The following is a 72,089-nucleotide window of genomic DNA, read 5'->3' as shown; positions in this document are numbered from 1 at the left end:
GGTTCTCCTTTGTTCGTTGAATTTCTTCTTCGCAATCACCTGTTACAATTAAATCATCCACGTATACTAGCACAATAGCTAGTCTCGATCCACTAACTTTAACGAATAAATTAGAATCAGCCGATGTTACCGAATAGCCACTATGAGTAAGAAATTCAGCAATCTTACCATACCAAGCTCTTGGAGCTTGTTTCAAACCGTAGAGCGCTTTACGTAGTTTGCACACATATTCTGGATGATCCCGACTTTGGAAACCCAATGGTTGATTCATGTATATCTCCCGATCCAACTCCCCGTGCAAAAATGCATTCTTTACATCCATCTGCCTAGCTCCAATTTTTATTTGCAGCAAGTGCAAGTAAGACTCGAACGGTTGTAAGCTTTGCGACTGGACTAAACGTTTCATCATAGTCTAGTCCATATTGTTGAGAGAATCCTCGAGCTACCAATCGAGCCTTGTACCTCTCGATCGATCCATTTGCGCACCGTTTTATTTTGTACACCCACTTGCAAGAAATAGGCTGCACTTCTCTTGGTTTTGGTACGAGCTCCCAAGTTTGATTGCGTTCTAAAGCACCAATTTCTTCTTTCATAGCTTTATTCCATTCGAGGTTTTGAGATGCTTCCTCAAACGTCTCAGGTTCTTTAGCATCTTTTTCTTCTACAATGGCAGCAGTGGCATATTTAGGATTCGTCTTTCTAGCTCGTGTTGATCTTCTTAGCGAAATTGGCGTTTCTCCTCCGCTAGATTCAACCTCTTCTCTTGGTTGTTCATAAACACCAATTTGCCAAGGATTTTGAGCTACGTCTTCTTCACCATCACCATCATCATTCGAAGCATCATCTACACTAAGTTGAATCTGGGTTGATTCCAACTTATCTTCAAAATTATTTGAATCGGGTAATATTTCCTTTTCCGAAGACCACCAAGAAGAAGCTTCGTCAAACACCACATTTCGAGATGTGTAGCATTTTCTTGTTGTAGGATCACAACATTTCCACCCTTTTCGTTGACTATCATAACCGACAAAAATACACCTGACTGCTTTCTTGTCCATCTTGTTACGTAAATGATTAGGAACAAATACATAACACACGCAACAAAAAACTCGAAAATAGCTAACTGTAGGTTTCATATTCCATAGTTTTTCAAAAGGTGAAAGAAAGTATAACCTTTGTTGGGGCAGCCGATTAATTACAAATGCAGCCGTCGCCATTGCTTCTGCCCAAAATTGACCAGGAACATTTTTCGCGTGAAGCATGCTTCTACAAATTTCCGCCAAGTGTCGGTTCTTTCTTTCGGCTACGCCGTTTTGCTGTGGAGTATTGGGGCACGTGAAGTGATGGCGTATTTGAAACTCCCTAAGAAAATCAGAGAACTCATGTGACGTATATTCTCCCCCGTTGTCCGATCGCAAACATCGAACCTTCCTACCAATTTCCGATTCTGCAATCTTTTTAAACTCTTTGAATTTTGAGAAAGTTTCGGATTTTTCCTTGAGGAAATAGACCCATACGAACCTGGAGAAATCATCAATAAAAGTTACCATATACCTCATTCCGCCGATCGAGGCTAGCTTGACAGGTCCAAACACATCAGAGTGAATTAACTCTAATGGTTCCTTTGCTTTGAACTTTGATTCTTCATATGGCAGCTGATGCGATTTCCCGTATTTGCATCCTGCACAAATTGTGTCGGTTCATACTTCAAGGTTGGGAAGACCCTTTAACATCGTCTTTTTCATCATCACATTCAGCTTAGAATAGCTAACGTGGCTTAGTCGCATATGCCATAGATCTGCGGTTTCATTTTTCCTCGTTTTGTCAACGTATGTTGTCTCGGCACTCATCACATAGATGGACTCTAGCTTCTTTCCCTTCATTATCGGCTCTTCCACAATCTCCAGGTGATGGTATATCCTTACATCCTCCGGGCCAAATAATACATATTTGCCCGATTTCGTAATTTGTGCTACGGATAAAAGATTTTTCCTCATTCCTGGAACGTGATATACATTTTGCAGCGGTTCTTCATTTGCATTATATTGAGGAGAGATCAGAGTATTACCAACGTGAGCTATTGGTAATTTTGAGTTGTCGGCTGTCACGACCACTCGATTTCCCTTATATTCATAGATATTTTTCAGCTTCTCCTTGTCGCCTGTCATATGATTTGAGCAGCCCGAGTCAACTATCCAATCATTCTCATAATCGATTTGAGATGACATTGTTGTTGCTAGAGCTAGCTCGTCTTCGTCTATCGCAAGAAATGCCTCGGCATCCCATTCCTCTTCACATTTGGAAGTAGCAGCATTACTTTCGACGGGCGCCTTTTTCCTCGCCCAACAAACGCTTTCCATGTGGCCCTTCTTCCCATAATTATGGCACTTCCCGTCAAACTTTTTGTAGTTGCCATAATTCTTCGAAGCTCCCCCTGCACGAGTGCTCCATTCCTTTTGATAATGAGTTTTTCCATTATCCTCATTTCTCTTAAATCCACCAGCATGGCGTTGTTTGGTATTCCATTTGCTTTTGTTGGCGTAGAGAGCTTCCTCTTCACCTTTAAGCGAAACTCCTCCCATTTGCTTCGCTAGAGCTTCTTGACCAGCGAGCAAATTCTCGAACTCGACAAGTGATGGCTGATTTGGCCAACCCTGTATTGCAGCAACAAAGCCTCTATACTCAGGCCTCAAACCATGAATAATTATTCTCTTTATTCTGGTTTCTCCGATCGGCGCTTCTGGGTCTAGCTCAGAAATTTCCCGACATAGTGACTTCACTTTATGAAAATATTGAGCGATCGTCATATTACATTGTGCTACGGACAATAACTGGCTCTCGAGAAGTTGAAGCCTCGTGTCATTCTTCTTTGAAAACAGCTTGGCGAACGTATCCCAAGCTTCTTTCGGGGTTTTGGTATCTCGAATGTGCTCCAGCACATCATCTTCAATCGTAGTCTTCAAAGCGAACATCGCTTTGCCTGCCTTTATCTTCCATTTTCGCAATACACCATTTGCATCTTCTACCTCTGGTTGCGTAACTTCACTTCCATTAACAACCTCCCACAAGTCTTGGCCTTGCATGTAAGACATCATGCAAGTAGACCAAGAATTGTAGTTTTGATTGTTAAGCTTTCTGATTCCGCCAACAACTTGGAGATCGCCCATTCTCGCAATTGATACTTTGTTACGAAATCAAATGCCGGCCTGTCCGCCTTGCTCTGATACCATGTTGGAAAAACCGATAAACGGTGTTTTTCATTTAACATAATCAGAATGTTACAACTTAAATAGAAAACTAATTAACAAATTTATCCTAATTTTAAGGAACACTAACCCACTACTAACAACTAACTAAGTATCCTACAATCACGGGATACTATTTTGACTAATTATTTTACTAAATTAATATTAATTATTTAATTAAATAAACAATAAATCTCATATTTTAACACCCTCCCTTAAACTGATTTCCGCGGAAAACAGTTTACCATGAGATTTATTCTTCTGCTTCGATATATTCTTTTGCGAAAGAACATATATCAAATTCCTCACAACGAGAACCAATGCCTCAAACACTCCAACTGGGGTGATCGCCAATTTTTTTCGAACGCCTCCGTCAATCCTCACTGATTGACACTCCATCCATCAAACACGAGAACTTCTAATTTCTTTTGCGAAAGAAATACATTAGCTGCTGCTAATCGAACACTTCTACTTCAATGAAGTATTCCACCATATTCTCGTACTAAAGATGGACACATCAGCTACGGCTGATTTCACCTCATTCTTGAGGCAACATTAATCCTCTCGTTGTACCAAATCGTCTTGAAGATTTCACTTATCTTCACATTGTTTAACAACAGTTCCTTTCAAGATTTCAACATTCATTCACCTCTTCAGCATTCCCATCAATTGTTCGGGATTTTTGTCACCCTTCAAGATTTTCTTGAATGCCTAACCAGCCGCACCACCGAACATGCTTTCCTATGCCGAAAATATTTGCATCTCCTCATATCTGTCGGATCTGGGCTGCAACTTTCACCTTCGACGTAGCCTCCTTCGGAACTTTTTCCACTGTAAGATTGGTGTTGTCTCAAATCTTCTAATTTTCGCGCCGAGTTTGCCAAACTTGCTCTCCGTTGCCGAGTGCCGTCTCGTATGTGTCGGATTTGGCCTTGGCTGCCTCGACGGTGTCACAAATGGGCTGATTCATCTTGCCCTCGCCAACGTCATCAATCATTCGCGTCTTTGGCATGGATTTCAACATCCACGGCTCTATTTTGTACGGCCTCGTAGTTGTCGAATCTAGCTTGCCTCTGCCCCATGGATATTAAGAAAACCGCGTCACTTGGATAACCGAGTGTTCGCCGCAGAGATCGAGCTAGGTTTAGCAGGCAGCTGCATCTCAATATTCAAGAACCTTACTTTTCTTTGAATAAGTTCCCCAGGTCCTTCATTCACGTATGAAAGATTCAATAGCATCTCCTATAAACCTTCTGCTTTGTTCTTCATATGGGGAAGCTTCTGCAAACTCTGTCTATTTACTCACAAAAAAATGTGACTCTCTCGATTCTTCTCTATTCGCTCTCCTTTTTTTTTTTTTTTTTTTTAAATACACCTTTCACACACTAGAATAGAAAAGTGAAGTATCGAGACATCTCCTCTAACGAGGAATATGTGAACCCTTTCACAATAAAAGAGTCGGATCACAGGTCAGGATCCAAGCTCTGATACCAGATTGTTGAACTATAGCTTGGCAGAGAAGTGCAAAATATGTAATAAAGAGAAGAAAATGAAAATACTTATAAACTGGAAATTGGCTACGAATTGAATTAATTATTATATGCTAATATGCTGCCTTATATAGGCATACACACATAGAATTCCACTAACAAACTAATCTCTAAAAAATAGGAGATATAACTGACTTGCTAATGACTTGGTAAAAAACAATTATTAAACTAAGACTCGGTAAAAGACTAACAAACTCTAGACTTAGTCAAAATGCATGTGCTGAATGTTGTAATTTAACATAGAGTTATTCTCTTTAATTGGCTTATTGTTTGTCTATCTTCTTGAACATCATCGGCTTGAGATAGAAAGAAATCGTATGTCTTCACATCTGGAAGAGAAAATAAAAAGAGAAAAATCCAAACGTAGATAGAAGACAACAAAAGAGAGATAGAGGAGGCAACGACGGCGGCGGTGAACGAAAGAGAAGGTGGGGGAGGAGGCGACGATGGCAGTGGTGTACAGATCTGGAGAGAGAGAGAGAGAGAGAGATTATGTGGAGACGAAGGCGGCAGCAATAGCGGCGGAGGAAGGTTGGATTTTTTTGCAGCGGCATGAATGGGGTCGGTGGGAGAGTGGAAAAATTTAGATGAAAAGATGAAAGTGATAGAGATGAAGCAAATAATTATTATGATTTAGAATTACAGTGATTAAGGATATTTTTATGTACAGGGGTTTCACAAATTTAAATTTGAAATAAGATATAGGTATGTGGAAAAGTTAATAAAGTCAATGATATTTTTGTTAAAAACATTTTCAAAACTAGGAGTATTGCACATTTCATCTTGATTAATTTGCACCCTGATGAAATAGGGATAGTCAAATAACATACAAGTTACTTCTACTACACTTGATTCTTAAATGTTAATAACATATATCCATAAACAAAACAAAAAAATTCACCATCAAAAGCAGCAAATTTACACCAAATATCGGTACTAATCAACGATCAATCTATAAATATCACTAATTAAAAAGGGATAATGACAAACAAAATACAGAGAGAATCTTTCAGATATCCCTCCTAAATATCAATCATCATTACAATTATGCATTTCTTTCAAGTAATTAAAAACTCCCTAAAAACCCGAAAAAGATCAATCAAGAATCATATCATCTCGAATGCATAATAGCATCGAACGGCCGGTGCAGCTGCTGCTGCTGCTGACTAGGCATGACGGCAGCCCACGGATTGAATGTGATCGGCCGCGGCTGAACTGCCACGGCAGCGGACGCAGCTGGTGGTGCTCGGCCGCCGTTCGACGGTGGGCCCCCCATTGTCGGCACCGCGACTCTCTCGCAAGAAGGGCACATGGTGAGAGTGGTTGGAGGAGTCATCTGCATGTAGAACTGTGGGGATAGCTTAAGTGCCCTTAGTTCTTGGACCTCTTTTTGCAGCCTTCTGTTCTCTTCTGTTAGGTTTTCGCAGCATCTCTTTAGGAACTCGCAATCAACCTCTGTTTGCTTCAGTTTTGTCCTGTAATTTGATAAATCATTTCATGTTAATTAGTGAGTGTAAGAAGAATTAATTAATTAGTACTAATAAACCACCATTAGTAAATTAAATAAAAGATGAATAATTAACTGACCTAGCCCTTCTGTTTTGGAACCAGACTTCAACTTGTCTTGGCCTCAGCCCTAATCTTTTAGCCAAAGCCATCTTTTGCTTCTGCAGAACAAAACAAAAAACGTCAACACATTTCATCAAACACTTGGTGTGCGTGTGTTTGTGTGTGTGTGTGTGTATTTGACTTACGGGATTGAGTGTGTTGTGTTCTTTGAAGCTTTCTTCGAGAGTGGCGGACTGGTCTTTGGAGAGGCGGAGCTTTTTCCGGGCGTTCTCAGCGTCTTCTTCGTCGCTGATGCCGCGGGAGCAAGCTCTCTCGCCGTCGAGCTCCTCCATGGCATCTTCCCTCTCGCTCCGCTTTCCGCTCACGCTTGAGATCGTGCTGTTGGGGGAGGAGACGCCGCCGCCTTCCTCCTCCTCTTCCTCCTCCGCCGCTGTCGCCGCCGTCGCCGACGGGAGGCAGTTGACATCGATTCCTTTCAGAAAAGACCTCGTCGTCTCCACTCTGCATGTCTCCGAGCTCCGATCTGCATGGAGTTAGGTCAAATCAAACACTGGATCTACCGATTAACAGAGAAACAAAACAAAATTAGAGATCTGGATTTTGGAGGAATCAAACGAACCTGAGAAGGGAAAAGCAGCAGCAGCTTGTTGCGTCGACGTCCAATTGAAATTATTGTTGAAAATGGTGAAATTGGGAGAAGGTGAAGAAGGCATGAGATTGAGGTGGAGCGAACTCGGAATATTCGAAACGGACTTCTTCTCCGGCGGGAAGGTTAGGCTCAAACTCAGCCCCAAATCTTCTTTTCCGGCCGCCATCATATTCTAAATTTTCTCTCTCTAGAAATGCGAGAAAAACCAGTTCAATTTGTTGCTCTGATGATTTTACTTTTCCTTTCTCTCTCTCTACGAAAGAGGAGAATATAATCAGCAGAAAAGAGGAGTGGACTTTGATTTGATAGAGAGAGAGAGAGAGAGAAAAAGTAGAGAGAGAAAGAAGAGAGAGAGAGAGAAGCGTGGTGGTGCTTTACAGAATGTAGGAATGGGGCGTGCTGGGATGCAACTATGGAGGGAGGACTGTTATATATATATAAAGAAAAATGATCATAAAGATGTGTGTGCGTGTGTTTGTGTGTGAGAGAGAAAAGGAGTACTGTGTGTATTTGTGTGTATGTGTGTGTGTGTGGGGTTGGAGATTGAGATAATGATGAGCATGACCATTTGGGACTGGGACTACTCTGTCTATTACATAATGTGTTTTCAATCATGGCTTCTCACTCTCTTTTTCTTTCTTTTTTCTTTTTTATTTTTATTTATTTTCTATTAATCAGCCAATAATATGGTTCCACTCATAGATATCATCTATTATTTTATTTTTTTTAATACATTCTAAATTATGGTCTATTTTATTAGACAAAATGATATATCAATCTGTTTATAATCTGATTTTTACAAAATTCAGAATATAAAATTGTAGTTAGCTATCTAGTCCTACTTGAATCAACTAGATTCAGTGTCCAGTTCCAAAATTATATATAAATAAGTTCGTTTTTAAATTTTAGATAAACTAAACATAATAAATATTATAGACAATGTTCGTTCACTGATATATATATATATATATATATATATATATATATATATATATATATATATATATATATATATATATATATTTCTGATTGAATTTGTTATTCAAATTTCTTTAAAAACAAACTAAAATATTGACTCAAAATCAATTTTGAAATGATTAAAAACGCTTTAAAATTAAAATGGTATTATTAGAAGTTAAACGAAATTTATATGCTGGAAGGTGATTACTATACGATTTATACTGTGGAGTGTGCTGGAATATTAAATAAAATATAAAATAACATTTTTGAATATAGAATTCAATTTAGAATATAGAATCTAGTCGGGTTAATCAAATAAAAATATTTCAAATTCAATTGTTTTAAAAATAAAATATTTAAATCAATAAATTGCTAACAATGATTGAAGTCGTTGCTTCATGTCATTCGCAAATCTGGCGCTTGTTCTGGCTGAGCTTGGAAAACCGGCTTCAAGCCGAAGCCGAATAAGAAAATTTTAATATTTTGTATATTATCTTTTATTAAATGTTGATTACGACCCCCAAACAAACCATAATTTCTGTTTGGCCACATTTTGCAAAAACATTACTTTTTCTTTTATTTATGGTTAATTTGCTTTTTGTTTCCTTCCCTTTCTTGCAAAACTAGCTATTGTACCACGGGAGATGGATGTAATTGTTTATAGTTGTCTTTTAAATCATATTGATTATATATAGGCCTTGTTTGGCTTGAAATATTTATCATGATTAATCGATTACTTGGATTTTATTTGATATTTTGTAAATTCACTGATATTTTTGGTTGACCCATAAATAATATTTTATCATATTTATCTTGCAGCCGTAGCCGGTTCTGACTATAGACGAGAGAAGTGGTCGTCTCGAGCTCCCGATTTTAAAAGAAAAATAGGGGCCCCAAATAATATTTTATATTCTTTATATATACTAATCATAGTATTAAATGATATTTAAAATTTATAAATAGTTAAAACAATTTAAATTACATAGCTATATTATTTCACATAGTTTTAGTATTTATTGGAAATTTTACACTAATTCTAGCATTTTATGTGAATGAAATGTCTTAGATCAATTACATTTAGTTAGATATTGAGTTCTATATCAAATTTTTATAACTTTTATTTTGAACAATCTTTGCATTTTTTTAATAACTTCAAAGGATTTTGGCAAGTTGAAATATACTATATTTTATTTTACTATATTTAAACATAGGTTTTATATATTTACTTGTTCAATAATATTTTTATACTAGTTTGAAAAGAAAAATTATATAACTTAACTTTGTCAATATTTTAGTCCATTTTTTCCCAAAATTCTTAACTGCTAATCAAAAAAAATTGTTAAGCTGTGCTCGTTATAATGAATTAATGTGTATATTACAATACAAATAGAGACCCATTTTTTACAAATTCTTAAAACTCGCTTAGGGCCCCCATTTTCTCAGGAACCGCTCTACTTGCAGTGTGTGAGATGTTACACCATCGGGAAGTTTTGCACCATAGTTCTTACAAGTAACCACCTACCAAACACATATACATATGGGTGTATGTTATTATATATAGATTAATGGTGTAAGATCACTCGATGTATTTCATGGACTGTAGGATCTACGAAATATTTATATTGCCTTTAAAAAACAATTATTTAATGGATATACATGTTATCTACACTATGATTAGGTAAGAAACATTATGAATGATTGACCAATCTTTTGGTGTACTATAGGACAAAGCTAATGTTAGGATTTACTTTATTGAAGAAGATGATGCTTCATAAAATTGAATCTTGAGTATCCACGTTGTGGGGCATATATATACACTGCCCAATCTTTGAAAATCTTCAATCCAACGGCTAAGATTAATTCCAATAAAAAACAAATGAACTTTCCCAAAATCCCCACTTTCATTTTGTCCTAACCCCCTAAAAAAAAATATAAAAAATAAATAAATGGTTGTCTAGTAAGAGAACCTAGCAGATGGACCAAGTGAGCTTTTGTTAATTGAATGAAGTTCAAATTCTCTTGTCAACGGTGGTCGTTAGGTCGAGTTTGCCACACATAGTTAACCTAGTACAGTTTACGTCTTATACGAAAGTGTAAATATATTCAGTGCACATATATGATTAGTTGCGAGTTCTTTCATTAAAAAAAAAAAAAAAAAAAAAAAAAAGATAGAAGAAGAAAAGATAAGAGAAAAAAAGTCCAATCCTCACTTTTATCTTTGAATTTTTTTCTTACATGGAGACTTTGAACAAAGTTGTCACTTTCTTAACCTTTTTTATTTATTTTATTGGTGTGTCCTATTTTTCTTTGATGGCATCCTAGGCGTGCTTTATTTTTCTTAGTTGTACAATCTTTAGTTTCGATGGATAAAACTACAAGACTTTGTGGGTTCATAAATTTTAGATTTATAATTTTACTTTTTATTAATAAATTAAAAAAATATCTTTTTTGTTGGTGTATAATTTCATTTAAATGATTTTAAATTCTTGGAATCACATTTTTGTACTTTGAAACTAGCATTTTCCATGATATTATTTTAATTTTTAGATTTAAATCGACATTGCGATATCATTTTATCTTTGAGTCGTAATTCCAGTGACCTAACTATGAAAATTAGCATCTAATGATCCAAAAATAATTTGGTAAAAGAAAAAAAATGTTTGGTTTTGTTTTTCAAGAAAGATTTATAAATTTGTCATGCTTTGGAAATTAATTCTTTATGATATGATTAAAAAACAATTTAAGAAATATTTATAGAGTTTAAAGGTGAAACTAAATATTTGCAAAGGTCAAAATGCAAAAAGTAATTGGAGCTAGCCGAGCCAAATTAAAAAGAAAAAAGGAGCGGCTGAAAAAAAAGGAAGAAGCCAAAAAATATGTAACATCATGAATATTATGATAATGGAATAATAATAGAGATAAAATAATATGTTTGAGACAGAGGAGAGTGGAGTTCACGTGGGACTACAATTTCATAAACAAACTTTTCTTCTTTTCCATTAAAAGCAATTTGGTTTAGCAGGACTTCACGTGGACCATCCATGTCATGCTCCCACGCACGTGGCCTTCCATATCTTTGTCTCCTCTCTCTCTCTCTCCCTACTTTCTCTCTCTCCAAATACTTCTTTTACATTTCACATATTATTATTACTTGTGGATTATTAAAAATTCTCACATTGATGTTAACATCAAATTACGATTGCACTCCCTTTTACTCTATCCTTCTCATTTTATTTATCTTGCTACAGAATTTTTTTTTTTTTATTTTAAAATAATTGTTACTTTAGGATTTCAATAAAGTATTTATTGTATTTTTCTCAATTATGCCCTTAATACTCTTAAGAGAATTAATGGTAAAACATTTATAAAAGTAGTTTTTTAGTCATTTTATTATAATTTTTCTAGAATCTATTCACATTTATTAATTTTTTTTAATACGTGTAAATTAGCCTACAACAACAATTAAAATGGGAAGGATGGAGTATCTAATAAAACATCACAATATATTAATTTATATTGGTTTAATACATAGTGCATTTATTAGTTATTACTAGGCAATAAATGATTCAATTGTTATTTTTCTTCTTCATCAAATTTCATTTATTTTATTTTATTATCATACTCAGTGATAGAGTCAGAATTTTACATTCGTGAAAAGTCGAGCGCATTAAAAAGTTTCTGAAGGGGGCCTATTAATGCTATTTTCACAAAAAAAAATTATATTTCCATAAAAGTTAATAGAGATTTGGAAAATATTGGCTGACCATGACCCTCTTTGCTCCTATGCTAGCTCCGGCAACTGAACATAAATAATCACTTTTGTTGTAATTCTATCATATCAACAAAAAATTATTCATGTCATTATTTTCTTAATAACTTTGAAAAAAAAAGGATGTGACTCTACCATAATAAATTTCATCATCTTTATTTCATTATTTTATCATCATTCAACGATTCATATTTATTTTACAGATTAATATGTATTATTTTGTCAATTATTTAATCTTAGTTTTATTAATATATAGAGATTATATATGTAGTGAGGAAAGATAATTATTTCCATCCAAATCTTGAATTCGATCAAAAATGAAGAAAAAAAATTGAAAATGTGTGATTGTCATTTGTCAACATCTATTTCTTTTAATTTTCAGTAGGTAGGGATTTTTTTTTCTATTTTGTTTTTACACCTGAACTATTATTAAGTAATAATATGCATGGTAATGAATTAATGATAGGAACATGACAAAAAAAAAAAAAAAATAGAAATAATAAAATAGGAGCAGCGTGGTGTGTCGTGTCGCGTGTAGTTGCATCAAAAATAGCGGGCGTGCGTGTGATGTTTGTCTGTTGCTCGGCCGACAGCCATACTTCCTACAATCATTTGAACTCATTCATACTCTCTCTCCAGCTATATTTTATATCCCATTCTTTTTACACTTGGAAATTATTTTTGCCACTTGAAAATTGTTGGAACCACGGCTGCAATTTGACGATTGACCACGAAACTTGTGGATGAGGCTTAGACTCCATTTGTTCTCTAATTTTATAGGTAACAAGTTGCTGCAATAAAAACCACGATAATATGGAGATAGGCAATGTGAGGCGCGGACTAGGTCGCTTTCTTAAGACGAATTTCACGACCCCTTCTCTAATGAGGTGCAAAAAGGTTCCAATCGTGTCGCCTATGGGATACAACAGCCCAGCCTATCTCTCCGCTGTAACTTCACCGAAATTGCACGTTCGAGTGAAGTAGAAGCTTACACCCGACACCCAACAAGAGCTCAACATGTGTATACAATATATAGGATATATGATCTTTAGAAATATAATTTTCTCTCTACTCTCATCCTTCTACAAAGACACCAAAACCCCCTTTATGTAGTATAAAATATAACAACCATAAAATCTCTATTTAATATATAATTAAAGAAAATATGGAGGTTTTATTAGGCAAAATAATAATTTTGTAGGTTTCAAAATAGTGGTCTAAATGACCTCATAAATGTGGTCAAAGACAATATTTATATTTTATAATAAAATATATATTTTTATTAAAATATTCCAACAATCCCCCACTTATTTTAATAAAAATAAGAAGAAGAATAATCCTTGAGCTCTTGCGGAATATTATGCATAATGAAAGTGAGCAATGCCTTGAAACCTTCACTTAGTACAATATGTTTCCCGTACTAGAATCAAAGTGGACTTAGCCTTGAAACAGTGACACTTGGGGCACGTAGAATCATATTGCACACATAATACTCAAAGTGTCCCGATCGAAGCTTCTAAAGCCAGCACATTAACGGCCATGTGCTTTACCCCATTTCTCGTGAGAGCTCTAGAGAATAGCCTATAATTCTCATAGGAAGCGGCCCCACTTCCACACTCACAAGGTGAATTCTATCAAGGATGTTTACGTAACTCCAACACCCCACCCATACGGGCTATAAAATTCATTAAGAGATCAAAGTCTCAACCTCACAATTCGTTACGAGCTTTATTAGTGCACACGCACCATAGGGATGGATAATAAAAGTGTGCACTTTTATCACTATCAAGTTGCTTTCAGATTCGTTTTTCTTCGCCTAGTTCGTAGGATCTCTAGCCCCTAGGCGGTAGTATCCTCATCAACAACTTTACAAAATATAATAGGCTTTAATCCAATCCCCCTCGATGCATTTCAGATTATTTCTGAAATAATGTGAAATATAATTTCACAAATTTAATAGTGCTTATCCGACATTTAGTCTAAAAAACTCAATGGTTTATTAACCATTCTCAAATAATTTTACATGTAATATCTCATAGATTTTCACGTGAATATTCACATAAATTCACAGTACTGTATTTACTTTTAATGGTTCCGGATTCCATTAAAAGATTCTCGCAATATGCCAACTGTAGTTTTTCAATCTCATTTATCAAAGCACGAAGCATTTGATTTTTCTCAATCATATTTATCAAAGCACAAAGCATTTGATTTATTCTCACTAAGATCTTATGTATCACATTCGGTATCAATCGGCCTCTTCACAGGCTAATGTCAAAACAATCAATCAAAATTGATATGAATTTTGACTTATAAATTATCGATATAGCTCATTCACACAAGGAAAACATGTAATCAAGTAGGAATATAATTCCTCTTATTTAGATTTTCAATAACCAACAATATTGAAAACTTACAAAAACGTTTTACTTCACACATCACAAATCACAAATTTATTCTCGCAAATCAATATCCACTTTTAGCCATTCGTAAATAAAATCTATGTCACGTATATGCAAAATTAGGCCTTTACTAATTACTTGCATATTCAAGATTGCAAATAAAGCATAATGTATCACATTATCACTATAAATAATTTGCGATCATAAAATAAGCAATTAGGCATATACCACATTAAAATCAATTAAAACATACTCATACAAGTAGACACTAAAAAACCCCCACTATTTCTTAATACTCAAAGCATACCAATGAATCATGAATCAAGATAAAATGTATTGACTCTGATATGCTCATTTTCGCAATTAAAATTTAGTACTAATACCCTCACTATTTCTCAATATTAAAAGCATATTGAGCAATTCATAAAATGTTTAAACATATGCAACAGTGCCTCTACCAAATGAATTATGATTAAAGTTAAGATACCAATTATAATCATGCTTATTTCTCAAATAGAGGCAATAGCCATAATCTCTTTATACTTTAAAAAATTATGTTAAAAAAGAAATAATTTATCAAAGTTATTTTCTGAATTTAAAAACCTTGGACTCTCATTAGTCATTACTGCCACAATAAAGACAAATTACGTGTCTTTTAAAATTACTTCTACAAGCATGCTTATTCAAATTAATTTATATAAACTACTGGCATAATCGTGCATTAAATATTACTTTATTTTAGCAAATATAACCGATTACTCAGGCAAATAAATACAAGCAAAACATTTCAATATTTTTTTTTTTTTTTTTTTTTAACGGTCCATCACTAATAATATGCATTAGTAGCCAATGTAATTGGAGAAATTAAATAATAATAATAAATGCATTATTTGAGATGTGTGTATCAATTTTTCATGCTGCTAATATTTGACACTAAAAGCAATTCAATCTCTCATGCATCATCGTACGGGACTCATGCAATTTATGCATTGTTCATAAAGGTCAATTAACAAGCATTAAAATTAGACCACTAAGAATTTTCTATCTTAGTTCCAGAAATATATATTATTCTATCGCAGAAAATAATCATAGAAGATGAACATACCAGATTTGATAATTCGCACTTAGATACCTCAATATTCTATGGATTCCTCAAAAATCGCACAATTTGACAGCTCTAGCCGTGATCAGTATTTGGAGTATATCTCTCTCGTTCGGTGTCCGATTTCAATGATTCAAGATGTTTCGAACAGCCAACAAAAATGCCTACAACTTTCGTGTTTTACGCATTCTCAGAATATGATTATATCAGGTCCGAAATTTGACTCAAAGTCTGCCCTCGTGAATTGTACGAAAATTCACCTATACAAAAAATAAGATCGTTAATTTTTTTTTCGTCAAATCAAAATACAATAAAATATAATTTATCATCTCCCTTTTTATCATCAAGAGCCTATTTTGGATCATCGTCAAAGCTCATCTTTATGGGATCAAAGTTCGTCTTAAATTGTTGGAACCACGGCTGCAATTTGACGATTGACCACGAAACTTGTGGATGAGGCTTAGACTCCATTTGTTCTCTAATTTTATAGGTAACAAGTTGCTGCAATAAAAACCACGATAATATGGAGATAGGCAAGGTGAGGCGCGGACTAGGTCGCTTTCTTAAGACGAATTTCACGACCCCTTCTCTAATGAGGTGCAAAAAGGTTCCAATCGTGTCGCCTATGGGATACAACAGCCCAGCCTATCTCTCCGCTGTAACTTCACCGAAATTGCACGTTCGAGTGAAGTAGAAGCTTACACCCGACACCCAACAAGAGCTCAACATGTGTATACAATATATAGGATATATGATCTTTAGAAATATAATTTTCTCTCTACTCTCATCCTTCTACAAAGACACCAAAACCCCCTTTATGTAGTATAAAATATAACAACCATAAAATCTCTATTTAATATATAATTAAAGAAAATATGGAGGTTTTATTAGGCAAAATAATAATTTTGTAGGTTTCAAAATAGTGGTCTAAATGACCTCATAAATGTGGTCAAAGACAATATTTATATTTTATAATAAAATATATATTTTTATTAAAATATTCCAACAAAAATTCTATACCGGATCACTTCTGATTTAAATGAAGTTTTGGGTTATTGTGCATATATGAAAAGAATTAATAAATGTGCATAGACTATAGTAAAAGATATAGAATTACTAATATATCATTCACATTAATTGTTTTAGAAATAATTAATTATAAGCGATAAAGGGTAAAATTGAAAATAATGTAATTAATAATTCATTTAAAATCTGAAATGACAAATAATTTGGGATAAAAAAAATTCTCTAAGAAGACAAATAATATGGGACATAGGGAGTATTTATTTTCGAAGACTCTATTGTAGTTTTGGAATTCATTTACATTTTCTGAAATATGATTTTGAAAAGAATTTTTGAAAATAAAAGTAGTATTTGTTTATATTTTGGAGAGACATAAAATATTGAAACAGTGTAATTATCGTTAAAAGAACAAGAGAAAAGATGTTGAAAAAATTGGAAAATAAAGTGATGTTTAGTCATTTTATAAAGGGACAACTCTTACTGTGGCAGACAAATCTTGTTCGAAGAAAAGAAAAAAATGGGAATTTTTTGGAGAAGAAAATTGAAAACCTTAACAAATATGAATTTGTTTAGCGGAAAGAGTGATAACAAAATGAAAACGGTGCCAAACATTCATCAATGCTTCAGGCGAGAATAAATTACCGCCATGAGGAGAGTAGTGAAGAATGTAACAGTTATTCACGGGAGGCTTGTTGGGTATCGATGGCGCGATGAGCTAATTAATCAGGCAGATAGTTTGCGTATCTAGGAACCCATCGTGAGAGGAGCGTGGATACTATCTCCACTCTTCCCTTTCCCCTTTTATGTTGTTGCCTAATCGGGGCTGACGATTCTGGTTTGATGGTGGTGGTCATTCATGAACTGACTATTCGGTGGAGCAATGTACTTCATGTTCATTGTGGATGACTGCTCAAGAAAGGTATGGATCTACTTACTCAAAGTTCAAGGATGAAGATTTTATCACCTTAAAAATTGGTTGACATTAGTTGAAAATCAGACTGACTGAAATGGAATTCGGTAATGAACAATTCAATAACTTTTGTCATGAACAATAAATTGCAAGGCATAAGACTGTTAAAGGGAATCCTCAACAAATGGATTAACTGAAAGAATGAATAGAACAGGTGAGGCAGTCAAGACAACTACTTATCTCATAAACAAAAGTTCATCAATTGCATTAAATTTCAATTGTCATCAAGAAAAATAAACCTCCCATTGGAAATTTAAGACTGTTTGACTGCACAACATCTGCACACTTAAAGCATGTAAACTTCAACCAAAGGCAAATAAGTGTATCATGCTAGGCTGTCCAGAAGGAGTCAAGAGTTACAAACTGTGGAGCATTGAAGAAGGCTCGTAGAAATGCATCATAAGCAGAGATCTGTTGTTCAATGAGACTGAAATGCCTTTTCGGAAGCCAAAAGTTTATGTATCTCAAGTCAAAAGGGACTATCAGCTTAAGGTGGAGCTTGATCAAAACTCAACAACAAAAACCACTACAAGCATCGAAGAAGAGGCTGAAGGAGAAGCACAATCACACGAAGGTGATCCTATCTGATCTTCAAAAGAAGAAGATGATCCCATCTCTAATTATCAGTTGGTAAGGAAAAAAGATAGGAGAGTTAAGAAACATATATTATGCATTATATGTAAGTGAAGATAGGCTCTCGGTATGGAACGAGAAACGTATCAAAAAATAAGAAGTTGTAGTGAGAAAGACAGTTGGTTGCAAGTAATGATATAAGAAATGAAGTCTCTTGAGAAGAATAAGACCTACAAAAATGTTACTAAGTCTGAAAAATAAGAAGTTGGTTGGCTGCAAATGGATATTCAAAAGAATGATGGAATTTCTAAAGTAGAGATCAAGCCAAAATACAAGGACAAACTAGTTGCAAAGGGTTTCACACAAAATGAAGCAATAGACTATAATGAGATATTCTCACAATGGTCAACCAAACCTCTATTAGAGAGATTATGTCACTAGTTGCCAAATTTGATCCGAAACTAGATCAAATGGATGTTATAACACATTTTATGCATGGTGAGTTGAAAAGGACAATTTACATGAAACAACCACATGGTTTTAAAGAAACAAACAGTGAGAAAGTGTGTAGTTGAACAAGAGATTTGACACGTTCATGTTGTCAATTGGCTTCCACAGAAGCATCTACGACAGGTGCGTGTACTTCAATGGAGAAACACATTGATCAAACAAATAATATTACTACTATATGTTGATGATATTTTGATTGCTGGAATGATAGGAAAGAGATTGATATCTAACGACCGGTCTTGGAGGAGAATTTGAAACGATGAATATGAGAAAAGCAAAAGGATTTTGGGGATTGACATCATGAGAAACAGACTGAAAGCTATTATATTCTTGTCTCATATGGAGTAGCTACTAAAGATACTTCAGAAGTATAGGATTGCTGAAGCAAGCAAATATCTACTCGCTTGAGTATTCATTTCAAACTAAGTGTCACTAAATTTCCAAGTACATAATAAGAAGATAAGAGCTGTTTAGAGATAAAATTTATGCATTCAATGATTTGCAGTAGACCTGATCTTGCCTATGCTATAAGCATGTCGAGCTGATTTATGGAAAATTTAGGAAAACTACATTGGAAGGTTTTGAATGGCTCATGGGTACTTAAAGGGATCACAACCTAGGCTTATGCTACAGTCAAGGTGATGAAGGTTTTGAGATGCTAAGAGGGTTTATAGATTCTGATTATGCGGGTTACATTGACACCAGAAAATAAATCTCTAGTTATGTCTGTACAGTATTTTGTAGAATGGTCAGTTGGAAAACTAGTTAGCGAAATGTAGTGGTATTATCATCTGCAGAAGCTAAATACATAGTTTCCACGGAAGCAATCAATGAGGAAATTTTGGCTCAAGGGAATAATTAATGATCTAAATCGGACGAGAACTGATGTCACTGTCTATTGTGACAATCAAACTGATATGCACTTCATAGAATTCCTGTGTTCCATGAAAGGTCAAATCATGTGGACATCAAGCTATACTTCACTAGGGATGTTATAGCTAATGATCAAGTGAGTTCGCAAAGTTCATAACATAATCATGCAGATGCATTAACTAAATTTCTAACGGTCACTAAGCTGACGTATTGTACATTGTAGAATGAGATGTTTGGGGAAACGAATTGAAGCAACTCAAAAAATCTACTCTATTGGGTATTCATTTCAAACTAAGTTCACTCAAGCTCCAAGTACATAAGAAAATAAGAGCTACATGAGAGATAAACCTTATGCGCTCAATGATATGCACTAAACTTGATCTTGCCTATGCTATAAGCATGTTGAGCTGATTTATGAAAATTCAGGAAAGCTACATTGGAAGGTTTTGGAATGGCTCATGAGGTACTTGGGATTACAACCTAGGCTTATGCTATAGTCAAGATGATGAAGGTTCTGAGATACTAAGATGGTCTGATTATGTTGGTTACATTGACACCACAAAATCAATCTCTATTTGCTCAATGTGTCTCTCAAATGATGTACACACACATGTCGTAGTGCTTCTGTTGAAGTCAATTGACAATGTGAAGAACCAATGTGGAGAATTATTGGAATATTTGGTTCAATAGGTGGTTCTTGTTGGGATTGATCAAGAGAGGAATAAGCTCTACATGCCACATGCCATGCACGAGGAAAAATGGTGAAATAGTGAAATCTGTTACGGAGCTCTAAAAAATTTCTAGTGAAGGCACCTGATCTGCACACTTCCCCTACATGTCACTAATTTTAATTATTTCATTTTTGCAAACATTGTATCAAAATTATAATAATTGGATAATGTATTTTGTCTCCATAAATTTCTAATATTGACTTTAAGGCTGTGTTATGTAGCATGAGTTTGATTAGTCTAAATATTGACTAACTAATTATTTAATTGCTAACATATTATATTTCTCATATTTATTTTGTTAGATTCTAAGAAATGGTTTTCCACAAAACGGTCATACTTGGGGATGCAATTATCGTTTTCTTTTATAGTAATCACCTACAAAATTAATCCCATAGTGAGATCACTACTATTTGTTGCATGGTGACATTTAGTTATCAACTTCAAAAATTTATGCGGGTCCAATTGACTTTTAGAACTCGTTTTCAGCACCTATTAATAAAAATTGATAAATTCTTACATCTGATAAGATGTTTTAACAGTTAATATGTTGCTAAATCTTATATTTACACTTACCTTTCAAAGATCTTTATAATCTTTGAGATTTTAATAGGAAAAAATGTGGGATATAGTAATAATGAATATACAGGTAATCCTTAAAATAAAAACTTAGGCAATGTTTGGAAGTGTTTTCATTTTGTTTTCATTGATTTTCCAAAACAAAATTGTATTATTACACTTCTCAAATAATTTTCTCAAAACAATATCGAAAGTTTCTCCCTCTCTCTCTTTCAAACATGATGTGACTGCTACAGTAAAATGATTTGACTGCTACAGTGAAAAATGTTTTCACTAAAAAACAAATAAACATCACTTCATCTTTCAATTTTTTTCTTCTAAAATACATTTTTCTAACACATTTAAACATGATTTGACTGCTACAGTGTATTTTGTCTCCTTCCAAAATATAAACAAACATTACTTTCATTCTCAAATTCTTCCCACAAAACATATTTTCTCAAAATGAAATCAAAATAAGTTTCAAAACGCTCCCAAAAAATATTGAATTAAGAAAAAAAAATATTAAAGGAGCTCATATAAAAATACTAATTTTTCCATATTTGGGGAGATAATTTGTAAAATAATCCCCATCATCAATTAGTGGTGTGAAATGTGAGTTGTGATGATGATAGATATGATTGTAGAATAGATGCCAATTATGAAGTGGTCCGACAAGATGTCGGGTTATGATTGAGTGCGGCAGCGTGCTAGCTGTCCCACGTGTCCCCCCTTCCAATTATGATCCACATTTCCATACCCGACAATAACCCGCCCGGACCGGTACGAGGCTCCTTTCTCCCACGTGACCTGCGCGTGGGTGTGGGGTCCCAATCCCAATCCCAATTGAAATTGATTTGATTACTCATCAATTTTCCAATCCCTGACCAACCATACATCCTGGCCTCTCTTCACATGCTCTTCGCTTTCATCACAATTTCCATACACAAACCCAATCATCATTACCTTATTTAATTAATAGGAAACCTAATTACTTTTGGAGATCTTATATAAAAAAAGAAAAAAAAAAATTTAATTTTGGAGATAAAATATATTTGAGAAGTTTTTTTTTTTAATAAATGAGACTAAGGTTATGTTTCACAGAATTAAACAGAGAACACTGATTACTGAACACGTGACTAATTTGCGTTAAGAGCAGTGTCTGAATACTGAATGTTGAATGTTTAAGCTTGTTTGGTAAAATATAAATGATTGTATCAGAATAATGTAGTTTTACTATATTAACCCTCTATATTTATGTACTACAATTATCATTAATATTTAAATAAAAAATTAACTATGTACTTTTTAATTGTAAATCTAAATTCTATCATTCTAATAGATAAATAAAAATAAAAATTTCAAAATAATTTAATTATATTTAACTATATTAACCCTCTATATTTATTTACTACAATTATCATTAATATCTAAATAAAAAATTAACTATGTACCTTTTAATTGTAAATCTAAATTCTATCATTCTAATAGATAAATAAAAATAAAAAATTCAAAATAATTTAATTATATTTAGCAAACAGCCCTAATCGATAAAACGTGTTCAATTGAATAGTTGGTGTTAAATAATTGTCCAACTAGAGAAAGTTGAAGTTGTTAATTGAAGAAGACAAAGCTATCATTATCAACAATAATTCACCATGACTTCTTTTTCAACCAATTTTCTGATTTTCCTTTTTCTATATTATCTATTATTTTAAATTTCAATGACATATTAAATATAGGGTAATTTCATATATTTATAAATTTGCATATAAGGGTATGTAGAACAATAAAAAAAATTAAAGGGATTAGAATCTTTATTTACAAAAGGTTTGGGGGCAAAATCTAATTTACAAAATATTACTAATAATTCCTTTTTTTTCATCTCCAAAATATTTTATGAGACATTTTTTGTCTTAAAAGGTTATGAAATGAGTGGATATGGTTAAAAAAAAAAGTTGACATTTATTTTAGTTTTTGTATGAAAATATATTTTTTTAATGTAATTTGGTGAATTTTGTTTGAAGAGTGGAAAAATTAAAATTTTAACACTTTGCACCAAGAAAGGAAATACTTTGATTCATTGAGGTATTTTAATCTTTGCATATATATATATATATATATACAGTGGCGGAGCCAGGAATTCGAGACAGGGTGGGCTTAATATTAACGGGGGTTCGGGGGCAGCGCCCCCGATTTTTTTTTTTTGATTCATTCACATAAAAATATAGCACAAAATAACTACAAATTTATAAACTTAAACTAATGGGGCAGCGCCCCCGATTTTTTTTTTATTCATTAACATAAAATAGCATAAAATAACAACAAATTATAAACTTCAACTAATATAACATAAAGTTTTTAATAGATAAGCTAAACTAAATTACTTGGGTGGGCTAAATTAAACTATTTGGGGGGCTAATTATATATAGATATAATATATGGTATAAATTTTTAAATAATGAGAGTGGGCTGGAGCCCACCCTTGCCAAAGGGTGGCTCCGCCACTATATATATATATATATATATATATATATATATATATATATATATATATATATATATATATATATATATATATATATATATATATATGTATGTATATTGTGGTGGAAAGTGTCTTAAATTGTTTGTTTTCCTCCACTATTAAATATCATTTTCTCACTAAATTACTTTATATAATGTCCACATGTTGTTTTATCAAATGCCTATCAAACAAATAATTTACCGAGAGAATTTTATTAAAATTTCAATTAGGTGCAATGGGAATAAATTATTATCTTTTAAGGGTGCAAAGTGCTATTATTTTTTTTCGAGAGTGCAGAGTGTCAAAATACTATATTGTCAATGTAAAAAGTGAAGTTTAGGCCAATAATTTGAAGCAGAAAGAGATTTTGTATACATTTATTTCGTATTCTTTCACGTGCCTCTCAATCTATATAGGATTTCAAATATGGTCTGAGAAAGCTTCATCGTAGTAACGCGAAATGAACTATCTCGCATATATATAGATCTTGTTTGGCTGCTAAGGTAGAAGTAACTAATATAAAACTAAATAATTTAGTGAATTCCAATTGTATTATTAGATGGTAGAATGTCGAATAAAATTTTCCTTGGATAATTTATGGAATATACTAAATAAAATAACTATAAACATCAGTCAGAAATAAGGGTTGAGAAATAATGGACATAAAACCTAGTCACATGCACTTATGGTCAACATAGTAATTCTGACCATGACCGGCTACCTCAACAATATTGATGTGATACCATTGGGGAAAGATATATGTAGTTTTTTTTAGCAATTTTGATTTTGTTTTTTCTTAAGTGGAAAATTAATCGAAAATTTAGCAAATCGGGATCTTTTGAATCGGAGCTGACGGAAATTTGAACTGTTACTCCCCTATAATATAAAAATATAATAATATGATATTATACGTGTAATTTTTGCAAGAAAAAAAATTGAATTTTCGGAAATTAAGATTACGATCGAGAATCGAAATTTCATATGTATTCCAATTCGATAAATAAACAAATAAAAATCCCTGAAATCGGACTGTACACGGCTGGTATGGGTTAATCAACATGAAGTGGCTTAAATTTATTTATTTTTTCCTTAATTTTGTTGATTATGTAATTATAAACCACTAAACGAGTACGATATTCCAAACTATTATACTAAATTAAAAAATCAGATTAAATATTCAGTATGAAGCCCAGACACAACGGATCTTTCAACCATAATAAATTCTTAATTTTTTTTTTGATATATTTTAACAAAATCAGATATAAATTAATTTAATTATTAATAATTAGCCCTAATGATATGCAAAATTTTTGGGGTAGCTAAACAAAGTTGTAATGTAACATCAATAATTAGGAATCATGTGCGTCCTAGGTGGTTCCACCAGCATTCCAAGAACAGCCCAACTACAGCAAGGCGCACGTGTACCCCCACACGTGCACATCTGGTCAAACCCACTTTGTCTTTGCTGGATCTGGTCAAACCCCAAATTCTACAATATTAGTATTATTATATGGTTGTCAATTTGTAATTTTTATCATAAATTCGTTGAACATATTTTAATCATAATTCATTGCACATATTAACATTTTTTTAAATCCATTTTCTTATATTATTTGTTATTTTAGGAGTCTAAAGAAGAATACACGGTGACATTACAGTGTTACAATTTTAATCGTCGCTAAAACTATCTTGTAAATGTAGGGCAATTTACGAAATTCTAATGGCATTTTTTGTAATTTTTTTTATCTCCAAATTTTTGTTTATTATCTCATATTTTAAAGTCATTTGAATTTAATTTCACCCCCTAGCAAATCTAGCTTCATTTTTCTTGTAATTTTGCAATAATTTTAATTATTTTTACCTAATGTCATTTTTGTAATTATTTTTGTAATTATTTTTGTTTTTATGTTGTTTATTTACTAAATTTCTAATTTATTTGTTGTTCCGCTTTCTTTGAATTGATTTATATGAATATTGATGCTCTGTAAATATAACTAGTAAATTTATTAATATAGTGTACTATGTTTTGTTTATTTATTGTTACATTCAGGTATTAAAATTAATCTTTTTTTTTATATTTTTAAAATGATATCATGTGCATTGCACGAGAAAAAAATACTAGTCTTATATATAAAAGAGAGAAACACTATAATAACCCTAGCAACCCTAATAGTATTTTTTTGTAATTTTTTTTCTCTATTAATTTCTAATATAAATAGTTCAAAATTCAAACCAAACAGTGTAGAATCTTTTTAATATCAATTTCTTTTTTACCATATACATGTTTAATTTGTCTACAAGTTTCTTTTCTTCTAAGTTTTGCTTCGTAATTATTTCATTTCTTTAACGATCAATTTCATTTTATAATAATTAAGTTTAAATAATCTTTAGCTGAGTGATTTTGTATTATCATATTTGTATGAATATTGTAATTTAAATATCACTAACAAATTTTATTATAATTTTTATTTTTAATTATTTAAATAACCATTTTTTCATATTTTTAAATGTTATCTCGTGCATTACACGTAGTGTAGTGCTAGTAAAATTAAAAGGCTATTTAACAAGTTTCGCCATCTATTCGTCTAAACCTAAAACAACTAATAGAAGTACAACTTTAATATGTTAAACTGAAATTGAAATTGAAATCGGATTAACCAATAAATTTATAATTTACTTCAAAAAAAAAACACCAAAACATAATTTAAATCTTCAAAATCAATTCCGTGATAAAAATAATTCAGACAATGAAGCAAGAACCGGTCAACGATACAAGTCTACACACACGTGCAAAGTAGCACGTGCTCAGAAATATGTAAAGAAAAACAAATAAAAAAAAAGAAAAAGAAAAAAGAAAAGGAGAATGTTATTGGGCATTCGTGTGAAAATACTTGCCTAGATATCTGGCCCATGTGAAATCCCAGCTGTTCACCATGTGAGATTATACTACTAATTAAAAACCTTAAACCTTGTAATTAAGAGAATCTTTACTTCTAATCTCCTCATTAACTCTTAACCAAAAACTACAGCTCGTTAGGCGTTGGTTTGCACGTGCGATGGTACGGATTGTTCCCCGTATCTATGTGCATGGACAATTTTACCCCTATCCGAACCGGAGCCAGCCCACTCGAATAGGGGCAAGTTTGTACAATCACATTATTGTGATGGTGGAAGGTGGGAGCTTGCACGAAAAAACATGTTTGATGGGTTGGAATGTAAGTATGATTGCAGGAATCATTAACATAATTAGATATGATTAATTAATTATTTTAGGTTTAGTTTATGGCTAATTGGCATTAATTAACATTAATGAATGTCATTATTGGATTCTTGGATTTTAACGACCTAATGATTTCATTGTCCAATTGATGATGAGAAGCAATCTCTCAATTGTAATTATTTATCAAGCACTTCCACAGATTCTATTCTTGTTATTCTTTTAACTAATTATTGACCATCTTTAAAATTTAAATATATTGCGTAGATTTGGTTCAATACATTCAATTCGCTTGTTGATTTGGAATTACAAGATGGTGTTTATAATCGTATGTAGGGCAGACAATCGGGCCATGTGAGTCGAGTTTGGGTTGACTCAATCTTATATATTATTGAACCTTATTACTAAAAGCTCAAGCTCATATACCATTGAGCCATAGACTCAAGCTTGACTCATGTACTTTTTCGGGTTTGCGATTTAGATCGGACTTATATCGAAAAATATATAAAATACATACTCTACAAAAAAACCTATGCAACTAAAGAACAAAATTTAGAGTATTTATGAAGAACAAAATAAGATAAAAATCAAGTCGCAAAACAAGATGAAAATCGTAGTCTATTCCTAAAAACAAAGAAGTTTAATGTTGCAAATGTTTAATCTTTAAGTAATTATATGAAAAAAAAAAAAAAAGCACTAGTGTCTAAAATGAAGACACATAAAACGAATAGAAGTAATTCTAGACGTACTACTAACTCCTTTTGACTATTGTTACAAACACCACTTAATTCCCTTTTTTTCTTTTGATTTTTTTTGCAAAATAAAATAATATAATATGGGCCGTAGGCCCGTAACTTATAAATTGAATGTTGAGCTATATCATTAAGATAATAAATATATTTTTATTTAATTATTAACCTAATCGGGGACCTTATTCTGGTTGAGCTATAATAAGCTCAAATTCGGCTCATAAATGAACATAGTTTAATAAAACGGCTCAAACTCGGCCGACTCACTAAATATTAGGCTCGACTCAAATACATGGCAGGTTCTGACTATAGGCGAAAGAGGCGGTCGCCTCGGACCAATAACTTTTAGAAAGAAATTAGGGGCCCCTAAATAATGTTTTGTACTCTTTTTATATACTAGTCATAGTGTTAAATGATATATTTTTAATGTATGGATAGTTCAACAATTTGAATAATCATAACTATATTATTTTAGATAGTTTAAGTATTTATTGAATTTTTTTACAATTATTAGTGCATTTAATGTGAATGAAATGTGTTAGATCAATTATAATAAGTTGAATATTGGATTCTTCCATCAAATTTTTATTTATTTTAAGATTTAATTTTTTTTTCTAGCAATCTTTACATTTTCTAATAATCTACATTGCTTATTTCTAACTTCAATGGCTTTCGTCAAATTAAAAATATACTTTACATTTGTTTATTGTATTTAAACAAATGTTTCATATATTTATTTAATTACTTGTTCAATGATATTTCTATGACTATTTAAAAAAAAAATCGGGGCTCTGCTCTGAACCGCGTTAACTTTTAATTTATCTTAACTTTGTCAACATTTCAGTCATAGTTTCTCCAAATTCGTAACTGCTAATCAAAAAATTCTTGTCCAGCTGTGCTCGTTAAAATAAATTAATGTGTACATTATACAACATAAATGGATGTCATTTTTACAAATTCTTAAAACTCGCATAGGGCCCCTAATTTCTCAGGAGCGACCATGCTCAAATATAGTCGAGCCGAGGCATCGACTTCGGTTAGGCCCAACTCAATTGTCGGTCCTAATAGTACGACCATTTTGATCTCACAGTTGAGAATTTCATAGTAAGATACCATGGTTAAAAATGCCCTAAACCAAATAAAAATTGTAACTTTTATTGTTTTATTTTATCTTAGTTTATAGAAAATGAAAAAAAAATTAAGAGATTAAGATGAAGAGAAAAACATTACTACACGATTAAGAAACATTTTGCATAGTGAACTATAGTTGTCAATAATCCTGAAAGTGGATTGTTAACTAAGCGTAGGGTTGAGCACGATTTGGTTCGGCTAGATTTTTTGTTAAAATCATATGTATCAATTTTTTCGTAAGACCTAAAACCAAATATGTCGGTTTATAATGGTTCAATTTTCATCGGTTTGAGATAAGTTTTTTTCGGGTCAAGATCGACCGCTTGTTTCATTTGTATAACAAAAAAAAAAAAAAAAAAAAAATTAGTTTGATTATTTATTTGAACTTAACTTACATAATGCAATGAGGCATACAAAACTCAGAATAAAAAATTGCATAACATAATAATAATTAAAAGATGCATGTACTCCGTTTTACTTTCATCAATCTAATAACTGAAATCATTGTAATGATTTCGTTTTGTTTTTCGACTTTTCGGTTATATTCTCAGCCCTAACTAAAGGCCTAATTTGTATCTTTACACATTCTGGACCTTAACCACTATAAAAGAAGGCCCATGTAAAATATGGAGTTAGTTAACAAATTTTTATCATATGGGTCAAAGGAGTCCATTTGATTAAACTTATTTTAAACATGGATAAACTTTTACAGCTGATAAGTTGTTTTAAGAGTTGATAAACAGTTATGTCTTATTTTTAAAATCAATTCTTAAACTGTTTCGATAATGAACTTATAAATTATTGGGCAAATTATGGTCACCCCTTGAGATATGACCAAATTACGAAAAAACCCCTCATGTTTGGGTAATTACAGCCACCCCCTCCTTTTAAATATTTTTACATAAAATTTATGTAGTTCAGTTATTTACCGACCAAATTGTATATTCAGTTCGGTAAACAGTATGAAATGTTGGCGTACCGAAATTTTGGTTTGGTTTTTACCGATTTAACATCCATAAGTTTACCTCTGGAGGGGTATTTTCGTAAGATAATACATAATTGAGGGTGGCTGTAATTACCCAAACAGCAAACATGAGGGAGTTTCATAATTTGACCATACCTCAGGGTGGATAAATGTATTTTTTTTTAAATCTTAAAAATTCTCCAACAATCGGTTTCATGGATCTTAAAAGTATTATTGCAACCGCCACTTCGTAGAATATGAACAATTTTGGTGGCGGAGCTGGGCCATCAATTGATGATGATGCGTTCTTTGCTCAACCGGCGATGCATGGGATGATGACGTTAGGGATCGAGGATACTGATGTTGCATATGCTGATACCTCAGGCCTTGGGGATGTCGTCGATTTAGGCAGACTTGCCCCGAGATAGCGGTCTTCCCGGGGCCTATTGAGGTAGTAGACTAACGCCTCGTTTATCGAATTATATAAGATGATATTAGATCAATTTTCCACCGCCTAACTAAATATTGAGTCAATATGACGACGTTTGGTTCCTTAGATTAAATTTTCTGTTAAATTTGTTAAACTATAATATTAAATTTGAATTGTCTAAAAAGTTTTTTAATTGACAAAATTAAGACATTTTTAGGGGAAAAAAAAAAAATCTTCTCCTTTAGACACCATATAGAAAATTAATCACGGGGAGGGGCAGTGGCGAGGCCAGAAAGTTTGTTGAGGGGTGGCTTAAACACACGGGGGGGGGGGGGGGGGGGGGGGGGGGGGGGGGGGGCGGGCAGAGCCCCCGAAATTTTTTTTGCTACAAAAGAAATTTGAGATGAAAATTCAATATGTATTTTTTTTCCTTCACTTTCAGAAGATAATACCAAAACGAATTGCGAAAGCTAAATTTCTATGAAAATTTAAAAAACATGAATATCAAGTCGATTATCAAATTGACACAGAGAAGTTGTCAAATGCTAAAACGATCGTCGGTGGGTGGCAATTTAACCACTATTAGTGTGACTGTGAGAGAGAACACAGTTTTTTTTTTTTCAAGAAACGTAATGAAGTTGAGAAATAGAAGATGAGAGCAAGTCATACATGAGGGCTTTGAGTAAGTGGACTAAAAATAAGTGGGCTTAAATAATATAATTAAATAGACTAAAAAATTAAATAGAATATATATATATATATATATATATATATATATATATATATATATATATATATATATATATATATATATATATATATATATATATATATATATATATATATATATTATCAATAGGATCACATCTCGAAAATATGAGACTTTGATATGTAACCTCTTAGTAGCTTACGAGTTCGGCTCAATAGATTTTATATCCAACATCTTCAAATAAGTTAAGTAGGTAAGACAGATGAATATTTGTAAATTTAATTTATTTACCAACGATAAACTAATTGAGGTTATTGGATAGAGTATATTTTTTATGAAAAGAATTCTGGTAATGAATGTCGGAACTCAAAAGCCCGAGGAGATGCACCTTATATTTAAACCTGGTGAATGGAGTTATGTTCATTTTTGCAAAGAGAGATTTTCGAATCAATGGAATGAAATGTTGTATTTGTAAGGAGATGGACCATTCCATATAAAGAGAAGATCAATGGTAATTCTAATAAGATCGACCTTTCTCGTGAGTATCAAATTAGTTCGACCCTTAATGTATCTGAAATATCTCTTTTTAATTTCAAATTTGAGGGCGACTTTTTATGATGGTGGGGATGATACAATCTATCCAAGTGAACGAGCTAGTATCGTGATGGATGAAGGAGATGTTCAATCGGATAGGTTACATGTGCTAAAAGGATCAATTATGCAAGCTAGGACAAAGAAAATTGAAGGTGGCGACATTGAATTTAATGAAAGACGTCGAATTTTTTTCCTTGTTTTATTTTAAGAGAATTGTTTATTTTCTATTTTAGAGTTTGATTTGGACTAAATGTATAGTATTTGCTTGTTTTCTTATTCAGGATATGTTAGCAGTTAGTTTCCCTATCAAACTTAGTTACTTTTGAGACAAATAAATATATTGCAACGAGGTTCATTACAAAACACGAATTTGAGAGTTTTGTAAGTGGATTATGGCATTAGTTCTTTGCATTTTTGGTTCATTTATAAGTAAGAGAGTCAATATTAAATCATCATAATTGTCATTATTTCTTATTTCATCCATTAAGGGGGTTCGGTGACAGCACACATGAAATTTATTTTGAGATATTTTAAAGCAATAATAATAAATAAGTAAAAATTTTATATATTATATTTAGATAGTATGAATTAAACTATAATAAGACCATAGTGTTATTATGGAAATTCTTTACACTTAGAAATTATGCACTATAAGTGGTTTTTCGCAAAAGGATCTTATACAAATCATGTTGTAAGTTCCAAATTCATTTTTTGCAGTAATCTAGAATTTAAACGCATGCATGGAAGAATATAAACACTTTGTATTGCATTCGAATTTATCTCTAACTCTCGGGATTAATTTTCCGCGTATTCCAATCTCGAATCAAAATCTCTAAAGAGGATATATAAAGGGATGACAAGATTTTGTAGTAAATTCCGTCCCCTATGATTTTCTAAAAACTTTTTTCTCTCAAACCAATACTTGATATTTATATAGAATATTAGCGAGTATTACATATTAGGAATAAATTTAAGAAAATTAATCATCTTTAAAGTTTAAACTACTGTATGAGGAACAAACTTCTTTCTTAAGTAAAAGGGACTTTGCCCTTTTCCCCCTCTCTTATTTCTATTGGTTAGCAGTATTTACTTTCATTTTTAAATACTCCATTGGGTTATGATAGGGAGAAAATGAGAAATTATGGTGCGGACTTCTAATATTTCATTAATTTCCATTAAAAAAATAATTTAATTAAGTATATATAATTATTGACTCCACTCTAGAATAATTATTGCACTTCCATCCAAAGTTAGGAAAAGTTTTTTTCCAACCCCTTGCTTTCTCGGCCTCCGTGGTGCTTTCGGCGGTGGCGCTCCTTCTCCGGTGGGCGAATTCAAACTGTATACCCACCGTTGTCTTCGTTTCATGGGGCGCGCTTCTTCGGATTGTGATTTTAGGATGGTTCCGTTCATCGATAGGGAGATGCATTTTTTGATTTTGTGCGGTGGGGGAGTTCTTGGATCTACGACGTCTTTCTCTTCTGCACCATCTTCGTGATGGTGCATATGGACGACGGTGGTGATGATTAAGGTGGGGCATTGTTGGTTTGGTGGAGGAAGAAACCCTAGGCGGCGTGTGTAGCGGCTAGGGTTCCGTGTTGAGGTTGATTGAAGGTGAGGAATAGGGAGGTGGTTAGGCCCTCGACGACTGCAGATCTGACGACATAAAAACCCTATGCGACGCATGAGAGACGACTAGGGTTTTCGTATGTGAGAAGCAACTACGGTTTGGCGGCGGCCCATCATCTTGCAAGGGCGCCACACATGGCCATGAACGATGATGGAGGTGGAATTGTGACCATAGAGGCTACTGTGGTCGAAACTACTGTTATCCCTCATGCAGAAACGTCGAATGTTGGTATAATTAAGGGTAAATTACACCCGCACCCTTGAGGTATGCTTAAATAACTTTAAGGTCCCTGTTGTATCGATAATTACACTCATCCCCTTGAAACGTAGTTATAAACTCTAATGGGATAATACATTGGATAAGTTATTACGATAGAGTTCTAACGGACTATTGGTTTCAGGAAGTGGTGGAGACAACAAAGAGTTATGGGTGATTTAAGAAATATTGGGGGAGTCATGTCACCCCATAACTCTCCACAACTCTATGTTATCTTCACCATTAGCTAAAAGTAATAGTTCATTAGAACCCTATCCGAATAATGTATCCAATGCATTATCCCGTTAGAGTTTCTAAATACGTTTTAGGGGGGTGAGTGTAATTATCGATACCATAGGGACCTTAAAGTTATTTAAGCATACCTCAGGGGTGTCGGTGTAATTTATCCTATAACTAATAACAATCTGCGTAAACGAAGAAAAATACTTACTTGTTTGTCGAAAAGAGGAAGTGTGAAAACACAGAGAACATTCGAGGTTTGCCAAGGCAATTCCCTTAAGACAATATTTTCGGGCTGTCAACGGTGCTCAGACTCTTACCACTCCCAAGGTACAATGATCGGTTGTCAAATATTTGACCCACGGCGAACTTGAACAACGAAAGAAACTTTGACAAAGGATAAGAACAATACGAAGAACTATCTCTTAATTGCCGATTAAATTCCATACATAATTTGCCAGATTATGTCCTTATTTATAGGCGGTAGAGATCCATTCACAGATGGTTGCAATGGTTGGAAGAAGAACAAATACAATTTCAATCTACAAGAGGCGAGATTTCGTTTGTAACATAAAGTTGTGTCTATTCTTTTCACCGTGTTCAAAACGTAGAAAAAATAATTGGTCATGGGCCGATTAATTATTTATTTGGTTTGGGCCAAATATTTTTATTGTCTGGATTTTGGGTCAAATAATTTGACTAATTGCTAAATGCCCCCAAAAGTAACACTAGACACCTAAACCCAAACTAGTCCTATCACTCGATCGCATCGAGCACTCATCCTTTTGAACTTTTAACCATTCAATCAAGACAATTTGCATTCAATTTACTTCATGATTATGATCAAGTAAATAAATAAAATTAATCTTTCACATAATTTTTTTTAATATTAATCAGTATTAATTACTGAAAATCATAAAAGTTCCATGTGGACCTCATTCGGAGAAATAAGGTGAATGTTTGTGGAATCCTTGAGATGAAAATTTAGGACCCGGGAGTTTTGGACAAAAATATGTATCGAAATTTCGACATTGGAAGTTGTTGGTGATTTTACCTACACGCAAGTGTAGGTATCGAACAAGTAATATATTGTAAAAAAGTCCAGAGATCGATTCCACATAGAATATTAAATTATCTAATCCTAATCGCTAGATTGTACCAATTATTATCAAGCCCACTCTACACAGTCGAAAGATGATTGATTAACTTAAATTAAACTAAATTAAATTAAAGCAAATTAAGCAAGCAAGAACGCGAAAGAAAATAAACACAAAAAATTATCAGAATAAACAAGCCTATGATTTTATCTTCCCCCTATGTGATTACTAAGTCCCCAGTTCTTTCAATTATGCAAGTAATTAACGCGAATTATTAACCTGAGATGCTAAAAAATCATAACTAGCTTCCGCGTGTAATATGATTCTAATATTCTTGATTAAATTACTGTATTTCTACGCAATTAGATCTAGAACACAACATTATGCATAGATGTCAATAATGGGCTACCTAAGATGCTAACTATATTCCTATGATAGCACAACAAATGCTCTTCTACCAAATTTCTAACTATTAAACCGATCTTCCGATTCATGCGTTCAACAATAACAGAAAAGCACATAAAGTTGTCAGTTTCATGCATTTCATAAAACAAGTATATATAGAATTAAAACTTGCATAAAATCAGGGAAAATGATTCATAACTCCCACATAGGGTTCAAATAAAATACTAGAACAAAAGAGTTTAGCTACTCATTATTAAATTAAAAGTGAAATAAAAATTCATGAAAGATGAAAGCTATGCTTGAAGTCTTGAAGTTATTCGTCTTCGTTCTTACTTCTTTGCTCTCAAAATTGTGTGAAAGAGGACCGTCAATTTCGCGCTTGAGATGGCATTTTATAAGGTGGGAAAATTGGTGAAAATATAGTTTTCTTGTACAATTAGGAATTCCTTACCCCGCAGCTTCGCCCGTTTGGACGGTCGTCTGAAAATTAAACCTTCATTTCGGACGGCCGTCTGAAATGCCGTGGGTTTATCTTTTTCTTCTTGACTTCGAACAACCGTCTGGAGTTTGAGTACATTTCTCGGACGGCCGTCCGAGATCTTGACTTGTCCTATTGACGTTGACTTCTCCAATTTTGTCCACCTTTTCTTCTGAATTGTAGTTTTGACCCACAATTTATTAAATTATTCACTTTGTGCCTAAAACACAATAAATCAAAACATTAAGCACCAATTATCAATAAAATACACCAAAAGCTCTAATTAAAAGATATAATTAAGTGTAAAAATATACACTTCAAATGAGCAGATCAACAATTTCCTTCTCCACAAGGTGGACCATATTCTTATCATATGGAACCTGAATATGGTTAGGGTGGAAATTGTTGGAATGATGGATCAATTAATCCATTCCAAGATAACCTGTTTGGTTTCTCAACGCCAAATGTATGTTAGCCTTGTACATGGATTATTTACGATAGTCACTCGCAGGCCGTTGTGGCAATCAATTACACACTTTGGACGGGTATGTACGTCCATATGGATGTGCATAATTTATTTTAACTCGGTTCGTCAATCTTTGGAGAAGCCAGGGGTAATGCGGTTACCCCATATATGCTCTGGGATCTTCATAAATGCCACCAAGAGAGTAGGTTGGATGACATCCCACCCACGGGATTCTTCTACAGATGGTCGAAGCATCCAGTCTGTAGCAACTAGCAAGCTTGATTGTGCTCTAGTCAATTAGGAGTGGTTGAATGACTACGGGGCCAACTCGGCGAACTTCCTCCCCTTTGGACAAGCATTAGACCACTCATCGATTCTTTTGAAGCTAGGGTTTGATGGGGAGCAGGTTTCTCGGTCGTTTTTGTTTTTTTTTGATTAAAATTTAAATATTAGAAATCAAAAAGTCGTAGACAATTACAACGGGCATACCCGAGGAAATTGTAGAACCTACTACTGAATGCAAGAACGAAAGTAACTAATATACTAAAAGATAAGGAAAAGTAGGATAACCCACGAAACCTTAGCCCCTAAATCTCGACCATCATGGGTGCATAAGGCTGCCCGGTTGTCCGCTCGTCCTCGAAATCGCAAGCTCCGGGTGTTGGCTAAACATAGCCGAGTAAACATGAAGTTGGATCTTCCTTGTGAGGTCCTTCTGAGTAGTTTCAATTTTATCAAATTTTCACTTGTTCGGAGCCTACCAAATCGGGTACACGAGACTAGCAAGTGCACGTCGTTGCATCTTGCATCCAATGCGGTTGGTCGTCGACTGATCCCCAACCATATCCGTATGTTGCCCCACACCTCCCGAGAGATGCTGCATTTGAAAAAGAGGTGCTTCATATTCTCGTCCACCACGCCACATAAGACGTGTTTGGAGTTGTCAACTTGGTGACCCTTTCGCTCCACTTGGTCCATCGTGGCCGTTTGATCCAGTGCAGCCATCCATAGAATAAACGAATGCTTTGGGGTCATAGATAACGCCCAAAGTAGTTTACATCACGGTTTGATCGGGGCCTTAGCCCTAATCGAATCATATATTTTGCTCACATTTAATTTGCCAAGCTCCGTACAAGATTCCAGCTTAGAAATAAGTAGCTGAATAGTCCACGCGTTCACCAGCAGTTCGTCCCGAATCTGGATGATGCTCTAAAAGAAGGGTGAAGTTGTAAGTGGTGGTGAAATCTCCTATATGCTTCGTCCCTTGAGACTGAATTCATTCATCCACTGTATCCACAGAGAGTCTTCCTTCAAGTGAAAATCCCACAAGTTTTTCACGAAAAGGCTTCGATTCCAATCAGTCAAATCCAGCAGGCCCAAACCCTCTTCTTCTTTCGATTTACACATCTTAGGCCACGCCACTTTCGGGGCAGGACCAACCATAAAAAAACATTTTGCATAGTTTCTCAATATTCTCAATAATTGCATGGGGATTAGAGAATATTGATAATCAGTAGCAACACGTCCCTTGAACCACTGTTTTCAAAATCTCCAATCGGCTGGGGTATGAGAGAGTTTGGCAAGTCCACGCTCCTATGGCTTGTTCGATTTTATCGAGTAGTGGTTGATAGTTCAGCACTCGTAACTTGGATACAACAAGTGGAATTCCAAGGTATCGATACGGGAACACTCCCGTGGCAAAGTGAAACTCGTTTTCAGTATTTAATCGGTCCCCCGGTTTGACGCCTGCTAAGAAAATATTAGACTTTATATGAGTTGCCTTGATCCCCAAAACCTGCCCAAATTCGTAGACCATCTTGGTGAGGATACGAACCGATTCCACATCTCTTCGAGAAAGGACCATTAAATCATCGGCAAATATCATATGTGTTATCTTGTGAAGATGGCACATCGGATGGTAGTTAATTTCTTGTTCCATCGGACGTACATGGAGTAGCTGGGAGAGGTAACATGTATGGTGATAAGGATCTCTTTGCCTCAATCCACGCATGGCTGAAAAGAATCTCTTTGTCTCACCGTTTACCGAAATCGAATACGATACATAAGTTACTCATTGCATAATCCATCCCGTGAATTTAACTGGAAAGCCCAAGCTCTCCAACATAACTTGGAGAAATTCCCAGTTAACAAAGTCACATGCTTTGCGTAAATCTATCTTCAACAAGCATGTAGGCGAAATTATTTTCCTCTCATAATGCCGCATAAGATGTTCCACCAAGTGTATGATGTATGTGATCAACCCCCCCCCCCCACCCCCCCCCCCCACCCCCCCCCCCCCCCACCATCACGAACGCTGACTGTGCTTTATCGATAATATTTGGTAGAACGTTGGCTAAACGGGTCGTTAGGACTTTTACAATGACCTTGTAGATCACATTGCAGCAAGCTATTGGTCGAAAATCCCCCACTACTTGTGCTTGTACTTTCTTCGGGATGAAGACCAGTACCGTGTTATCCCACTGCTTAGGCAATGAGCCGTTCTGAAAGAATTCTTGCCCCGTTTCCGTCAAGAGTGGCCCAACCGTTTCCCATGCTTGTTTGAAAAAGTGGGCGGTGAATCTGTCTCACCCCGGATCTTTGTTGTCCAAAATATCAAACAGTGCATCCTTAATTTCCGAATTTAGGATCGGCTCCATTAGTGTAACCCGATCATCCTCGTGAATCCTCATCCCAAAATGTAGAACCTCCAAGTCAATAGCTTCACACGGCTGACGTGTTCCTAAGAATTCCATGTAAAACTGCAAAAGTTATGCATGGACTTGCTCACGTGAGGTGGTCATCGTCCCGTCCGCATGGCGAATAGATGCCACATGATTCCTTTGTGCATTCCGCTTAACCATTCCATGAAAGAACTTGGTCGACTGATTGCTATTATTCAAATAATGTAGCTTCGCCTTTTGATAGTAGAAGCTCCGTTCCGCCTTTGTGAGAAATTTTGCCCTCGCTGATCTAGTAATGGTTTCTCGTTGTAGGACTGCATTGTTCTGGTCGTCATGAAGCTATTGTTGGGTCTCATCGAGTTCAAGAGACGCTCGTTTAGCTTGTTCCGAATGTGACCAAATTCCTTATGATTAAGGCTCTTGAGAGGGGATTTCAGAGCCTTCATATTTTTAATCACCGCCCGTTGTCGGCTTCTTTGACAATCTGTTGTCCATACTTCTTGTACAAGGATGGTCTTGAAGTCCCCATGCATCATCCACGTGTTGAAAAACCGGAACGGGCGTGAGGTCGGATCTCCATCCACCCCCATCTTCACTAAGATCGAAGAGTGGTCCGAGTTCTTCCCGAACAGTAAGAAAGTTGTTGTAGTATCTCCATAAGTTTGCAGCCAAGTCGGATTCACCATAGCTCAGTCAAGTTTTCTCCACACAGTATGATTTGACCAAGTATAATAAAATTCCCTAGTGGTTAAGTCATCCAACCCCGTTAACCGGAAACACTCCTGGATATCATTAACCATATAAGGGGTCACCACGTTTCCTCCCAATTTTCAACCGGTCGTCGAACCGTGTTAAAATCCCCTGAGCGTAGTCACGACAACGTAGAGGTTTGCCTGTAGTTTGCAAGTGACGTCCATAACGGCCTGCGAGAAACAATTGAAAATCATCCATATACAAAGCTCACCTGAATTTGCCGACGCGACACGAGACAAGATACTTTGCAATGAATGAGTTGGCACGTCATTCCCATCGTCTCCATCTGAATCATTGACGGATTCCATATCAGTAGAGTGCGGCACGCCCTATGAAGTTGGAAATTGTTCACCTGACCCCAGTGCCGCAATTTTCGTGCCATGATCCCATCCAACAACACCGGATCCTATACTTTTTTCTCCAGTAGCCCACAAACATCCACCTTATGTCTCCTAATGAGGTCGGCGACCTTGTTTTGCATGAGGGTTTCCCTCATGTTCCAGCAAGCAACAATCATTTAACTATGGGAGGAACAATGCCCCTCTGGAGCAATGGCGTAGTTTCATCAGTTGCACTAGGCGTCTTCTTCTCCATGACTTTCACTAGGAATGCGTCATCCCTTCCTTTCGCTACGAAAACAGCCGTATCCGGGAGGTCCTTCTTCTTGATCGTAACAAAGGGTTTATCCCCCGAAGTCGAATCAATAGGAGTTTGCAGATTATCGTATTTCTCCAAATCCCCTGTGGTCTCATAGGCGTTCCACAGCAATCCGTTGAGGAATCATCATCGGCCATGTCTATCTCCTCAACTTCTTCATCTGAAACGTCATTAACACTTGAATCCTCAAATACCGCGTGGGTGCCCGTTCATGGAACAATTGCATCCTCCACTTCTTTCATCGGCTTAGGTTGATTCACGGCCATGACATCATCCGGGGGCGGGGGGTTTCTTGCTTTGGTTGAACGAGTTAATCAGTGTCAACGATTTCCGTAGAGGTTTCGTAGCATCCACCTTCATCTGAATCTGTGCGTAGCCAAGGCATCCCAAGTCCTTTGTGATCTTGTCCATTTGGATTGGTCTCCCGATCTTCTGGGCAATCATGCTGAGCAACTTTGGTTGTACAATCCTCTAGAGATGTTGAAAAGCGTCACCCAAACCGGAACGTACACCATCTCCCGAATGTCGAAGTTGAAGAACTTCAGCATCGTCCGAACATACAGTGTGGAAGTACAAATTATACTTCCATGTATCCATGACCTTCATCCTATCTTGGTCCGATTCGAATTTGAACAAAATCCACCCGGAAGGATGGATTTGATACTTAAACGGGACACCCCCCCCCCATCTTGCTTTGATGTCCTTGATCACATCAATTCGAGGGAATGGCCCCGGAAAATAACCGACACTCAAGAACACACCCCTCGTATCCAAGTCTTCAACATCGTCTTCTCCGAATCGTAGAACACCGGAGTCATCCAATCCATCCACCGTGTGGAGCGCCAAGTCAGCCGGCGGTGGGCACATTCCTTTGAAGAAACTTTCCCACGTTTTTTGGAGCTTCCTTGTCGTCGGTGGGTACCCAACATTGTTCAGCCGCCTTAGATGTCTCAAGGTGAGAGACAGTCGGAATAGTTTGCTCCGTTGATGTGGGAACAACCTCAGCCTCCCCCAAGCCCTTGTCGAGTGCCTTTGGCAAGGGTTTAGCAAAACCCTTGCCCGTCTCCAATCCCTTATCGGCCGTTGCATTGCCACGACTTCCTCGCCATGTGCAGGGATGAGGAAGGTTAGCCGCTGCAAACGAAGCCAAGAAACCCTAGCCAAGGTCCCTTGGATCCCCAAACACCATCGCACAAGAGTCCTTGTGACTCGCGCTTCTTCACCACTGTGTGGATCTCTCTCCTCCATCTAGCACCAACCGCCGCCAATAAACCCTAGCAACCACCGATGGTCACCACCAATAAACAACGTAATCCCATCGCCGGAACCTCCCAAACCAGCGCCCACACAATCGGATCAATTAGATCAAACATTAATCACGTAGAACTCGCACAAGACAAAAACAAAACTCCTAACCGATGAGCAAATCTCCCCCAAATTCATAGTCAATATGAGCGCGTCGATGAGACGAAGCCAACGGTGGGTACACCGTTTGATTCCGTCCACCAGAGAAGGAGCACCGCCGCCGAAAGCACCCCAAGATGGCCGAGAGAGACCTAGGGGCGGAAATCTTCTTTTCCTAACTTTTGAGAGAGTTTTTTACTGAGTATCTCGGTCGTTTAGGTTCTTCAACATGTGGACCATGCATGAGGACTTCAACAGTATTGTGGAGGATCTATGGATTGCTGATCGTCGCGGGAGGCGAAAATGGGCGGTGATTCAAAATTTAGAAGCTCTTAAAAACCCCCCCTTAAGAGCCAAAATCGTAACGAGTTTGGCCATATATCGGGACAGGCCGATCGTGCGCTCACGAAGTTAGAGGAGACCCAACGCAAACTCCATGATGACCAGGATAATGGGGTGTTGCAACGTGAGGTCGTAGCCAAAGCGGAGAAGAGTTAAAATAATATTGTTTTTAGATGGGGAACAGACGGAATGGTTACCTGTTCTTGCGAAGAGGTCCATGCGGAGTTCTTTACTTTCTATACGGAGCTCATGGGCACCCGACTGTCATGTGAACCGATTGACATGGAGGTGTTTAGATCGGGGCCGTTGATCGGGCAGGTTTGAGAAGTCCGAGTTTGGAGTCAGAAATATTTCGGAAAATAAAGCCCTAGTAGGCCCGGATGGATTTACCGCTCATTTCTTCAAACATTCTTCGAAAACGTTGGGTCCACTATTGACGGAAGCAATACAAGAATTCTTTCGCAATGGATCTTTGCTAAAGCAATGGGATATTATAGTGCTCGTTCTTATCCCGACGTCTGCCCACGCCCGAACCGTTGGGGATTTTTGGCCAATTGCTTGTTGCAACGTTATATATAAGGTAATTGCCAAAGTAATAACCAAACGATTGGAGAATGTTTTACCTCGGATTATTGATGAAGCCTGATTGGCGTTTGTGGGAGGTCGACTTATCACAAACAACATCCATTTGGTTGAACACCTGATGCGCAATTATGATCGCAAGAGGATCTCCCCGTGATGCCTCTTGAAGATGGACCTACGCAAAGCATATGACTCCGTCAATTGGGATTTTCTTCTAACTATGTTGGAGAGTTTGGAGTTCTTAGCTAAGTTCAATTTTTTTTTAATTTTTAGTTTTTTATTCAGTTATTTGAAACCCTAGTTCTAAATCACAAACAAAGGGTATGTGAAATAATTAACTTAGGCATATCGATTTTTATACTTCTAATTGTTCTTAATGATTACGAAACTTTATTTTAGTGTATTTGCTGCTTGAAATTGTTTCACCTCTTCATTTTTTTGTTGTTTGTAATGATAATCTTTCAATTTTGCGTAGTCAAGGGTCTTAGTTGATGACAAGGGTTTTGGCTTTGTACTGAATATGATCTACGTTTCTCTTATAACAGTTGAAAATCGAAGTCCTATTACTGTTCAGAAAGGGGACGGATTGAGAGAGATTTGTCTACTTGTGGCGGGGTAACTTAATTTGCAAATGATGACTGATATTTTACATTACATTTTAAGCTAATCAATGATGAATTACGATTGTTATAGGCATAGATGTTTTTTTTTTCATATTCAAACAGGGCCATGATGGGAGACGGGCATATTTATCTGTCGTTTCATTTTGTTTGTCAAGCTAACTACAACTCCATCCACCACCACCAGTAAACAAACACCCAAATCAAATGGAATAGTTTTTTTTTAGAAGCCCATTATTATAATCGAAGTTATTTTGTATGTTGGTCATAACACCCAAGTATTTTCTTTTATATATAGTTCAATATTTAGTTTTTACATCATAACATCAATTTTCCATCTTTCCAACGAAGAGAAATTTTTCTTGAAGTAGTCGAACGAGGAGACGAAACAGAAGGTGTTGATTTAGCACATTGGGAAGACGACGAACTTTGGTAATTGCTCACTTTTTATCCAAAAGTTCTTTTGAAGTAATTTTTTGGTAATTGCTATCTAGAGGACTCGTATATTAGTTGTGGGCAAGTTATCCACATAACTCTTGCATATGCTGTGAGTTTGCCACTGAATATTAGTTGAGATTTGTTCCATCTCATCAAAATAAATGGAATTGATTCTGAATTTTTATGAATTGATTTGAGAACACGAATTATGTTCTATTTTCAATATATATGTAATTTTTGGTAGATTTATTCTTTAATTATAAGGTGGTTGCACTGTCATTTTATTGTTGTTCAGTGCCCAAATATAATATCTGATAAAACATTTAATTTTATCACTAATTTTTTAATGACATTTATATGTCTTATTATAATTTTTTGAGACATATGTCCCATATAAGTTTGAAGGCACAAATAAGTGTCCCAAAAAAATTGATTATTAACTACGTAACTAGGCATTTGGGACATTTATTTGTGTCTTGTAAGCAGGTATTAAGACATATATAAATGACCCGATAAGGTATGATATGAGACATTTTAACCCTCCCTAACTTAATGAGACACACATACATGCGACACATATGCTAAGTGCCCCGAAACCTACAAATGTCCCCATACCAACCATATTAGGACACCATATTAGGATACTTTTCCGTGTCCCAATAGGGACTTTTTGTTGTAGTGACAAAATGTCCTTTATACTTCAATAACTCTCTTTTTATAAATATTTTCATCAAAATAGATATTTATTAAAGATAAATACATGAAAAATATTTATTAAAATAAACTATAGCACCAAAACACATGACACATATATATTAAACAAATATTCTTTAGGATAATTTTTTTACATATAAATTACCTTTAAAATCTCATGCTGTTGCTTTTAAGTATTAAATTAAAAGAATAGAATGTAATAAAATTTATTAAGGGGAAATATGCAATACCTCCCTGAAATGAGAAATATCTTGAACTAAATTCAATTGTCTTTAGAGATTTTTGCCAGCATCCAAATTTCATTCTTAATTAGCGAGACCCCTTTAGACTAGTGTGAGAAGAAAACAATACCCTCAACTACTATAACTCTAATTATTTGTCCACCTCTATTACTTTCATCTTCTCTCTTCTCCACCTCTCAAATCCCTCAATTCTCTTCGAACATTCCGACCTTCCTCCACCGCCGCAGCCGCGCAACGGCCGCTTCCTCATTCGTCTCCACATAAATCTCTTTCACTCTTATTCCTTATCTCTCATTTACATCACCATAGTCTCCATATAGACATGTACACCACCACCATCGTCCCACTCGTTCCGCCGGCGCCTCCTTCATCTCCACGTAAGGCTCTTTCTCTCTTTTTCATTATCTCTCCTGATTTCACAGTTTTTTTTTTTCATTTTCAGATCTGTCCACCACACCACCGTCGCAGCCTCTCTCACTCTCACTTTCGTTCACCGCCGCCACCGTCGTTGTCGTCGACTCCCCCTTCATCCCTTTCGTTATTTTTCTATCTCTATTTATGTATTTTTCAATTTCTTTTTTTTTCTTTCCAGATCTGAACATACAATTTCAAATTTGAGTAGCAGCAGTAACCAAGGTAGTTAAAATCGGGATTTTACTTAAAATCGGAGAGAGGTAGTTAAATCGGATCGTAAAATCGTAAGATTTTACACGGCTTGTAAAATTAATTGCAACCCATTATGTATATATAAATTGTTAGTACTTACTACTTAAAAATCATCTCATAACACAAATACAATAAGTCCAAACAAATATAAAACATCCAAACATTATTAACATAATTTAAACATACTCTAACATAAATTGAACATAATTAAAATCTAATGAACTAGCTTAAATCTTCAAGGTTGATATTAGAATCAAGTCCATCGTCACTCTCACTCTCATTATCATCACAATCATCTTCCTCAACCAGCTCCATACTTCTTTTCCTTTCTTCATCTTCATCTTCATCTTCATCTACATCTTGCTCACTAGCATCACTCTCATCAAGAGGATCACCATCAACAAAAAATCAATGAGTGTCATCTTCTCCTACCACATCTCCATCCATCTCAACAACATCATCTCCATCAGGATCAACACCTCTACTCTTTCTGTAATTCATTCATCATCTGAATGTACTTCTTCGACATGGATCTCAATATTTCAGAACTTTTTTATCTTTCAACTTTGAATTGTACATGATGTACACTAAATTATTCATTTTCTTTTGAAGCAATTTGTTTCTTTTCTTCGTATGGACCTATAAATAAGTCAGAAAGTAAATATACAAATTAAGATGTTTAATAAAAATATTATAAATTATAATAAAATTAAAAAAGATTTTTACCATCTCGAATGCACTCCAATTACGCTCACTTCCCGAAGAACTACAAGTCAGACTAAGTATCTTTATAGCGAACTTTTGAAGTTCGGGAACTTCATCTCCATAAGTATTCCACCAATCGGCTGTATGTTTTTTCCCCCAACAATGCTCTTGCATTTTCCCAAGAAAACATGCCTTGTGCGTGATGGAATGCATCAAGTTGTAATGACGGTGTGCCTTTCAAACCGATCATTTACCAACTTATCAATTGAATCACAAAGTCCATTTTTAACCTCCCTATCATTAGCATTGAAAGTTGGACGATAATGAATCCTAGGGTTTAAATAGTGGGTTGTTGCATACAATGACCTATGGAGTTGATTATTCCACCTCTCATCAATGATCTTCCATATAGGCTCATATCTATAAAATTTCATAAAAACATAAATAAGAAAACTCAAGTCTTCACGAATAAATTAATAGATAAATTAATTAGAATTGTATGAAATTATTAATTAACCTTGATTTCACATTGTTGAAGTTATTTTGGATCTTTTTTTTTTTTTTGCACAATCCATCTCCTCGTACAAAAATGGCATAGCAGGTTGCTGATCTGAATCCACCAGCCATAGTACCTTCATTAGTGGTAAGGCAGCCCTAAGACATGTCACAACATTACTCCAAAATTTATTATCCAACACAATCTTTTGAACTTTCTTGCCTTTCTCCCTACGAGCATGTGTGCTTCCCTTCCAGCTTGGCGAAGAAAATATTGCAATTAAAGAACCCTTATGTTCACTAAGGCAACCAAAGTCAAATATGCAGTTGCAAACCGAGTAACAGCAGGCCGAATCAAATCTCTTCATTTGGTGTAGTTTTTCATCGAAGAGATGAGACTTGATCTATCATAAATAAATGTAGTGATCTTTCTACATTTCCTTATTTTTACTCGGTGAGTTTGCAACTTCTTCTCGAAATCCTCCAACATCAAGTCTATGCAATGGGCTGCACATGGTGTCCTAAATAAATTCTTCATTTTCTCCATCAACAACGATCCAGCTACTTTGTATGAGGCAACAATATCAGTGATCACTTGCACCACATTCTCTTCCCCAACCTTGTCCACAATTTTATCCAACATCTCAAACACCTTTTCAGCTGTTTTAGAAAAGGAAGATGTATCGATTGACTCCAAAAACAGTTTCTTTAGGACTATTAACCAAGAAATTACATATCGATCTTCTCTTTCTGTCAGCCCAACCATCCAACATGATTGTGCATCCATACTCCATTCGTCCTTGTTGACATCAAGGAAATTGTAATTTCCTTGACTTATTCAGTAAAAAAAGTCTCTCTAATCTCGTGGTAACAATGACCCTTAAAACATGGACCATGTCGAGCTATCTCCTCACATGCTCTCTCAAACTCGGGATTTCTCACTGTGTTGAAAGGGATCCCAATCGTATAAAACCATTTTGCTATTCGGTTGCATCTGCTTTTTCGCAAATCTTTCTTGAGTAGTTGATTCATAGTTGTTTGGTACAAGCCTGCTTTTTCTTTCCCCTTTGAAGCATGATCCATGAATCTCGAGTGTGTTTCATTCATCGAACCCGAGGTGTCATACAATTTCTTTTTTTTCCTTCTCTTTGATCTCAGCAAGAGTTGCTAGATTCTCAATCACACGGGTCTTCACATCATCTGGCAAACTTAAACATGCAATAACATTTTCATTTGTACCGGCAAGATGATTCTTCAAACGATAGACACCTCCGGAAAAAAATTTAGTACAATATTTGCATTGAGATCTCTTCGCATTATTGTCAATGTCAATGCCATGCTCCCACCCAATATCAGGTCTACTTTCACTAGACTTCTTCGATTTACTCTTCTTTTTTTTAGACACAATTGAACAACTAGAAGCAACCCCCGACATTTTAATAAGAATTTGAAAAATAAATAATAATGTCTAAGTAAATATTTGATTACAAAGACGGGAAATTGTCGAAATTTAATTTGAAAAACAGTCTGCCTTGCAAACAAACAGAGACAGAAGAAAGGAAAAAGAAGAAATGAAAAAATAAAAAATAAATACTCACCACAAATAGAGACATAAGAAAGAAAAAATAAAAAAAATAAAAAACAAAAAACAAAAAAACTCACCACAAACAGAGACAAAAGAAAGAAAAAAGAAAAAAGAAAAAAAGAAAAAAGAAAAAAGAAAAAAGAAAAGAAGAAAAGAAGAAAAGAAGAAACACTCACCAGTTACTAGTGCCGTCTCCTTTGCCGTTGCGCCGCCATACCACCGCCTCCTTTGCTACCGCCTTCCCTCACGGTTCGCCGCCTCCCTTGGTAACTCACAGATGCGGGGGTTGTTTTTCTCTTAACAGAAGAGAAATGTTTTCTTCCCGTTCACGACATACTGATGATTTAGGGCCAAATCAAATTGGGACTGTAAAATTAATGATTTCCTTGCTACTGGGCTGAATCTTTTTTAGTTAAGTATTGAGTTTTTTGGGCCCAAACTCAAAATTCTAGCCCAAACTGAGACAAAAAATAAAATCGCTTTAAAATTGCGTTTTAACGATTTTAACGATTTGGAAAACGATTTCACCCGATTTTGAGGCACCTCGATTTAAGTCCAATTACTCATTCTTAGTGTGTAAAATCTTAAAATCGCATGATTTTAAGATCTAGATCTCGATTTTAACTATCTTGGCAGTAACATGACTATAGTCATATTCGAATATGACTATTGTTGAATATGACTGTAGTCATATTCTAATATGTTGTATCATCTCGTTTCAAGTTGACCTGATATACATAGATTCAAATTATAACTTTTTGTGAGGATGTTGATTGGATTGTTTTCGTAAACAATAGCCAAACTTCGTTTTTTTATATAATTTGGTAAACATCACTGTACCATACTATATAATCGGTATAATCGGAATTTTTAAGTTGAAAATGTAAAAAACAGCAATATACATAAATAATATGACTGATATATTCACATATCGTCATATTAAACTATAGTCGTATTCAACTATAGTCATATTAGACTAGCATATTCAACTATAATAAACCTGTCGAGAAAATCAATTTTTTGTTCAAAAAAAATTAATTTTTTTTTATTAAAATCTAAAAATAAGAAAAAATAAAAAAATGCTAAATAAAGTCCGAAAATATTATAAAAAATACTAAATAAAGTCTGAAAATAATAAAACATAAAAATTCAAATATATATTTTTTTTAATTTGGTAGTAGATTTTTAGGAATTAGGTGACGTGTTGTTACGGAAAAAGAGGAAAAAAAAAAAAGAGAATAATTGGGATAAACTGTGCTAATTGACACAAGGGTAATATCGGGAATACAATTTCTAAAGGTTATCAAAAATAAAGATTTGATGGAATGACCCATTTTATTAATCACATAGAATGTAGTTTAATGTTAAGTGTATATTTTTACACTTTATCGTACCTTTTTATTTGGGCTTTTGGTGTGTTTTAATGATAATTGGTGCTTAAAAAGTTGATTTATTGTATTTTAGGTACAAATTGAAGAATTGGAAAAGTATGGGGTCAAAACTGCAATTTTGGCGAAAATATGGGTCAAAAGTGAAAATATCAAAATTCTGAAGAAACAAGGCTCGGACCCCGTCCCAGTTTTAGTGCAAATTATGGGACCCCCGTCCCATACCCCGAAGTTGCGCAGTAAAGGGATTTTAATTGCACAAGGAAACTGCCTTCTTCCCTAAGCTCTTCACCCTATATAAGACCAATCCAAGCACACAATTAGGGATCTTTTGGACGCAATTTGGAGAGCAACAAAGCAATAACGAAGACGAAGAATTCGAAGACTCTAAGCATAGATTTATCGTTTATGACTTATTTTATTTGTGTTTTTCCTTTAATCATGAGTAGCTAATTTTCTTATTTCTAGGATTTTATTTGGAACCCTATGTGGGATTTATGAACCCTTTTCTATGATTTTATGAAAGTTTTAATTCCGGATTATTTCTTCTACTTGTTTTATTAAGTGCATGAATTTGATCACCTTATGTGCTTTTATGTTATTGTTAATCGCATGAATCGGAAGATCGGGTTAATAATTAGAACTGTGGTAGAAGAGCCTTTGTGGTATTAACATAGGAATATAGTTAATCTCTTAGGTAGCCATTATTGAGATTTGTGCTTAATGTTGTGTTCTAGAATTAATTGCATAGGAATATAGTAATTGAATCTAGAGTATTAGAATCGTAATACACGCGGAAGCGGGTTATGATTATTTTAGCATCTCAGGTTAATAATCCGGGTTAATTGCTTGCATAATTGAAGGAATTGGGGGAGTAATAATCACATAGGGGGAAGAATAAAATCCTAGGCTTGTTTACTCTGATAAATCTTCGTGTTTAATTTGCTTTCTTGCTTTGTCGTTTTAATTTGCTTTTTAATTTAATCTAGTTAATTCTCTCAAAACTCGACTGTGTAAGGTGGACTCGATAATAATTGGTAGAATTTAGCGTCTAGGATTAAGTAATTAAATATTCCCTGTGGGTTCGATATCCGGACTTAATTGTCCACTATATTACTTGTACGATACGTGCACTTGCGTGTAGGTTTTCGGCCAACAAGTTTTTGGCGCCGTTGCCGGGGAATATTTGAATTATTTATTTTTATTCTAGCTCTAGATTTGAACAATTTTCACGATTCACCCATTTAATTTTTGTTTTATTTTATTTTTATTTTTAGGTACTGTGTATGCGTAGGAGACTCGATCTTGCTAGAGAACCGTTTGATCCCGAAATCGAACGTACTTTTCGAGCCGCTAGGAGACTTCAACGCGCAAACAATATAATGGAGGACGAAGAACGCAGGGCAGCGGGTAATTTACTCGGGGCCAACGGAAACCAAGTCCAAGAACCACCCCCTCAACTCCCATTACAGCCAGCAGTTAGGCCACGGGCACTTCAAGATTACATAATCCCGACTCATGATGGATTCCGCCCGAGCATCCAATATCCACCTATTGAGGCGCACAATTTTGAGATCAAGCAAGGCCTCTTGACGATGCTCCAAAATAACGGGCTATTTAGCGGATTGGCGGGTGAAGATCCCCATCTTCACATTGTCAATTTTCTAGATACCTGTAATTCTCACCGTCAAAACGGCGTTTCCCAAGAGGCGCTACAATTAATCCTCTTCAAGCACTCCTTACAAGGAAGAGCTCGCCAGTGGTTGATGTCCCAAGCTCCCCACTCTATCTCGTCGTGGTCTCAACTCCTCAACCTTTTCATGAAAGTTTACAGCTCACCCGAGAAGGACGAGAGAATCCGACGAGAAATTCATAATTTTGTCCAAGAGCAAGGCGAGCAATTGTACGAGGCATGGGAGAGATTTAAAACTCTTTTGCGGCAATGTCCAACACATGGAGTCGAACAATGGCGGCAAATCCACATCTTCTACCAAGGGATTAACGAGAATGCACGAACCGTTTTAGATGCCTCAACCGGAGGAAATTTTATGAGCCAATCGATACCGGATGCTTTCATCATGTTGGATCAAATTGCTCAAAATCGGTTTGCCAAGTCAAGCGAGAGGACGGTTAGTGGAGCCAAGAAAGTTCCCGGAGTGTTGGAGTTAGATGCAATTACGGCCCTTCAAGCTCAAGTGACCCAAATTGCTCAACAAAATCAACTCCTACTACAACACATCAAAGCAAGTCCACCACAACAAGTCCAAGCAATCGATTCTCCATGTTGTGAAATTTGCGGTGGAAATCACTACACGCTCCAATGCCAACAAGATGTGGAGTCGCTCAACTACGTCAACAATGCGCCTCGCCAATTCCAAAATCAAGGGTGGAGATCACAAGGGCAATATGGAGGAAATCAACAAGGCCAAGGATATCAAAGACCTCAAGGTCAATTCCAAAATCAAGCCCCTCCTCAACAAAGCTATCAAGGCAACAATCCACCGGCCCAAAAATCAAACACGGATGAGATATTGGCCCAATTCATGACCGCTACCCAAGCCTCGTTGAGAAATTTGGAGAATCAACTCGCTCAATTAGCTTTGAATCAAGAGAACCGTCCGCAAGGAGCATTGCCATCAAATACGGAAGATCCTCGAAAGCAAAAGTTCGAGACGTGCCAAGCTATCGATGTCAAGATCGAGAAAAAGGAAGAAATTCAAGTCAAGCCGCAAGTCACTGTAGCCGAATGGGTCGAGCCAATCCCATATCCACAAAGATTGCTAACGAAAAAGATCGAGGTTGAGACGTGCCAAGCAGTCACCTTGAAGAACGGTAAGCAATTGGAGGAAGCCCCACGAAAAGAGAAGAGAAACACGGTAATCGAGACGCCGAAAAAGAATGAGGAAAAAGAATCATCTCATGACGAGCCACCATCGACGGTGCCTTCACAAGTCCCTCCAATTCCTTATCCTCAAAAGTTTATAAAGAAGAAGCTCGATGCCGAATATCAAAGATTTTTGGACAAGTTGAAGGAAATTCGCATAAATATTCCTTTCATTGAAGCACTTCAAAAGATGCCAAAGTGGGTGAAGTTCCTCAAGGACCTCGTGAAGAAAAGTAAGAAATTGCAAGGGAACGAGATGATCCAACTCACGGAGCAAATTAGTGCAATTCTTACTCGGCCTCTTCCACAAAAACTCGGCGATCCAGGTAAGTTTACTATTCCTTGTACAATAGGAGGTAAAAATTTTAGATCGCTCATTGATTTGGGCGCTAGCATTAATCTTATGCCTTATTCTACCTTTAAAAATCTTGGGTTCGGTGAAATTGAACCGACGGCTATAACTCTTCAATTAGCCGATAGATCTTTAGTTTACCCAAAAGGTATTTTAGAGAATGTGCTAGTGAAAGTCAATAAATTTATCTTCCCTGTTGATTTCGTGATACTAGATATAGATGAGGATAGGGAGATACCTCTTATCGTAGGGAGACCTTTTTTAGCCACGTCGAAAACGCTAATTGATTGTGCTAGTGGTGATCTTACAATGACTGTTCATGATCAAACAATCAAATTTAATGTTTTTAGTGCTAATAAAAATACATGTGATAATAATGATTGTTTTGCTATTGAACTTATGGATTTTACAACTCATGAAAAGTTTGATGTTTTGATCTTGGACAATGGGAAAGCATCTTTGAGTGCAGGAGATGATGGCAGAAACGAGAATCGGAAGGAGCAAGTTTACTTCATGGACTCAATTTCAACTCCTCCGAGAGAAAGTCATACGAGTCGAGGTCTTAACGACGATGAGAATGCAAGGAAGATGTTGCCAGCCAAAGAATCGAGCAATCCACGAGAGAAGGATGAGTCAAGATATTGGGGTCGTAAGGAGAAAGTCAAAAGGAAATTGCACAAAGGACAATTGGTGTTATTGTGCAAATCACGGCTGTGGTTATTCCCAAGGAAGCACAAGTCAAAGTGGTCGGTACCATTTATTGTCCAAGAGATTCTTCCTCACGAAGTGGTCAAAATAAAGGAGCGAGATTCAAATCGTACGTTCAACGTAAAACGGAGCCGGCTCAAACCGTATTGGGAAGCGAGTGAAGATTGCCAAGTGACTTCGGTCACTTTTGCTTGAAATTAAAGAAGCAACGTCCGGCTGAAGACTTTAAACTTAGCGCTTCTCGGGAGGCAACCCGAGCTTTATTGTTTTTCGTAGTTTTCTTTAATTTTTCGTTTCATTTTTATTATCATAGGCATGCAATCTAATTAATTTATTTGAATTTTAATTTTCAGGGTCAAAAACATGGTCAGGGGGTCGAGACGGCCGTCTGAAATTGCAAGCAAAATCCCGGACGGCCGTCTGGGAAACAGAACGATCAAATTGTCATCTCTGTCTATGGGACGGCCGTCCCAAAAATAGGTGTAAATGTGGGACGGCCGTCCCACAACCAGTAAGAGGAAAACAATGTCGGACGGCCGTCCGAAAATCAGCACAAAAACCGGGACGGCCGTCCGACTATTTTTGGGGCGTTTTAACTTTAAAAAAATCGATTTTTTCCCCCATTATTTCCTAAACCCTCCTATTTACTTCTCTCAAACTCTCACACACAAAAGGAAGCTAGAGAATCAAACAAAATTCTCCAAAATCTACTCTTTCAAGGCACGCCCACAAGGTGTTCGACAATTTGCTCCAACCAAATTTTGAGTTCGGTTGCCAACCAATTCTCACCGAATCTATTCCAACCTCTCTCCCAACTTTCTCGTCCAACAAAAGAAGCCGCACGAGTGAAGCTTCATCTTCTAAAGGCAAAGGAAAAGGAAAGAAAAGTGCCACCAAACGACGATTCCTGTTCCAAAGCCGCTCCTCAAGCCCGAAACCTCGAGCTCCCGTGCCGATCGACGACTCCCAAAGAAGATGGAGCGAGAGAGCTTTCCGATGATGAGGAGCGTGAGAGAGCTAGGTAGGAGCACCCCGATCACATCGACTCCGAATAAATCAGGTGTTTTCTATCCTTAAAACTTTGTGCTAATTTCGTTGAGGGCAACGAAAATTTTAAGTGGGTGAAAAACTTGTTTTTGTGCTTATTTTTTGTTTTAGTTTGCATGCATTAGGTTTTATTCGTTTTTATTGTTTTTCTCATTTTTCCGGATTAAAAAAAAAAAAAAAAAAAAAAAATTGCTTGAGTCGAATGCATCGATGATTTATGATGATGAGAGATGATCAATGTTTGATGATGAGATTGCTTGTTTTGTGTGATAAGGATTTGATGTTTGTTTAGCTTTCGATTCAACGGGACTTAGAAGCGAATTATTGCTAGGAATCACATTTTGTGCATTGCTTTGGTTGAATGTTTTGTATTTTAAATTTGGAATTAATTTGTGCTAGATCATGCTATGTTCGGTTTTAAGACTCACCGTTAGGGGTGGGCATTCGGGTCGGGTTATTCGGGTATTACCCGACCCGGTCGGGTATTACCCGACCGGATCGGGTAATTTTTTACGTAACCGGGTTTTTCCCGGGTTCGGGTACCCGGTGCTCCCAAACCGGGTCGGGTCCGGGTATTAGAAATCCTACCCGGGTACCCGACCGGGTACCCGGTTGAATTTTTTTTTTTATTTTTTTTTATTTTTTATTTATATATATATATATATATATATATATATATATATATATATATATATGTCTATTATATATGTATATCAGTGTATATGTATATCAGTATGATATGTATATCAGATTATCACTACAATATATATATATATATATATATATATATATATATATATATATATATATATATATATATATATATATATATATATATATATATATATATATATATATATCTGTAGATATATGTATATGTTAAATAAAATTAGTTACTTTTATTTTTCTAAAAAAAAAAAAAAAAAAAAAAAAAAAAAAAAGAAAAAAGGAAAATAGCAAAACCCGAACCGGACCCGAACCCGACCCGAGATAACCGGGTACCCGGCAACCGGGTACTCGGTTATTTCGGGTCGGGTTCGGGTAATTTTTTTTTTGCAAAAAACCCGAATAACCCGACCCGAATAACCCGAATAACCCGACCCGACCCGAATGCCCACCCCTACTCACCGTAGGAAATTTATGATACGAAGTATTGAGTAGTGAGTGATTTGGGATATGATTTGGGCCTTCTTTGAACCGATTGAGCCTTTCAAGCCGACCTTTTTATCGAAATTATCCTTAGAACCTTGTTTTGAGCCTCGGAGAAAAGGTGTTCTTTCTTTTAGCCAATGTGTAAGGTAGAATAGGTGGAGATTCTTGAAAAAATTATCCCTTGGATTTCGGTCGAAAATTTTATAAGGTTCTTCTTCTTCTTCGAAAAAAAAAAAGAAAAAAAAAAAGAAGACAAATATCTATGCTTCTATATATATATAAAAAAAAAAAAAAAAAAAAAAAGAAAAAAAAAAAAAAAAAAAAGAAAGAGAGAAAAAGAAAGAGAGAAAAAGAAAGAGAGAAAAAGAGAAGAAGAAGAGACTAGAAGGGAGAAATAAGGACTAGTTGTTGAATTATTTTTGAAAACTCGATCCATTGCCTCAAAAGCAAAAGTGGAGACTTTTGAACTTTTGTGAATCGAGTTTATTAAAGTCCGTAGAGGTGAATTCATTGTTTCAAACGCCTATCTTTCAAATTTTGGCGTAATCACCTAAATTCAAGAAGAATAGCCACACATACCCATATTTCCTACCTCGAACCAAAGAGCCTAACAATTGAAAGCCACACAGCCCCAATGATCCCAATAGCTTAATGTTCGATATTAGTAGAGTAGAATAATTTGGTGAGTATTTGGAGTCAAGCATATGCATGTAAGTATAAATTCTTTCTATCTTTAATTTGCAAATATTGGATGCTTGAAGCAATTGTATGAATTGTGGTTTTTGGTAATGGTGAGTGACTAAGTGTTGTTGAATTTTGAGCTTGCGAATGCCTAAGAATTGTCATAATAATTACAAGTTCTGAAAACGTGAAGTTGATCATTGATCTATGTGATGAGATGTAATAGTTGAGTTATTTGCTTGAGGACAAGCAAAAGTTCAAGTTTGGGGGTGTGTTAAGTGTATATTTTTACACTTTATCGTACCTTTTTATTTGGGCTTTTGGTGTGTTTTAATGATAATTGGTGCTTAAAAAGTTGATTTATTGTATTTTAGGTACAAATTGAAGAATTGGAAAAGTATGGGGTCAAAACTGCAATTTTGGCGAAAATATGGGTCAAAAGTGAAAATATCAAAATTCTGAAGAAACAAGGCTCGGACCCCGTCCCAGTTTTAGTGCAAATTATGGGACCCCCGTCCCATACCCCGAAGTTGCGCAGTAAAGGGATTTTAATTGCACAAGGAAACTGCCTTCTTCCCTAAGCTCTTCACCCTATATAAGACCAATCCAAGCACACAATTAGGGATCTTTTGGACGCAATTTGGAGAGCAACAAAGCAATAACGAAGACGAAGAATTCGAAGACTCTAAGCATAGATTTATCGTTTATGACTTATTTTATTTGTGTTTTTCCTTTAATCATGAGTAGCTAATTTTCTTATTTCTAGGATTTTATTTGGAACCCTATGTGGGATTTATGAACCCTTTTCTATGATTTTATGCAAGTTTTAATTCCGGATTATTTCTTCTACTTGTTTTATTAAGTGCATGAATTTGATCACCTTATGTGCTTTTATGTTATTGTTAATCGCATGAATCGGAAGATCGGGTTAATAATTAGAACTGTGGTAGAAGAGCCTTTGTGGTATTAACATAGGAATATAGTTAATCTCTTAGGTAGCCATTATTGAGATTTGTGCTTAATGTTGTGTTCTAGAATTAATTGCATAGGAATATAGTAATTGAATCTAGAGTATTAGAATCGTAATACACGCGGAAGCGGGTTATGATTATTTTAGCATCTCAGGTTAATAATCCGGGTTAATTGCTTGCATAATTGAAGGAATTGGGGGAGTAATAATCACATAGGGGGAAGAATAAAATCCTAGGCTTGTTTACTCTGATAAATCTTCGTGTTTAATTTGCTTTCTTGCTTTGTCGTTTTAATTTGCTTTTTAATTTAATCTAGTTAATTCTCTCAAAACTCGACTGTGTAAGGTGGACTCGATAATAATTGGTAGAATTTAGCGTCTAGGATTAAGTAATTAAATATTCCCTGTGGGTTCGATATCCGGACTTAATTGTCCACTATATTACTTGTACGATACGTGCACTTGCGTGTAGGTTTTCGGCCAACAAGTTTTTGGCGCCGTTGCCGGGGAATATTTGAATTATTTATTTTTATTCTAGCTCTAGATTTGAACAATTTTCACGATTCACCCATTTAATTTTTGTTTTATTTTATTTTTATTTTTAGGTACTGTGTATGCGTAGGAGACTCGATCTTGCTAGAGAACCGTTTGATCCCGAAATCGAACGTACTTTTCGAGCCGCTAGGAGACTTCAACGCGCAAACAATATAATGGAGGACGAAGAACGCAGGGCAGCGGGTAATTTACTCGGGGCCAACGGAAACCAAGTCCAAGAACCACCCCCTCAACTCCCATTACAGCCAGCAGTTAGGCCACGGGCACTTCAAGATTACATAATCCCGACTCATGATGGATTCCGCCCGAGCATCCAATATCCACCTATTGAGGCGCACAATTTTGAGATCAAGCAAGGCCTCTTGACGATGCTCCAAAATAACGGGCTATTTAGCGGATTGGCGGGTGAAGATCCCCATCTTCACATTGTCAATTTTCTAGATACCTGTAATTCTCACCGTCAAAACGGCGTTTCCCAAGAGGCGCTACAATTAATCCTCTTCAAGCACTCCTTACAAGGAAGAGCTCGCCAGTGGTTGATGTCCCAAGCTCCCCACTCTATCTCGTCGTGGTCTCAACTCCTCAACCTTTTCATGAAAGTTTACAGCTCACCCGAGAAGGACGAGAGAATCCGACGAGAAATTCATAATTTTGTCCAAGAGCAAGGCGAGCAATTGTACGAGGCATGGGAGAGATTTAAAACTCTTTTGCGGCAATGTCCAACACATGGAGTCGAACAATGGCGGCAAATCCACATCTTCTACCAAGGGATTAACGAGAATGCACGAACCGTTTTAGATGCCTCAACCGGAGGAAATTTTATGAGCCAATCGATACCGGATGCTTTCATCATGTTGGATCAAATTGCTCAAAATCGGTTTGCCAAGTCAAGCGAGAGGACGGTTAGTGGAGCCAAGAAAGTTCCCGGAGTGTTGGAGTTAGATGCAATTACGGCCCTTCAAGCTCAAGTGACCCAAATTGCTCAACAAAATCAACTCCTACTACAACACATCAAAGCAAGTCCACCACAACAAGTCCAAGCAATCGATTCTCCATGTTGTGAAATTTGCGGTGGAAATCACTACACGCTCCAATGCCAACAAGATGTGGAGTCGCTCAACTACGTCAACAATGCGCCTCGCCAATTCCAAAATCAAGGGTGGAGATCACAAGGGCAATATGGAGGAAATCAACAAGGCCAAGGATATCAAAGACCTCAAGGTCAATTCCAAAATCAAGCCCCTCCTCAACAAAGCTATCAAGGCAACAATCCACCGGCCCAAAAATCAAACACGGATGAGATATTGGCCCAATTCATGACCGCTACCCAAGCCTCGTTGAGAAATTTGGAGAATCAACTCGCTCAATTAGCTTTGAATCAAGAGAACCGTCCGCAAGGAGCATTGCCATCAAATACGGAAGATCCTCGAAAGCAAAAGTTCGAGACGTGCCAAGCTATCGATGTCAAGATCGAGAAAAAGGAAGAAATTCAAGTCAAGCCGCAAGTCACTGTAGCCGAATGGGTCGAGCCAATCCCATATCCACAAAGATTGCTAACGAAAAAGATCGAGGTTGAGACGTGCCAAGCAGTCACCTTGAAGAACGGTAAGCAATTGGAGGAAGCCCCACGAAAAGAGAAGAGAAACACGGTAATCGAGACGCCGAAAAAGAATGAGGAAAAAGAATCATCTCATGACGAGCCACCATCGACGGTGCCTTCACAAGTCCCTCCAATTCCTTATCCTCAAAAGTTTATAAAGAAGAAGCTCGATGCCGAATATCAAAGATTTTTGGACAAGTTGAAGGAAATTCGCATAAATATTCCTTTCATTGAAGCACTTCAAAAGATGCCAAAGTGGGTGAAGTTCCTCAAGGACCTCGTGAAGAAAAGTAAGAAATTGCAAGGGAACGAGATGATCCAACTCACGGAGCAAATTAGTGCAATTCTTACTCGGCCTCTTCCACAAAAACTCGGCGATCCAGGTAAGTTTACTATTCCTTGTACAATAGGAGGTAAAAATTTTAGATCGCTCATTGATTTGGGCGCTAGCATTAATCTTATGCCTTATTCTACCTTTAAAAATCTTGGGTTCGGTGAAATTGAACCGACGGCTATAACTCTTCAATTAGCCGATAGATCTTTAGTTTACCCAAAAGGTATTTTAGAGAATGTGCTAGTGAAAGTCAATAAATTTATCTTCCCTGTTGATTTCGTGATACTAGATATAGATGAGGATAGGGAGATACCTCTTATCGTAGGGAGACCTTTTTTAGCCACGTCGAAAACGCTAATTGATTGTGCTAGTGGTGATCTTACAATGACTGTTCATGATCAAACAATCAAATTTAATGTTTTTAGTGCTAATAAAAATACATGTGATAATAATGATTGTTTTGCTATTGAACTTATGGATTTTACAACTCATGAAAAGTTTGATGTTTTGATCTTGGACAATGGGAAAGCATCTTTGAGTGCAGGAGATGATGGCAGAAACGAGAATCGGAAGGAGCAAGTTTACTTCATGGACTCAATTTCAACTCCTCCGAGAGAAAGTCATACGAGTCGAGGTCTTAACGACGATGAGAATGCAAGGAAGATGTTGCCAGCCAAAGAATCGAGCAATCCACGAGAGAAGGATGAGTCAAGATATTGGGGTCGTAAGGAGAAAGTCAAAAGGAAATTGCACAAAGGACAATTGGTGTTATTGTGCAAATCACGGCTGTGGTTATTCCCAAGGAAGCACAAGTCAAAGTGGTCGGTACCATTTATTGTCCAAGAGATTCTTCCTCACGAAGTGGTCAAAATAAAGGAGCGAGATTCAAATCGTACGTTCAACGTAAAACGGAGCCGGCTCAAACCGTATTGGGAAGCGAGTGAAGATTGCCAAGTGACTTCGGTCACTTTTGCTTGAAATTAAAGAAGCAACGTCCGGCTGAAGACTTTAAACTTAGCGCTTCTCGGGAGGCAACCCGAGCTTTATTGTTTTTCGTAGTTTTCTTTAATTTTTCGTTTCATTTTTATTATCATAGGCATGCAATCTAATTAATTTATTTGAATTTTAATTTTCAGGGTCAAAAACATGGTCAGGGGGTCGAGACGGCCGTCCGAAATTGCAAGCAAAATCCCGGACGGCCGTCTGGGAAACAGAACGATCAAATTGTCATCTCTGTCTATGGGACGGCCGTCCCAAAAATAGGTGTAAATGTGGGACGGCCGTCCCACAACCAGTAAGAGGAAAACAATGTCGGACGGCCGTCCGAAAATCAGCACAAAAACCGGGACGGCCGTCCGACTATTTTTGGGGCGTTTTAACTTTAAAAAAATCGATTTTTTCCCCCATTATTTCCTAAACCCTCCTATTTCCTTCTCTCAAACTCTCACACACAAAAGGAAGCTAGAGAATCAAACAAAATTCTCCAAAATCTACTCTTTCAAGGCACGCCCACAAGGTGTTCGACAATTTGCTCCAACCAAATTTTGAGTTCGGTTGCCAACCAATTCTCACCGAATCTATTCCAACCTCTCTCCCAACTTTCTCGTCCAACAAAAGAAGCCGCACGAGTGAAGCTTCATCTTCTAAAGGCAAAGGAAAAGGAAAGAAAAGTGCCACCAAACGACGATTCCTGTTCCAAAGCCGCTCCTCAAGCCCGAAACCTCGAGCTCCCGTGCCGATCGACGACTCCCAAAGAAGATGGAGCGAGAGAGCTTTCCGATGATGAGGAGCGTGAGAGAGCTAGGTAGGAGCACCCCGATCACATCGACTCCGAATAAATCAGGTGTTTTCTATCCTTAAAACTTTGTGCTAATTTCGTTGAGGGCAACGAAAATTTTAAGTGGGTGAAAAACTTGTTTTTGTGCTTATTTTTTGTTTTAGTTTGCATGCATTAGGTTTTATTCGTTTTTATTGTTTTTCTCATTTTTCCGGATTAAAAAAAAAAAAAAAAAAAAAAAAAAAAAAAAAAAAAAAAAAAAATTGCTTGAGTCGAATGCATCGATGATTTATGATGATGAGAGATGATCAATGTTTGATGATGAGATTGCTTGTTTTGTGTGATAAGGATTTGATGTTTGTTTAGCTTTCGATTCAACGGGACTTAGAAGCGAATTATTGCTAGGAATCACATTTTGTGCATTGCTTTGGTTGAATGTTTTGTATTTTAAATTTGGAATTAATTTGTGCTAGATCATGCTATGTTCGGTTTTAAGACTCACCGTAGGAAATTTATGATACGAAGTATTGAGTAGTGAGTGATTTGGGATATGATTTGGGCCTTCTTTGAACCGATTGAGCCTTTCAAGCCGACCTTTTTATCGAAATTATCCTTAGAACCTTGTTTTGAGCCTCGGAGAAAAGGTGTTCTTTCTTTTAGCCAATGTGTAAGGTAGAATAGGTGGAGATTCTTGAAAAAATTATCCCTTGGAGTTCGGTCGAAAATTTTATAAGGTTCTTCTTCTTCTTCGAAAAAAAAAAAGAAAAAAAAAAGAAGACAAATATCTATGCTTCTATATATATATAAAAAAAAAAAAAAAAAAAAGAAAAAAAAAAAAAAAAAAAGAAAGAGAGAAAAAGAAAGAGAGAAAAAGAGAAGAAGAAGAGACTAGAAGGGAGAAATAAGGACTAGTTGTTGAATTATTTTTGAAAACTCGATCCATTGCCTCAAAAGCAAAAGTGGAGACTTTTGAACTTTTGTGAATCGAGTTTATTAAAGTCCGTAGAGGTGAATTCATTGTTTCAAACGCCTATCTTTCAAATTTTGGCGTAATCACCTAAATTCAAGAAGAATAGCCACACATACCCATATTTCCTACCTCGAACCAAAGAGCCTAACAATTGAAAGCCACAAAGCCCCAATGATCCCAATAGCTTAATGTTCGATATTAGTAGAGTAGAATAATTTGGTGAGTATTTGGAGTCAAGCATATGCATGTAAGTATAAATTCTTTCTATCTTTAATTTGCAAATATTGGATGCTTGAAGCAATTGTATGAATTGTGGTTTTTGGTAATGGTGAGTGACTAAGTGTTGTTGAATTTTGAGCTTGCGAATGCCTAAGAATTGTCATAATAATTACAAGTTCTGAAAACGTGAAGTTGATCATTGATCTATGTGATGAGATGTAATAGTTGAGTTATTTGCTTGAGGACAAGCAAAAGTTCAAGTTTGGGGGTGTGTTAAGTGTATATTTTTACACTTTATCGTACCTTTTTATTTGGGCTTTTGGTGTGTTTTAATGATAATTGGTGCTTAAAAAGTTGATTTATTGTATTTTAGGTACAAATTGAAGAATTGGAAAAGTATGGGGTCAAAACTGCAATTTTGGCGAAAATATGGGTCAAAAGTGAAAATATCAAAATTCTGAAGAAACAAGGCTCGGACCCCGTCCCAGTTTTAGTGCAAATTATGGGACCCCCGTCCCATACCCCGAAGTTGCGCAGTAAAGGGATTTTAATTGCACAAGGAAACTGCCTTCTTCCCTAAGCTCTTCACCCTATATAAGACCAATCCAAGCACACAATTAGGGATCTTTTGGACGCAATTTGGAGAGCAACAAAGCAATAACGAAGACGAAGAATTCGAAGACTCTAAGCATAGATTTATCGTTTATGACTTATTTTATTTGTGTTTTTCCTTTAATCATGAGTAGCTAATTTTCTTATTTCTAGGATTTTATTTGGAACCCTATGTGGGATTTATGAACCCTTTTCTATGATTTTATGCAAGTTTTAATTCCGGATTATTTCTTCTACTTGTTTTATTAAGTGCATGAATTTGATCACCTTATGTGCTTTTATGTTATTGTTAATCGCATGAATCGGAAGATCGGGTTAATAATTAGAACTGTGGTAGAAGAGCCTTTGTGGTATTAACATAGGAATATAGTTAATCTCTTAGGTAGCCATTATTGAGATTTGTGCTTAATGTTGTGTTCTAGAATTAATTGCATAGGAATATAGTAATTGAATCTAGAGTATTAGAATCGTAATACACGCGGAAGCGGGTTATGATTATTTTAGCATCTCAGGTTAATAATCCGGGTTAATTGCTTGCATAATTGAAGGAATTGGGGGAGTAATAATCACATAGGGGGAAGAATAAAATCCTAGGCTTGTTTACTCTGATAAATCTTCGTGTTTAATTTGCTTTCTTGCTTTGTCGTTTTAATTTGCTTTTTAATTTAATCTAGTTAATTCTCTCAAAACTCGACTGTGTAAGGTGGACTTGATAATAATTGGTAGAATTTAGCGTCTAGGATTAAGTAATTAAATATTCCCTGTGGGTTCGATATCCGGACTTAATTGTCCACTATATTACTTGTACGATACGTGCACTTGCGTGTAGGTTTTCGGCCAACATTTAACATATTCAGCGGTATACGTATCGAGGTATACGTATCGATATAGATATTTTTTTTAAAATAAACAATGATGGAAGAAAATTTTGAGTACAACAATCTTTTCTAAGTTTTAATAATATTTATATCTAAAAAAAGAAAACAATATATTACTTGTTTTGGTATAATTTTTATTGGGGTTATTTTACATACCTCTAGCTATCAAATAAACTAGGGATAAACTCAAGCCACAATCATCATTTGACATACTCCTCTCGATAGGCGAAAGTGTTATACTACCCTTATATGCAATTTTCGGCCAAACTGCATTCAACATTTTTGGTCCTGCATTTAGTGTTTTCGCTAATTTATTTATTATTATTATTATTATTTTTAATAAACATGTTTGTTATATATATATATATATATATATATATATATATATATATATATATATATATATATATATATATATATATATATATATATATGGATTATTAGCAAGACCCCCCTCATCTAGTAAATGTAGTTAAGAAAACCCCCCCTCCCAAAAATAATTTGAGAAAACCCTCTTGGTTAGTATTCCACCAAATATTATTTTTATAATTCCAAATCTACCCTTAATTGTCAACATACTATTTTGAAACCCTAATTTTCTTTTCTCAAATTCACCTGCCTTTCACCACCGCCGCTGCCTCTCCCCCGCCGTCCACCGCCTTTCACCACCGCCTTTCACCACCGCCACTGCCTCTCCTCGCATCCACTCCACCGCTTCACACCTTGCCTCGGCCAGAGATGGGTTCTGCTCGAGGCCGCCGGCGGCATCGTGCTCTTCCTCGCAGTACAGAGAATCGGAGAAGAATTGAGGGGTGTGGTGGTGTGGTGTTGCCGGAGAAAGACGTGCGGCGGCGGGAAGTGGTAGCGAGCCATTTCTTCATGAGTGATCTTTTTTCCTTTTCTTTGTCAAATCAAGAAATTAAATTGGAAGGAAAACATCAAATTAGTTTTTCTTTTATAAAATGGTATTCAAAGACTTGTTCAAATTTCTCTGTTCATGAGTGATGGTAATGATGGTTGTGACGGCGGTTTTGAGTGGAGGATTGCGATGGGTCTGTTGGTGGCGGCGGTTTTGGGTGGAGGATTGCGATGGGTCTGCTGGCGGCGGCGGTTTTGGGTGGAAGATTGCGATGGGTTTGCTGAATTCGTGCAGAAAAAGAAATTCGCGCAGGCAGGGCCTTAATCGACTACGTGTTTTTAATCGACTATGTTCAATAGTCGATTAAGGCTTAATCGACTATGTTCAGTAGTCGATTAAGGTTAACCGACTCCAGTTGTTATTTTTTTTTTGTTTTTTGATTTTTTGTTTATTGATTCCAATGTATAAATCAATTACAATGTTTGTATATATTTTTTTTAAATATAGTTGATTTTGCATTTTTTTTGTAATTATGATTTGTTATTTTTAATAGCTAAAATTTTAATCGACTATGCATTAATAAACCTGATAGAGAAAAAAATTAAAAAAACCAAAAAAAATTTAAAAACAAAATTAGAAACAAAAAAAAAATTAAAAAATTAAAGATTTTCCTTAATCGACTATGAAGCATAGTCAATTTAAGACTAATCAACTATGCTTCATAGTCGATTAAAAAACGGAAAAGAAAAAAAAAATCCTGGAGCGCTGACCCAGTGATGAGGTGGCGGGCGGGGGTAAAGCTGGAAAATATAATAGGTGAAAATGGGTGTGGACTTTTCTCAAATGGACTAAAATATTTTGGGCCTCCCTCAATTAAAAAAAGTAGTGAGGTGGTTTTCTCAAAGAGCCCTATATATATATATATATATATATATATATATATATATATATATATATATAGGGTAAATTACAAATACCCCCCTGAGGTATGACCAAATTACAAAAACACCCCTCTTGTTTGGATAATTACATCTACCCCCCTCAACTATGATTTTTTCTTACCTTTATGGTGCCGAATTCAACATAGTCATCTAGATTCCGTGAAATGTGCTCTAGTTTGTACTCTTTGTGTAAAAAATACAGTTTTCGATGCACCACAAACTGATATATACAAGCTAAAAATCACATATTATGGTCATCTTGCTTCATAATGTAGAGTTTGAATGGGATAAAACGGGTACAAAAGTGATAATATTCCATATAATCTCGAAGATTCCACTAAATTTGATGAGTTGAGGGGGGTGGTTGTAATTATCCAAACAAGAGGGGTGTTTTTGTAATTTGGTCATACCTCAGGGGGGTGTTTGTAATTTACCCTATATATATATATATATATATATATATATATATATATATATATATATATATATATATATATATATATATATATATATATATATATATATATATTATTTTTTTAATTTTTTAACTTTTTTAATTTTTTCTTTTTTTTTTTTAATTTTTTTTTTAATTTTTTATTTTTTTTTGAAATCAATATGTTTACTGTACTGAAAATAATTAAATGTAACTACATGTAACTGTAGTAAACTATAGTAATTAGTAGTTATGTTTTTTTTACCCCATATTATTAGACGATCAATTGTATACACACACGAGAATACTGGCTTATACAAGAGAAATTTATAAACCCCAACAAAAAAAAAATTACAAATTTCAATATTTTTATTATAAATCACCTCTAAACCAATAAAATACAAATAAAAAATACACAAATATATGCATATGTAACTACATGTTACTATATGTAACTAGTAATGTATAGTAATATATAGTAATATAATGTATAGTAATGTATAGAGTCTGTTGAACATTGTAACGTGAAGCAGATGTAACTTCAACTAAATTTTTGACACCTTCAAGGAGATGATCAATGACTTTCATTAAGCTGCAATTGCAAAATCAAAAAAAAAAGACATATTTTAGTGCGAATCAACAAAAATTAAAAAATATCAAAACACCCAAAAATCAACAAACACTAAGAGATCGAGAGATAGAGAGAGAGAGAGAGGCTATTGCTGGAAAATGCTACACATTTTAAACCAACAGCCAGTGACTCCTCACCCCAATCAGCTCCTACCAAAACCCTAACCGCCGCTAATAATAACTACTCAAGGTTCCGCGCTCACCAATGAAAAAAAGTTATAAAAATAACCGTGACTATATAAAAATGAACAAAATTACCATCAAAATATAGATCCCGACGAGAGGAATCCAACGGTGGGTAGCCCGTCAAAATCCGACTGCCGGAACACAAAATACACCTCCAGCAAGACCCACCGTCGTCGAAATATGCGTCGACCGAAAAAAATTGAGAAACAGACCCAGTGCTCCAAACTGAATGAAATCATCACCAAAAGAAAGAGTTCGACCAGAGAAATCCAACGGTAGTTAAACCATCGAATTCCGACCATTGGAGAGAGAGAGTTAGGACTCCGGGAAGCAACTTCGCCGGTTGGAGATATACGGAGGTGGGATTTGAATCTGGGGATTGAGAAAGGAAGAGAGAGACGACCGTGAGTGGCTAGGGTTTAAAACTGATTTTAAAAGGGCATTATAGGTACTTTAGGATGGCCGAGGGGAGTATGCCAAAATATTTTCGAAATAAAGGGGTTTCCCCTAAAGCGTAATTGTTAAGTGTATATTTTTACACTTAATAGTACCTTTCAATTGGGGCTTTTGGTGTGTTTTATTGATAATTGGTGCTTAAATGTTGATTTTTGTATTTTAGGTACAAATTAAAGAATTGGATAAATAGGGGGCCAAAACTGCAATTTTGGAGAAAATATCGGCGAAAAGTGAAGAAGTCAAAAATCTGAACAATTATAGTCCAGACGGCCGTCTGAGAAATACACTTAAATCTCAGACGGCCCTCCGAGAAACAGGAGGCAGTCTCTGCTTTTGAGACGGCCGTCCGAGTTTTAGTGCAAAATCTCAATCGGCCGTCAAAGAAGACGTAGAAGCGCAGTAAATGAATTCTAATTGCACAAGGAAACTACCTTCTTCTCCAAGTTTTCCACCCTATATAAGACTAAGTCAAGCACATAATTGAGAATCAATCTTTAACGCAATTTCAAGAGCTACGAAGCAATAACAAAGAATTCGAAGATTACAAGCATAGTTTATCTTTTCATGAGTTATTTTGTTTTTACTTTAATCATGAGTAGCTAACTCTTTAATTTCTAGGATTTTTATTTTGAACACTATGTGGGATTTATGAACCCAAATTCTATGATTTTATGCAAGTTTTAATTCCAGATTATTTCTTCTACTTGTTTTATTAAGTTCATGAAACTGACCACTTTATGTGCTTTTATGTTATTGTTAATCGCATGAATCAGAAGATCGCGTTAATAATTAGAACGGTGGTATAAGAGCCTTTGTGGTATTAACATAGGAATATAGTCAATCTCTTAGGTAGCCATTATTGAGATTTATGCTTAATGTTGTGTTCTAGAATTATTGCGTAGGAATACAATAATTAAATCTAGAGTATTAGAATCGTAATACACGCAGTTACTTGCAAAAGCAAAGAAATTGGGGGATTAATAATCACATAGGGGGAAGAATAAAATCCTAGGCTTGTTTACTTTGATTAAATCTTCGTTCTAAATTGCTTTCTTGTTTTTGCTTTTTTAATTTATTTTAAATTTTTTAGTTTAATTTAGTTTATTAATCCTTTTTCGACTGTGTAAAGTGGGCTTGATAGCAATTGATAGAATTTAGCGATTAAATAATTAAATATTCTCTGAATGATCGATACTCGGACATAAAAATCCACTTTATTATTTGTGAGTCTGCAAAATAATCCCAATTTTTGTTTGAGAACAAATAAAAATAAAAATAAGTGAAATCAAATAAAATGAATAGAAATTAAAAGAAAAGGAAAAATAGAAGCCCCTTTACGAATTGATTGATTTGCAGCTCAAAACCTTAAAACCCCAATTCAAAAACGCTTCGGTTTAAAAACCTCTCCCCTTTCCCCCTCTCTCTCTCTACAATCGCTGCAGTTGAAGTAGATTGACGAAGCTTTCTCTCTCCTCTTCGTTGTTAATTTTATCGATATCTCCACAAATGGTTGGTCGGAAGTTCGCCGAACCAACCGCTCCCCGGAGCCAGGTACCCGTACCATTTCTTTTCGTCGGAATATGCTTTGTATCACTGCTCATTGTTTCTTTCATAAACCGCATGAATTTAAGTGTGTTTTCTGTGATTTTGCTGTAATTCAATTCAATTCTTACATAATTAGTTGCAATGAATTGTTTTTCAGAAGGCACTGGTTCAATTGGCTTCAATTGACCCAATCGAGCTGCGAAACGAAGCTAAAGTGGAGAGATGTAGGGCGACTAGGGATTTACGAAGCTGCGGGCGGTGTGTGCAGAGGGTTCTTATTACCTGTGGCCACGCCGCTTTATGCGAGGAGTGTAGTCAGAGGTGTGATGTTTGCCCTATTTGTAGAGTTTCACTGCCGAAAGGGGGTAACGATTTCCCGCTTCGCCTTTACTACGAGTGCATCGAAGCGGGTCTTATATCGAAGATGTGCGACGATAGACTTCTCGATAGTAAAGAAGATGGCGGGAATCAACTTGTTGCTGATGTTGAACGCCTTTACTCTCTGTTTGACGTTGCCTTGGAGAACAATCTCGTTTCGCTAATTTGCCATTGTATCCTCCCACACCAATTAGTGTTTATTTTACGGTTGACGAAAATGCATTACCTTTATTTTGCATGGCTGGAAAATTTTAATTCTCTGTGGTCAAAAGGGATTTTGTTTCGGTCATTCTTTTCGAAATCGGTGAAGATGAAACTGTGTATGTTTTCTTTATTTTGGGTTTGATTTGTTCTCGGTGTAACATTTGCATAATTGTGTTAGAGCTAAATCCTTACGGGGTTTTGCAGGAGAAGTTTTTTCTTATTTAATTTAGTAATAATGGCTGCAACTTTCTGTGTTTGCGTGTGCACATTCGTGGTCGGAGTTGTTGAGTTTTTTTTTTTTTTGTTTCTTTTGTTGTTGTCTCAAGAGCCCGAACTTAAGTGTATATCTTTTCTATCTTTTATTAGTGCTGTCACATTTTTGGGTAGTTTTTTTCCTTAATGCAAGCACACAGATGTTACGGATGTATGCATGGATGAAAGTGCTGTATCCAGTGATCCAATTATCGCATTCTTGCTCGATGAGAAGGTTGTCAAAGACTGGTGCAGGCGGACATTCAAGATTATCTTGGCTGAACTGCAGGCGATATGTATCCTAATAAAACGACCCTGAATTTGTTTCGTATGTTCTTGACTGGACAATGATTGCACCACAACTGTGTGCTCCTTGACATTCTTTATAGATAATCTTACCGTATTGGAGATGAAAACAAAGTTGAGTTCACTTCTAAAAATTTCTTCAAAGCTAGCAGGTATGTCCAATGTTCTTGAAGTGTTAGAGTCTTCGTTCAGAGGCCACGACATGAATCATCTTCAGGAGACTATATTGAAGACTAAACAGGTCAATACCTTTTGAACGTTCTTGTCACGTATCGACCGTATATTGATCACTTTAATGCTATTTCAGTAATAAGATAATTTAAGGAATTTATTTGGCCATTTTATTCGTCACTTACCTGAATTTGCAGTGAGATTTTGAACTATATCCGACATTGCCTTCCATTAATCTTTTAGAATTATATATTCAATGCCTGTTTTACTGGGCTCGATTTTTTGAAAATAAATAAATAATTGCCACTAGATATTTTGTGCCTTTTTCCTAATTGGATCTTAGTTTACAATTTTTTGTATTTAACAGCACTTGGAAGTCATGATGTGGTGCATTAGACATCAATTTCTGGAGGATGTGCAATCTAGGTATTCTGATTTTGCATCATGGAGTTCATCTGTTCGTGAAAGGAAATCAGCAGCCGTTCAGCGAGCGTGGCCTGATTCAGTGAATCGTATATCGGAATCTGCTGAGCAGAGTACATCTAGCCTCTTTATTGAAGATGCACTCTCGAATCTTGATACAGAGCAAGGTTATGCTGACAAAGAGGAGAGGGAATTAGCAATTACATCTTTGCTGACAGGTGGCGGCAATTTATTTTTTATGTCCAAGTTACATGGAATGGCAGGATGCTACCCCTTTGAAAATCTCCGCTCTGCTGCCGACTTGCTTTTTCTGCAAGGAAATTCCGATTTGGTGCTTGCCAAACAGGCTATTGTATCCTCTTCTAATTTGGAAAACGGAGTTTTAAGAGTGTTTTAAATTAACATGATTGATGTTTCTGTTGTGTTTATGTTTATGTTTTTTATTTATTTATTTTTTTTTTTTTATTATTATCGTTCCTTAACCTTTTTGGCACAGTTCTTGTATTATCTGTTTGATCGGCACTGGACAATTCCTCGTGATGACTGGAGAAACATTGTTGATGACTTTGCTGTCACATTCAGCATAACGAGGCACGCTTTGTTGGAATCTTTTGTCTTCTATCTTTTAGATGACCACACCGACGAAGCCCTAAAGGTATATAACACTGTTTTCCACAACACTTGGTAATATGAAGTATGATTATTTTCTGATTTAGCTACATAAAATATGTAATAGTGCAGACAATCAAGAACCAATTATGGATGATCTGATACCTTAAATAACGTTACACATATGGATGATGTGTTTTTTGCTTTTGGTCCTTATTTTTTCCCATTCAACCATCGTTTAAATATTTTCCATGGCTTATAACTTGTGTGTTACAGTGAATCTCTAGTTCTTTAATTTTATTTGAGCACTTTTGTGCGTGTATACTGGAGTTATTTAGCAAGACTTGACGAAATGTTAAGTATTACGGCATTCCAGAAAAACAAATGATGACGAGAAAAGGGGGAAGAAATAAGATAATACTATTGGAATTTCAGAATATGATAGCTACGAACTTCTGAGGAGCGTTTATGTAATATTCTTGTTTTTACTTGGCCAGATGAAGAATTCCATGGACTGATGTAATAAAAACATTGATTGAGAAATGAAACGTTAATTTACGTTCTTTTTCTGACTTTGAATATTTTAGCAAGTCCAATTCTTCCCCGAGGATCTTGTAAGCTAAAACGTTATTTGAATTTTACGCATCTCTGCTTCTTTTCATCTTACAACTTTACGTTCACTTAAAATGTTTATTTAAGCACAAATCAGTCTTTTTTATTATTGGTGGCTTTGATATTTCTTCACAATGCTATACTGCTAGGAAGCCACTGCCCTTCTCCCCGAAATCGCAAGCCCAAATACACATCCCAAAGTTGCACAGGCACTGTTAGAGAGGAATATTCCCGATGTAGCTCTAATGGTTTTAAGGTGGTCAGGTCGAGACGGTGGAGAAACATTAGTTGAAGCTGTTACTGCAGTTCGTGTTCGTGTAGAGTGTGGACTTCTTACCGAAGCTTTTATGTATCAGAGAACAATTTGCGCGCAAGTCAAGGATAAGAAATCAAAGGATGAAATGAAAGAACCGAGTAGCAGCGTTTGGTTGGAAGTTCTTGTAACTGAAATTTGCTATCTTTGTCTTAGGGGTAATATATTGGATCGCATTATTGAGCTGCCTTGGAATTCCGACGAGGAGAAACATATTCATAAGTGCTTGTTCGATTTCGCGACCAGTGATCCTTCTTCAACTGCTGGAAGTCTTCTTGTAGTTTTCTATCTACAGGTTTCACTATTTCCTAATGATCCTTAAATTTTTTGTCTCTTTTTTATTTTTATTTTTAGTTTCAGTATGTGTTGAAATAAAAAAAAAAAAAA

The 72,089-nt window shown here is 35.6% G+C and overlaps 3 protein-coding genes and 1 pseudogene across 3 annotated transcripts in view; 1 reads left to right on the top strand and 3 right to left on the bottom strand.

Moving 5' to 3' along the window:
* Nucleotides 1-5,647: 5,647 nt before the first annotated feature.
* On the bottom strand, nt 5,648-7,421 carry LOC105948666 (homeobox-leucine zipper protein HAT4). The gene is made up of 4 exons (XM_012971894.2): nt 6,984-7,421; nt 6,550-6,887; nt 6,383-6,462; nt 5,648-6,270 (listed from the first exon to the last, which is right to left on the bottom strand). Exons 1-4 carry the CDS (start codon nt 7,180-7,182, stop codon nt 5,907-5,909), a joined length of 981 nt encoding a protein of 326 aa, XP_012827348.2. The 5' UTR covers nt 7,183-7,421; the 3' UTR covers nt 5,648-5,906.
* Nucleotides 7,422-36,883: 29,462 nt separating this feature from the next.
* Nucleotides 36,884-38,740, bottom strand: LOC105948616 (uncharacterized). Its single transcript, XM_012971834.2, has 3 exons — nt 38,289-38,740; nt 37,687-37,953; nt 36,884-37,220 (listed from the first exon to the last, which is right to left on the bottom strand). Exons 1-3 carry the CDS (start codon nt 38,738-38,740, stop codon nt 36,884-36,886), a joined length of 1,056 nt encoding a protein of 351 aa, XP_012827288.2.
* Nucleotides 38,741-44,694: 5,954 nt separating this feature from the next.
* On the bottom strand, nt 44,695-46,466 carry LOC148772750 (uncharacterized; annotated as a pseudogene).
* A 21,743-nt stretch (nt 46,467-68,209) lies between these two features.
* The window catches only part of HOS1 (ubiquitin-protein ligase), a 4,765-nt gene continuing 885 nt past the window's right edge, over nt 68,210-72,089 (top strand). Inside the window, exons 1-7 of the mRNA XM_012971893.2 lie at nt 68,210-68,440; nt 68,592-68,985; nt 69,430-69,564; nt 69,658-69,815; nt 70,113-70,520; nt 70,665-70,823; nt 71,539-71,997. Of these exons, the coding sequence (XP_012827347.1) occupies nt 68,396-68,440; nt 68,592-68,985; nt 69,430-69,564; nt 69,658-69,815; nt 70,113-70,520; nt 70,665-70,823; nt 71,539-71,997 (1,758 nt within the window). The 5' untranslated portion in view covers nt 68,210-68,395. The remainder of the gene's footprint in view (nt 68,441-68,591; nt 68,986-69,429; nt 69,565-69,657; nt 69,816-70,112; nt 70,521-70,664; nt 70,824-71,538; nt 71,998-72,089) is intronic.

This window comes from Erythranthe guttata, chromosome 1 (assembly GCF_056151865.1).
Source record: "Erythranthe guttata isolate IM_541 chromosome 1, IM_541, whole genome shotgun sequence".
Taxonomy (NCBI): domain Eukaryota; kingdom Viridiplantae; phylum Streptophyta; class Magnoliopsida; order Lamiales; family Phrymaceae; genus Erythranthe; species Erythranthe guttata.
This window is presented reverse-complemented; position numbering and strand designations above follow the sequence as displayed.

Excerpts from the sequence above, each read along its gene's own strand:
- LOC105948666 (XM_012971894.2), bottom strand. The coding sequence starts at position 7,182 with ATGATGGCGGCCGGAAAAGAAGATTTGGGGCTGAGTTTGAGCCTAACC. Across the intron at positions 6,888-6,983 it reads TGCTGCTTTTCCCTTCTCAG|ATCGGAGCTCGGAGACATGC; the intron begins GTTCGTTTGATT and ends AACTCCATGCAG. Across the intron at positions 6,463-6,549 it reads AACACAACACACTCAATCCC|AAGCAAAAGATGGCTTTGGC; the intron begins GTAAGTCAAATA and ends TTTGTTCTGCAG.
- LOC105948616 (XM_012971834.2), bottom strand. The coding sequence starts at position 38,740 with ATGGTGAATCCGACTTGGCTGCAAACTTATGGAGATACTACAACAACT. Across the intron at positions 37,954-38,288 it reads GGAGCTTCTACTATCAAAAG|ATTCACCGCCCACTTTTTCA; the intron begins GCGAAGCTACAT and ends GGGGTGAGACAG. Across the intron at positions 37,221-37,686 it reads ATCGATAAAGCACAGTCAGC|AGATGTGGAATCGGTTCGTA; the intron begins GTTCGTGATGGT and ends CCTTTCTCGAAG.